Source organism: Lissotriton helveticus, chromosome 3_1, assembly GCF_964261635.1.
Source record: "Lissotriton helveticus chromosome 3_1, aLisHel1.1, whole genome shotgun sequence".
Taxonomy (NCBI): Eukaryota; Metazoa; Chordata; class Amphibia; order Caudata; family Salamandridae; genus Lissotriton; species Lissotriton helveticus.
Genome location: NC_136061.1, coordinates 1934103852 through 1934175940, shown reverse-complemented (window position 1 = coordinate 1934175940; position 72089 = coordinate 1934103852).

The following is a 72089-nucleotide window of genomic DNA, read 5'->3' as shown; positions in this document are numbered from 1 at the left end:
GCGCTGACGGTGAAGCAGAAGCCGAGGCACAGCGCAGACCGTGGAACGGAGGCAACATCAGAGGCTTCGCCATAGGATGCTACCCCAGGAGGAAAGGGGGCGCAAGGCCAGTTACAAGGCCCAGGAACTGTGAGTACTACAAGTTCGGAGCAGGGCGCTGCTGGAGGCTGTGACGGGGGCAGCGTATGTAATCTAAAATTGCAGGGCAACCCCCCGCCTGATAAAACCCAGGGTGATGCCGCAGGATCGGATGGGACATTCGGGGGGCACTGTGTAGGGGGAGAAGGCATTCTGAGTACCTGGGGGAGCAACCAGGCTTTGGCAGCTTTACACCAGGAAATGACTTTGGCAGGGCAGTACGAGAGCGGGGCTGGGGGTGGAGGCACCTCACCAGACCGCTTCTTTTCTCTAAACGAAGACTCGAAATCACTGGGGTCTGACGAGGGGAGCACAGGAGAGTCCACTGACACGGGGAGCAGCTCCACGGCTCCAAAATGTACACAGAAAAAAAGGAGATCTAAAAAGAAGTCTAATCTTTTGGGTAGCCCCACAGATCCATCCAAAAAATTAATTGTGGGATTATTCAGCCACCTCGCAGACATACCAAGATTCGGAAGGGGCCTCACTCCCTCCAGGGGCACAGCTCGCATCACATGTGTCACCCCAACTAGTTTCTTTAGACTTGTTATTCAGTACCCTCAAAACTATGCAAAGTGAGCCTAGGGTGGAAAGCCGAAGGGCGAGACAAGGAGCAAAGAAGATACAGAATACTCTAAGGAAAATGAACAAACTGTATGATGAGGTTGCTGAGAGGGTTACTCAGGTTGAAGAAAGGACAGGGAAGCTGGAGGATGACTTCTGTAGTTTCCACACTTTTAAGCAAGATCAGCAGAAAGTTGCAGAGGACGTGTAATGGAAGTGGGAGGACTACGAAAACCGCCAGCGTCGCAACAATGTCAGACTTCTGGGGGTTGCAGAGGGACTTGAAGGTCAAGATGTCAGACTATTTGTAGTGAACTTACTGAAGGGGGCTTTTCCAGAGTTGTCCTCGTGGCGGTGGGAGGTGGAAATTCAGAGGGCGCATTGTTTCCCCTTTACAATCAAGAGGGGGCGAGTTGGGTCTACAGAAGGGAGACCTAGAGCTACTCTCATATTCTTTGGCAACTTTTTGTTAAGGCAATTAATTCTAGAGAAGGCAAAGCCAGAAGCAAAACGCTCTTTTAACAATGTGTCTTTTTTTACGATGCCCGACTTCTGTCACGTTACGGTGGAGCGTAGATGGAGATTGAGGCAGCTTATCGCTCCTATACAGGCCCTGGGGTCGGAGGCCTACTTGTTGTACCCAGGCAAACTAAAGGTGATCACCAAAGGGCAGATGAAAATGTTTTTTTCAGAGATCAAGGCTCAGGAGTACATGGTGGAGGTGCTGGGGTACAGGGAAGGGAGCAGGTGAGATAAGGGGATGAAAGTCTTCAGGTAACGGCTCAGCTCAGGGACTCAGGGTGCATAAATGGTACAGTCTAGGAGGAAGGGATTCACTTTGTTCTTGGTGGTGTTTAGTACATAAGAGTGGGAGGAGGAGGCGGCAGCTGCACTCCAAAAGCGACCACACATAGGTCATGGCTGACCTATTTGCCCGTGGGGTGGAGGGGCAGGGGGGGAGAAGGGGGGGTGAGGGGGATAGGGGAGGAGGAGAGAGGGTGAGTTAGGGCACGCACAGCACTTGCAGCACAGCACACGTTTTTTCTAAATGAAGATCCGGTGGAAATAGTAGAACAACCATTTGCCATTTTCTAATGTCTTGTCGTATTGCTACAATTAATATTTGCGGGCTAAACGATGTACAGAAAAGACTTCAGGTCTCTGCATTATTGAAAACAATGAAGCTGGATTTTGGATGCTTACAAGAAACGCATGTTGAGGGAGGGAAGGGATTTCTGCTTGAGCAGCTGGGGTTTACTTTATTAGCTCATACTAAGCAAGGCTCTAAAACAAGAGGGGTAGCGATTTTGGCTAGAGAGAGGGACTGTTTAGTCACCAGAAAGGCTGAAGATTTGTGGGGGAGGTGGGTTATAGTAGAGCTAGTATATAGGGGGAGAAATTCACCTTGGTTTCGGTTTATGGATCCACAGAGGATGATCCGGATATATTTGAATATTTGGACACAGAATTAGCTAGTTGGCTGGAGCCGATCATATGCTGTGGCGATTTTAACATTAACAGCCCCTCAGACTCTGAGATCCAAATAGGGGGAGGTTATACTGGTAGAAAGAAGAGAGCTTTCCGGGCAGTAACAGCTATGGCGCAGCATAATGCATTGGTAGATCTATGGGCTAAACTGAATCCACAGAGGGATGGTAGTACTTTTTTTTCAGCCCCACATAGGATCCTGGTAAGATTAGACTATTTTATGATTTCTAACTCTTTAGTATCCAGATCTCAAATCAAAAAACTCCCTCGAATTATGTCGGACCATAACCCCCTGATTCTCTCAATTACCTTAATGGGTGTAGCTATAAAACAAAGTATTTAGACATTCGAAAGAGCTCTTTTGAAGGACAGTGGATACATCAGCTTCATGAATAACTGGATAAAAGACTTCTGGACGATCAATAGGGGGAGCACATCCGTAGGCAATGCCTGGGACATATTTAAGGCGGGAGTTAGAGGCGAGACGCTTAGCTACTCAGTGCATAAGCAGAAATCCGAGAGGAGGAGAGTGGAGGAAATTGTGAGGAAGTTAACTAGGGCAGAGGAAGATCTCAGTCTATTAATTCAACAAGGTATGCAACAATTGTTAACAATCATGACATTAAAATCTGATGCTTTAGAGGACATTGCTAGCAATGTGGCAGTTAAATATTTAGCTAAAAAGGAAGAATCCTTTGAACTAAGCGAGAGGGTTGGTCATATCCTGGCAATTCGCACTAGGCAGAAAGCGGCAGCAGGAGAAATCAAGGGAATTCTGGATGGGCAGGGAACATTGGTAGAGGAGTCAGAGGGAGTCAGAGAGGTGTTTAGAGAGTTGTATGCCGATCTCTATGGCACAGTTGAGGGAGGTGGTGGCAAGGAGATCGAGGATTATTTTAATTACAATTTAGCACCGGAGTTACCAGTGGACGATAAAGCAACACTAGATGCCCCAATTAACTTGGAGGAAGTGACCTCAGCATTAGCGGATCTCCCTTCAGCCAAAGCAGCAGGCCCAGACCAGATACCAGTGGAATTCTACAAGATATTCCAGAAGGAGCTGATTGCAGATTTACTAAATACGGTTAAACAGGCACATAAGGGACATTCAAATCCTAATTTGTGGGGAGGAGCGGAAGTAATAGTTATTTTAAAAAAAGGTAAGCCTTCGACAGCTCCTGGGTCCTATAGACCTATTACATTAATGAATTCTGATGCAAAAATCTACTCCAAGATATTAGCAAAGAGACTGGCTAAAGTTATAGAGGGCATGGTTAGTACAACTCAGCATGGGTTTATCCCAGGTAAGGGCACTACCCAACATATTAGACGGGTCATCACGCTGTTTGATGCCACCGAAGCCCCGGGAGACCCTATTGTTGCCCTATTTTTAGACGCATAAAAGGCGTTTGATAGGGTCTCTTGGGACTACCTGTGGGAAGTCATGATATGGTATGGATTAGGAGATGGCTATATTCGAGCAGTGCAAGCATTATATAGGGAACAGTCAGCTCAGATCAGGATCAACAAAGGTTTTTCTGCATCGGTGTACATCAGGAGGGGGACTAGGCAGGGCTGTCCATCGTCGCCTCTGCTCCGCGCTTTATATGGATCCTTTATTACGTAAGCTGGAAGGGAAACCTAATATTCCACCTATAAGTGTAAATGGCAGGCAGCTTAAAGTACTAGCATACGCTGACGATGTGGCAATAGTTACCCCCAACCCCGCTCTAGCCATCAAAGAGATAGAATTAGAGGCACGTTTGTTTGGTGGAATTTCAGGGTATAGACTAAACAGTAATAAGACCCAAATAGTTCAAAACTCTTATGCAGGATGTAGCGATCCCCGGGTAGTCAGCTCCGCAATTTACTTGGGGGTGGAGATCTCAGCAGATTTAAATACAGTAGTGGAACGAAACTTGGCACCCCTAATGTCTAAGGTTAGTGTGGATCTGGTGCGGATGAATAATCTCCATCTCTCTCTCGTAGGACGCACGAATGTAATCAAAATGTTGATTCTTCCTAAGTTCTTATATGTTTTTTAGGGCAATCCCGTTGGTTTTTGAGATTATATGGTTTAATAAGTTGGAGGAACTTCTGAATAGGTTTATATGGGCGCACTGGAAAACTAGGAGGGCGTACAGGTTTATGTCCTTACCAAGGGAGAGAGGAGGCTGAGAGGCTCCGGATTTTAGACTTTATTATTGGGCAGCAGTACTCCAGTTTATGCAGGGGTTGGTGGGAGGTGGGGGGTCAGACCCTAGCACAACATCAACATCCACCGAAGTCTACGCAACTATTGCTGGCCCAGAGATGAAGAACTGCTTCTTAAATTGCACCGATTATTCCTATTGCAAAAGGACAAGATTCAAGACCATTCGAGCCGCTTACAATATCTGGTCCGCATTCGCAAGGAAAATTGGCCCAGGAAGATTTAATAGATATACTCGGCTATATAAAAATAGAACTTTGCCCCCAATGATATTCACCGGTGCCACTATGGCTGAATGGTCAAGTAAGGGGATTGTGAAAATAGGGGACCTGTTGGGGCCGGATGGGGAGGTACAGCAATTTTCAAGTCTGGAGGCTAAATATCACTTAAATAGGAGGAGTTTTTTTAAATATCTCCAGGTACGCAGTTTTTTAAGCAATAAGAAAGGGGGGACTAGTGGGTTTGCTAAAAACAACATAATGGAGGCTATCGAAAGGGGAGGGGAGTGTTCAATCCGTAGTTTGTATGCAGCCCTGGCAGCAAATAAACCAGATGACCTGGAGACAAGTGGGCAAATAAGTTGGAGATTGAGGCAGGCTATTTTCAGGACTCATTAGATCTAGGGCGCTCAGTTCTATTCTCAGCTTCTCTCCAAGCTCAGCATTACAAAACACTGTTCTCTCTCTATTTCACCCAGGCGCGAATAGCACAGTGGGGGGGACCTCCGGGACAACCTGCCCGAGGTGTAACGCACCAGAGGCTGACAGTATACATATTTTTGCTACCTGTCCTCAGCTCCATATACTCATCAAGGGTATCGAAGACTTTTTGTCCAATTCACTGGGGGTGGCCACTACCCTCACCCCCCCCCCCTGATTTTACTAGGAGTTAGCACAGATTCGGACAACTTATATGGCGAATTTTTATTTGTGGCTATGGCAGTCTTTAGACTGGCGATAGCAAGGACATGGCTAGATAAAACACCACCAGTGGTGCAACAGTGGCTGGCCACTCTCCTGGCTGTTTACAATTTAGAAAAAGGGATATATGCTAGAAGGGGTAGGAGAGCGAGGGGACTAGGTAAGAAAATTTGGGAGCCAATAATGGCCTGGAAGGAGGGTATGGCTGGTAACTGATTGACTAATAGTTTGGCCTTTTTTTTTCGAAATATATATTTTTTTGTTTTTATTTCTCTTCTTTTTGCTTTGTTCTTATTAGACATGAGTTGTGTAATTATGGATCCCGCACTTGGTAGGGATAAGGCGGATTGATTCTGGTGGGTTAGGTTGAATCTACTGTTGTACTTTGGTGTGTACTGTAATATTGTGCTGTGTACATTTGTCTGTCTTTTGAATTGTTTTCTTTTTTGGCTGTATTGTGCTGTGCGTGTGTGTAAAAATCAATAAATATATTTTAAAAAAATATGAAAAAAACATATAAGTGAGCAGGGTAAGGATATCTTGGCCCCCCAAACCCTGAACCTGGTGGGGGGACCCACATACTTTTGGTCATCAAGAACCAATATGCTGCCTTAGAGGATCATTAAAGAAATGTAAACTGTAACTATTCCCAAAAGGGTGGGAGATAGGGAGAATCATGAATGAGTGGGAAAGACAGGGACACAGACTCCGAAACCTCACATATGTGCATCCTAGTTGGCTGCTAAGATCACAAGATTATGCAAGAACATGACAATTCTCAGTTGATGTGGCTTTATGATTACTGTCAAAAACCTGAATACCATTGTGCTTTGCTAGTTTTGATGAGCTACAGAACCCTATAACCTTCGGACCACTTTTGTATTGCTCAGGACCTCACCAATGGTGTCACAAATCCCATCACAAGTGTTACAAGCAGTGCATCATGGATGTTATTGTTTGTGTACCTATCCATAACTGTGGAATGCTTGTGTTTTTTGAGATTTCGAATTTAAACATTGACTTTTAGTGAAGGCTTTTCAGGGTGTGTTAGTAATTAACATTATTAGACAATATAATTCCTTTCTAAATAAGTGCGCGCACACACACACACACAAGCACACACACACACACACGCGCGTGCGCATGTGTCTTGGTAGATGTTAAAACCACAAACCAGTTCCAGAGGAAGCTGCAGCCTCTCCAGACCCCGCATCTGCTCATGTGGCCAAGAGTAACTTTCTGTGTATGAGTTTCTGTCCGCCCAGGCCCCACATGTCACTTCCTGCACCCATAGTTACTTGCTTTTCACAACCTGCTGATGACTTTCAAAAGTCAACATCTGCACAATGTAGAGATGTGAAAACACACTTCCTTCAAACTCTGTCTGAAAACCCCCATTTATAATAAGCTCTTCTGCTTTTCCGCTTAGCACTGTGTGGTTCATTGATTGGCACAGCTGATTTTCTGAATTTTTTTGCTTTTTGCAGGTTTTTTTTGTCAGCCATTGTGTATCATGAATTTTCATCCGAAGAGGGTCTAATGTTTTGACTAAAATATATACCAAACGTTGTCATTGTTTCCACATCTTTTGGGATATTTTAATCTTGATCAATAGAAACAAATATTACAGACATTATTTTCATTTGGAGCGGGCTTGCACATAGATTTGTAATAGATTAAAACAGTATCTTACATTGCGCAGAATACGGACAATCACTGCACAGAGTGGGTATTTTCTTCATGGAAGAAATGATTCCATTTAGAACTGCTTGCTATAACTGTGTTGTAGGGTGAACTAGTGGTGGGGTGATTGAATGTATGGGGTAACCATTGTGCTAAAATGAATTAAATGAATTAAAACACACAAAAAAAAGCTGGCTCAGTCATACCTAATGCACAACCAAAGTAGGCCCAATGTGCAAGGAAGCAGATGGTTGTATAGAGAAAATACCATCATCTTGAACATAAAGGTGTTATAGCTAATGGTTGCACCTACAACTGACAGTAAAGAAGAGGAAAATGAATAGGTTTAACACAGAATCCAGCCCATCCTGGAGAAAAGCCTTGAGGAGTGAGACATCATCATACTGATGGGGGACCTCAATGCCAAGATTGGAAGAGACAATACTGGGTTCGAAGAACTCGACGGCAACCATGGCCTTGGCAACATGAATGAGAATGGTTAAATGCTTTCAGATCTCTGTGCCCTGAATAGTCTGGTAATAGGTGGTAGCTAAAGCTGAAGAAAGAATGAATGGAACCAACAAATCAAAGCCAGCGATATAACATCACCCTCCCCATAGATGCACAGAAATGGATTAAATACTCAGTCACCCTCAGTAACAAGTTTCAGGTCCTGCAAGAACTGGAGGAAGGCAAAGACCTGGCAGAAAGCCAGTGGGAGAAGATCAAAGAAACAGTGACATCAACACGCCAGGAGTTACTGGGTCCCAAGAAACACCAGCATAAAGAATGGATCTCCACTGAGACTCTCTGCAAAATCCAAGCGAGAAAGGAAAAGAAAGCTGCAGTCAACACCAGCCAAACAAGAGCACAAAAAGCAAAAGCTCAAAGCGAATACACCAAAACCAACAAGGAAGCAAAGAAAAGCTTAAGAGCAGACAAGCGAGGATTCATTGATGGTCTTCCCACAGATGCCCAGGAAGCAGCAAGCCATGGAGACTTGAAAGGACTCTATGACATAACAAGAAAAGTCTCCATCAGATACAGCAAGCCAGAAAGACTGAAAACACTGGGAAGAAAAAATCATGAGTAATGAATGCCAACAACAGAGATGGGTAGAACACTATGAAAAACTGCTGAACCAGCCCATGCCACGGTCTTCACCAGTCCTACAGCCAGCTGACAAGGACTTGCCAGTTGAATGCAACAGACCAACCAAGGAGGAAATATGTCAAGCTATCAAACATATAAGAAGTGGGAAGGCAGCAGGCCCTGACAACATTACTGCAGAGACACTGAAGGCAGACATTGAAACATCAGTAGACATGCTCAACCCCATGCTTGGAAGGATTTGGGAAGATGAAAAAGAGCCATCAGATTGGAATGAGAGATATCTGATCACAATCCCCAGGAAAGTGATCTGAGTAACTGAGCAAACTACAGGGGGATAAATCTTCTATCATGCCCAGGCAAAGGGTTCAACAGAGTCATCCTTAACAGAATGAAGGAACAAGTCGACACTTGGTTACGAGACCAGCAAGCTGGCTTCCGCAAAGATAGATTCTGCACAGACCAGATTTCAACACAGTGACTCATCATTGAGCAGTTGATGGACTGGAACTTCCCTCTCTATGTCACCTTCATTGACTATGAGAAGGCATTCGACAGCATGGACAGAGAGACCTTTGGAAACTCCTCTGCCACTACGGTGTGCCAGATAAATCATCAGCATCTCTTACCAGGGAATGACCTGCAAGACAGTCCATGGAGGACAACTCACAGAGGCCTTCAAACTCAGAACGGAAGTCCCCCAGTGTTGTTTGTTTTTACCTTTTTTGGTCCTGCTGGCCATAGACTGGATCATGAAGACATCCACAGCAAAGACACAAAATGGGATCCAATGGACACATTGGATGCATCTTGAAAACCTGGTCTTTGCAGACGACTTAGCCCTCCTCTCCCATTTTTTTTTTTTTTAAACAATTTTTTATTGCAGGAGTATGTAACATAGCCAGTATCTTAATGTACTTTACATTGATCAGCGTAACAGAACATAATGAATGCCATTCAAGTTTGTTGTACACAGCCATTTAGCCCACAACCCGGAGGTCGGGCGGCGCTAGTTTCGGATATTGTACATTCCCTGTTCTGCACCCGACGCCAAAGTCAGTACTTCAGGAGCTCGTCTTCCCGCTTTTCAGCTTTAAATGTGAAGCTCCTGCTCGCTAGTCCGTTGTGCAATTCCTGGCTAACTGTGAAGTCCGTAAACTTGGTTTAGCCCTCCTCTCCCATACCCATCTGCAAATGCAAGAGAATATAGATTAAGTTGCAGCCACATCAGCACAACTTGGCCTCAACATTTCCAGAGTAAAAACCAAGAGCCAAAAGGCTAACACAGCCAGCCCTACTGTATTCACTCTTGGAGGTGATGCACTGGAAGAGGTTAGGGACTTCACCTACCTGGGCGGTATCATAGACAAGCAGACCAGCACATATGCCAAAGTCAAGGCAGGAATCGGAAAAGAAAGGGTTGCCTTCATTCAGCTAAAGAAAATCTAAAGATCCAAGGACCTAATGCTACAAATCAAGATTAGGCTTTTTAACACCAACTTAAAATTGGTCCTTCTGTAGGACTTGGAGAACAAATGTTACCACCACCAAAAAGGTCCAGACCTTCATCAAAACCAGTCTGAGGAAAATCCTCGAAACCTGCAGGCCAGATACCATCAGCAGCAATGACCTATGACAGTAGACTTTCCAACTCCCTGCTCATGGAAAAATCATGAAAATACGTGGGGCTAAATAGGTCATATCCTCCGTAAGACCGCATCAAGCACCACCAGGCAAGCCCTCACCTGGAACCCTCAAGGGAAAAGAAAAAGAGGAAGGCCAAGAAACACCTGGCGTTGAGGCCTTGAGGCTGACTGCAGGGATATGTGTTACAAGTAGAGTCTGACTGAAAGAAAATCCCAGGACAAAGATGGTCGGAGAGTCCTGGTTGATTGCCTATACCCCAGAAGAGGTAGCAGGCATAAGCAAGTTAGTAAGTCCAGTGGTTCTGTTGCTGGACCGTTTATGCTGTTCTAATTATTCACTTTGAGGGATCAGGTTGCCTTTGTTCGAATGACGAGTTGCAATCACTAGGTAGTGTCTTGGCCACAGAACAATTTATCCTCTTGTACGGACCCAAAACTTTTTATTTTCACCGTAAATGGTGTCAGGCAACAGTGAGGGGACATGTAGCCCCATCTTCTTTTCTTAACCTGCTTTAAGCAGGGGCGGCACCTCCATTAGGGCGGAAGAGCGTCGCCCCAATACTTTCTGGCAGTGCGCTAAGCAGAAACGTAAAATGGTATTTTAAATACCATTTTTCGTTTCTGCTTCTCGCACTGCGAGAAAGCAGAAGGGTGTGCCTGGTTGGGGGCAGGCGGCTGGGCAGATCAGGGAGCAGAGAGCAGAAGGGTATGCCTGGTTGGGGGTGGGCGGGTCGGGTAGGAGTGGCTTGCCCTAAGCTGTAGGCCCTGTCTGTTTGGTCAGCCCTATGGGGCCGACCAAACCACTCATGTGCACTCTGCCTTTTCTCCATGTAGGCTGTATGCAGCCTACATAGAGAAAAGGGCCTTCCCATAGGCGTCCGGCTGGGCGCTGTCCAAACCAATCACAACGCTGCCATTGCAGCATTGTGATTACCTTAGGGGAGGGATGCTGTCTGTGGCTGCTTTCTGTTGGGAAAGCGCGGGACTCAGCCAGGAGCTAAAGCGGCGCGGGACGCGGTAAGGTAAGTTTAACATTTTTTTTATTAAACCCTCCTTCCACCTCTCTCCGTGATCCCCGGCGACTCCCCCACCCACGAGTCATGCCGGCCGCGACTGGCATTAGGTCCCATTGCATCCTGGCAATACAACTGTTTGTGAGTTGGAATGGAGGTACACAACTTAGATCAGGGTTTGTATTTTTTCCAAACACACGCAAAACTGGACTGAGGAACTGGGGTACTTAAAGGCAGCATTGGGGAAACATTGAGTTTGGCTCATGATCATGCCTGTTAATCCAAAAGCTTCAATTCTCCTCCCCAGATTAAGATCCCGGCTCCTGAGGCAAGAAACTTTCAGAGAATTTAAGTACAACCAACTACCAGATTTTGACGAGCCTCCAAAAACTGCAATGTTTGGTAGTTAGGGGATCAGTTTTACTGATCACTGGGTTGTTGGTGAATAGTGGGTGAGGTGTGGGATATGCCATACTCTGATGAGAGTCAAGCAAATCCGGGAAATCCTGCTAAAAAGAGATTAAAGTGGAGAGGTAGCTATAGGGGTTTCACATGGAAACGCACGCAGGAGGGAGGGGACTGTTGTACAAAAAAGCTTCAAGGGGAAGAAAGCAATCCTGGTAACAAATAATACCCTTTGGCTACTAACAAGAATGAACACTTGGCAAGTGAGACAGTCATGCTGCAGCCGAACCTCCCCTCAGCACAGCAGGAACTGCTAAACAATGTATAGAATAAAAAGAGAAACCACCTACGAGACACACCTAAACCAATATGTGGTTTCCTCCTTCACAAATTATGTTGCACACAGTAGAGCTTGTCTACCCCAGTCCTACATATAGAAGCCAGGTGTCCGCATGTGATGTCCCCAGAACGAGTTCTATAGACTAGGGAAAGCCCATCACCTACCCTCCCATGCCCTGTCTGGAATAGAGGTCGGGTAGTAGGATCGATGAGGTCATGGTAAGTTAATAAAACAAGCAATGGCAAATAGGTATGCTGCTGGCCACCAGCCTTTTGGGTTTGCCAATACTTGTTTTGCTTTCTCATGACTTCTGGAAACCATTGTTAACGAAGCTGTCAGGCCCTTTGCAATCACAAAAAAATGCTTTACACAAAGCTATTTTTTGGTCTCAAAAAGCACAGACAGCATTTCGATGCACTAACAATGAAGTTAGCCAATGGCTGAAGTGGGCGGACCCATTGCCACGTGCTAAATGCTATAATGGCGGGAAGAAAAACGTGAAAGACACAATAACAGACCAAGGGATGGAGGGGGCTGACCAAAAGTCCCTACAGGTGAGTATATTGTACATATAATAGTATTAAAATCAAAATATCGTGACTAATGCCAGAACTAAAATGAAGCCCGCAGAGAGTGACCAAGGCAGTCTATTCCACCCAACGATGGTGTCTGTCTGTCTCTCGCCTCTGCCCTTGTGCCAAAAGAGCTGCGCCTCAGAGTCTCGTATTGCTGCACGAGTTTGAGATTGGGTTAGGCCTCGCGGGTTAACGGAACGCATATTCCTAACAAATAGCACTTTTTTTTACTCCCTGGAAGGACTGGGAATTGTCACGACGGAGGGGAGCAGGAGAAAGCATCGCTGAAAACAGGAGGAAGAATGGGTGTTGCTTGGGGTGAAGGGTCATGATGGCCTAGAAAGCATCTCTTGCTCAGAGGCCACAGTTGGCCTGGGATCCTGGATTTCACACCAGGGCACAGCCATGATGTTGCCGAGAGCTGTAATGCCCCGTGCATTCAAGTGAGTTCTTAGTGTGCAGGCACTTCTGACCATTTATTTTCATAAAAACTATAGGGTAGTAATGCAAATGGGAGCGCACATCAAATCAAATTACAGTCAAATTCCATAAACCGGAGTGTAGCACCCAATACTCATCTTAAAATCAATATTGTTGGCCCAGCCAAAGGAAACTGAATTGGGCGACACCCCTTTGAGTTCTGATCCAAGAAGCATATGTCTTTTGTGCCACCACCACCTGCATGTCACGGTCAGAAAGCCCATGCCTTTAGTGGGAAAAGCGAAACTACATGTCCCAGAATTCAAGTGCTCTTATCAAACACTGGCTGCAGCACACAGGACATAAGTCACTTGGGAACCATGCTTTGAAATCGGACCAAACAAAGTAAATTGATTTTGCACTATGTTTAAATACTGACTGACCACGTTATCAGAGGGCTCAGAGAGAACAAGCAGGATTATTATGCAACTTGCATCATATGTTCAAAACTGTATGCTTCACTCCTTTGTATGCAAGTGTCTGTTTGAAATACATTTGTTGTAATGCTAGCCATTTGAGCAAACATGTGAGATATGCTATTCTGTTCAGTAACATTTAAAGAAACATTTGCTGTGAAGAGCGGTCTTTAACTTGGAGGTCATAGGTTAGAATCACGTTAGGGCATACTCCAATTTTCACCCACCCGAGGTCACAAACAATAATCCTTTGATGATAAACTTCCAGCTGAAGGGGTAGTCCAGATCATTAAGTCAATGACGTAATGCAATCTAGGATGTACAGTCTTGGCTCGTTCTAGGTAACTAAAGTACGAGATTACAATGGTGTTGATGACGAAAAATAGCTATTTATCGATCTTAGACTCTGTAACAACATCCTAAATAGATCAATTTGCAATCTCTTCGGGTGTGTCGGGGGAGGGGAGGGTTTGTGGGGAGAGTGACAAACCCATGGAATATCAGTCTAGCGCCGCTTGCCTGATGTAACTGATACCTTCAGCCAGTCTTTGAATTTTAGCAACATATTGAATTCTGGGATGAGTTATAGCAATTTTTTGATCATCAGGGGTAGTAAGCGCTATATAAATGCAATTACAATAAAATACAATACTCGAGACAAGGTGTCACTCAAAGTGTCACACATAAGCACATTGAGAGCATGGACATTATACACATAAGTGAGGTCAAACAGTGATAAAACTCTGACAAGTTGAACCATTTTGAGAAAGTATGCCAGTCAAAAGACTACCATAGCAGCATCAAAAGGTAAAAACAGGTAATCTGAAGCGTTGAGCCTGAAGTCTCCAGGTCCCCTCCGCACACAAAGACATGGAAGAAGCCCACGCTGATGAGGCCTTTCATGTTATTTAAATGATAAACAAGGCTCTGCATTGCAGATATAACCATCCAAAGTGCTATAAATCCTTCAATAGCATGGCCATGAAGCTTATTGACTAAGGAGCCACAGTAAATGTAAATGTAATGTTACTGAGCCAGTTTCATGCACATCGACCTCCTCCACTGAAGTTTGCCACAACGACCAAACTCTTGACCTTTGGGAACTCATACCCTCTTCTGCGCAAAGGAGGTTTCGGAGTCAACAGATGCCATGAATCTGGCCACACGAATACCCATGTTCAGGTATAGGAGACAACTATGCTACTGAAAATCAGTGTGGTTAAGGCTGATCTAGTTTGCTCTGAGTGTGCAGGCATTTAAACTTGACAGGCTACTGGATAAATAATGCATAGCTAATGCAGTTTGGTCACTACCACTACGGTTCCTTGCCTCAAAGAAACTTGTGGCACTTTGGTTTTACAAAATAATATAGTCTATGGCACTGAGACACCACTGGAAGAAGAACTGGAGACAGAAGTTAACCAAAACAGTCTGATCCCATAAACAACTCTACTGACATGAGACTGCCCAATCATGCATGAAAGAAGAAGTACGCTTTACACATTTTTAGATCTTTTTGTGTCAGAGTTAAACACATCCAGGTGGCTCGCAATCTGGACCTTATCTATGAAGAGCTCCAATTGTCACTAGATGCTACATCGAGGTACATCACTAAATTCTCCATGGGAATTGGAAGGTACATGTACCTTAATTTGGGAATCGCTAGTGCAGAGGAAATATTCAAAAACTGCCTGAGAGAAATCCATGCCAGCGTAATTGGTGTGATCAATGTAACTGCTGATATTCTAGTACATGCTACTTCCATCAGTGAACATTGTGATTGCCTCAGAGCCCTGCTAAGAAGACTACGAGAGAGAGGTCTTGAGCTTCACAGACACAAGTGCGAGTTTTTACAGTCGAACATAACATTTTTCAGATATTAGTTCTAATCTCAAGGTGGTGTTCTACATGCAAAGAAGGTAGCAGATGTGAATGCAGCACCAACTCCACACTCGGTCTCTGAATTGTGCAGCTTCCGCAGCATACTGAGGTCTATGAAAAATATGATGTTCTTGACAGGTGCTCTGAGAGACCTTCTCCAAATCATCACACTGTGGTCATATAACAAGGAACAGAAGCAAGCCTTTCTTTTTAGGTTTCGATTAGCGAAGGCTGCGCTTGCGCAGCTCTCGCTGGGAGAAAACTGATGTTTCAGAGAGTGGGGCTTGAACCCGCCCCTCTTCTCCATTGGCTGGCTTCCTAAACGGAGGCCGGCCATTGGAGGAGAGGGGCATCACTCCGTTCCAGCCCCGTCTTTTTGGGATTGAGGGGTGTGTTTTTTACGTTCTTTCTCTTTTCTTTCTCTCCTCTTGCCATTGGCTGCAATTTTACATTCCAGCCAATGGGAAGAGGAGAGAACGAAAAACACGCCCCTCAATCCCAAAAATGACGCGCGTTTCTCCGAGGCATTCTTGTTTTCCCTCGGAGAAACGTGGTGGTGTTTCCGGAGCTGCTCGGCTCTGCTCGCGTCCCCCCCTTCCCTCTGCTCTCCTCCGTCCTGCTCTCGTCTCCATCCCACCCTTCCCTCTGACGCAGCTCTCCTCCGTCCAAATCATCATGCCCCTTCAAATACCGGGGCTTTAAGATAACTGGGCCCCCTAGGGGCCCTGCAAAACTATCAGGGACCCACATTGGAGCGGCCCCCCCTGAGAACACGGGGCCGCTCTGAATCAGTCTCTCGCCACCCAGTCCAGCCCTGACTCACTGGGCTGCTGTTGGGGGCGTCTCTTTGTCTCCGGGCAGGACTCCACTTCCGGGGCTCCCTATAGCGCATGGGAGCCCTGCAACACCTGGCATATTTCCTGTTGGCGGCTCGTTCAATTGGTCGTGTCTAACGTAGTGGCTTGAAGTCCAGTGTCGGAGACAACGGACCGGATCTCAGACAGGAAGCTCCTCCGGTTGCAGCGCTGGTGACTGTCTCGAACAGGTGAGCGACTTCGGGGGTCCTTATGTAAGACTTCGAGGCGGCGCGGGCTCAGTCTCCGGGGCGGCTCGTGACGCCCCCCCAATAACACAAAGCCAGGGTACACTATCGTGAGAGGAGAGAGCTGGGCATAGATACATCAGTGACCGCTTTCCATGTAGGTAAATGGTCTTGTGTTTTGTTTGCAACCTGCTACGTACGCAACCTGTTTGTAACGAAAAGTGCAGAAATGCAAGTGTCTGAAAGCAAACAAAGCCAGGACTGGATAAGTTGCTCCGGGTAATATGAGCCAGTGAAACCCTTTAGGAAAAGGTAATATGTGATTATCCTTTAGTGGCTTTTATATATGTATATAGTGTTGCCATCTGCTTTGTCCTATAAATTATTAGTGTATGCTTTGTTTAGGCGCCTTGAAGAGGTCATAATGCGATTAGGGAAGAAAGGTGCTTGTCGTTTTTAGCAAAGAGAAGGAACGTACCAATTGTGTTTCAAAGTGTCCTCCGCACGAACGGGTGAGGAGATTATTTCGGCTCGTTTCTTACAAAGTCCCCCCTGGGCGGGGGCTCCGAGGTGTTACTCTACTCTGAGGTGTTACTCGATGCACTTGTTACTCAGAGCCGTTCGCCTTTTGTTCCTTGTCGTTCAAACAATGACCTGTCTCCCTTTCATATGTAGGCACGCGCCCATGACAACGGGTTTTCTCCGTTTTTTTGTTTTTTTGTACTAATCTGCATTTTAAGCATGCATGACATTTTGGACATGTGGCTGTCTTTGTAAATAAAATCGGAGAAATGTACACATTTCCTTCTAGTTCCAACCCCAAAGCACTTGATTGATTTTCGTAAAATAATACACCCCCATCTTGTAATATTCTCGAGATGTTACTCATGTCAGTTGCAGATAATTCACAGAACATTTTTTTTGTTGCATACTAGTACTTGTTTTACTTTCGCTGTGTGCGCCCTTTCACTCGCGATTGGGAGGTGCGGTTTTTTTGGTCAGTAGACACCCCTATGTAGTGTTTGGTAATGTCTGGCTTATTAAAGTATTCCATTTCAGGGTCAACTACCTCTGCTCGCTTAGCAGGTGTTCTGTAGTCTACCCTGCCGTAGTGCATGCTGGGAAACACAGAGAGGAAATGTTGATCCTGATTGGCACAATGTAGTGGGTGGCACTTATCTTGTAAACGGGATTTGAGCACGTTAAAACCCCGGCACTTTGGTGGAAAATGCATTTCCGTGAGCAAATCTATTCTTAAGCAAGTGATTGTGGGAGTTTTCCTTAAATGTTGGTGAACACCCAGGTTCCGCAGCTCCTGCCCTCACCTTTGATCAGTCCGCCTCGGCCGCCATCTTGGGAGACCGCGCGCCGACCGCCGCACCGGAAAAGTCTCAGTCTCTGCCAGAAAAACATATCTGAACTCCCCACCAGGCACACCACAGCTTACTCACGCCTTCCGATCATCGGCACAGGTATGAAGAAGCAAAGAGGAACAGGATATTAGCAGGATTTGATTCGGAGCCAGAGGGTCCACCATCTTGTCGATTCTTGTGCTTTCCTTTGGTCCATTGGTGTGGCCCTGTGTGTGTGGCCCTTTGTGTGTGTGTGTGTGTGGCTCTCTGTGTGTCTCTGTGTATGTGGCTCTGTGTGTGTATGTGTGGCTCTGTGTGTGTGTGTGTTGCTGTGTGTGTGTGTTTGGTGGCTCTGTGTGGCTCTGTGTGTGTGTGTGTGGGTGTGTGTGGGTGTGTGTGGCTCTGTGTGGCTCTGTGTGTGTTTGTGGCTCTGTGTGTGTGTGCAAATGCAATAGGTCTTGCATTTGCGAAAGATTAAGCTATTGCCATTGTAAATGACAATGCCATTTATTTCTCTGTTTTCAAAACCAACACATAAATAAAAAGTTTGTCATTTACAATGCCAATAGCTCTAACTTTTGCAAAGGCGAGACCATTGTATTGTAAATGCTTGTTTAGCAACTTTATTTTGTTGATGCAGAGGTTAAACAATCCGTAAAACAACATGATAACTGCTTTAAGAAGCAAACTTCTCAAAATATCAAAGCCACTCTCTCCGTGCTCACCACTATGAAGCATTATGATGAAAACAAAATTACTGAAAGTGTCTTTGATGCAAACCCCACACAGCGTAGGCCATCTTTATAAAATTATAATAAAAATGTTATTATCATTTTATTTTTCCCAGGTTCCGACTTATTTAGGGCAGAGCAGGGCTAGTGGCACAGGGGGAGGAGTGTTTTTCATACTCCAAGTGCCCATGAATGCTTGGCCAGCCATCTCAGGCCAGCCAAACAGACATGCAGACTTGGCATTTTCCCCACCAGGCTGCATTACACAGCTTGGTGGGGAACATGCCCAGGCCTCCAGTCTCTATCTGAGTGTGGATCCATGGCGCTCAGACCAATCACAATGCTGCATTGCATTGCAAGAACTCTTGCCACGTTCACAAAACCAAAAAGCAACATCAGCGACGACAAATAGAAACCAGGCAAGAGCAATCATCATCAAGCTAATCGTTCAAAGGCTCTTCGATGTCACTATTGAGTATTAGTGAAGAAAATGGGTGTGCGGTGATGATATATACTGAAGAACGGCATGCACATATTAGCTGCCTGTAAAGTAAATCATATCTCAAAGGCAGCTTATCAATTATAGCGACAAATGTCATTTGGACACTATCCCAAAATCACATTGAAAGTAAACAATCACCCCATCACTTTCATCATAGATAGTGATTATCTATAAATATCATGCCAGTGGGAAAATTTAACAGCATATCCCGTGCCTTCGCCTCACTCCATCAGTCATGAAAGAATACACTTGGCCACTTCTTAGCCACTACAAAGCATTCACAGCAGTGGCATAACACAGGCTCTCACAGCCCCTGTAGTGTGGGTGGGCCCCCAAGCTCCAGGGGGCCCCCCTCACCAGAGTACTCTGACAGGAGAGCTCTCGATTTAGTCCGGAGGGGGCCCCTCTACGTACATTGCAGGGAGAGCCCTCAAGTTTTGCAACACCAGTTATTCACAGCCACAATGAGACACAAAAAGACATTGGTGTGAGCCATCATTCATGTTCTAGAAGGGACGTTATTGAGTGCCTGCTTGCTCAGTTTTGCCATAACTGCTGGCATGGGGTTAAAATCCCTCAACTACAATCTTGGTGCTCTGTCTGAGATCATGATCCAGTTCCCATCGTTGTTTAATTGCCTGGGAAAACTGAAGAAAATGAAAGCACAGCTTCACATAAATTAAGACATTCACCTGTGGCTCAGTGACACAGTAAGGTTGCTGTCCATTTACAAGAAGCTATAGAGAAAGAGTTGGAAGCGCTTTTAAAGGATGACATAATTGAACATTCCACAGGCCCCACGCAATAGGTTTTGTCCATGTAGTAGAACCCAAAAAAAAGGACAGTAGCAGAGAATTGCGCATTTGCGTAGATATGGGTCAGGCAAGCAAAGCCATTGAGAGGTAGAGTCACCCTAGTCCACACATCATGGACATGATCCTGCAATTGCAAAAAACACAAAAAACCTCCCCCTTGCAATACTTTTGACAAATGGGTGTTACCTCAATTCCTTACATAAGCATCAATATTGTCCAAACCCAGAATTATATAAACAGATCTTTATTGAGTCAAAAATTTCAACATGCTATTTATATCTTATACAGATTAGTTATCTGTACATCCTAAATATTTACATTAAGCCCCAAAAATGAATATATACATGGAGTTCATTTCAATCCTACTCATTCCACACATACCCATACGCATCAATCGAACCATACACAACACAAATTCCATCATACTAAGATACCTGAGACGAAACGATATATACAAAAAATACAATATCTACGAACACAGAAGACAATAATAACAAAAAAGGTCCTGCAATTGAACAGCGCCAAAGCGTTTTCCCGTCTTGACCTAAATAAACGATACTATCAACTCGAGCTGGAGGAGAACTGCTGATAAATTACTACCTTTTCAACTCATGTTGGTCTGTTCAGATATAAACGACTGAGTTTTGGATTAGCTTAGGCTGCAGAGACATTCCAGGACATTATTCACAGAGTAATCTAACCTGATACTCATGCTTTCAATTACAGTGATGACATACTGTTTTTTGGAAAACACAAGAAGAACTTGAAAAAGCCCTGTACCCTGTGTGACAGCTACTTGCTGATGCAGGTCTCACTCTGAATGCCGCGAAGTGTGAGTTTCACAAAACCAAGCTCAATTTTTTGGGGCACATATTCTCTGATGGGAGAATGACTCCAGTCAAGGTGCAAGCACCATCATGCATTTGCCCCCTCCACCCAAGATGTTACCATGCTGTGATCCTTTCTAGGCATCTGCAGTTATTGCTCAAGATACATTCACAACTTTGCTACAGCGAGAGCCGCATTGAGAGACTTGACAAAGCAAAATGTACTGTTTCAGTGATCTCTCAAATGCAACCAGATTTTCAAAGACATTAAACACGCAATCTAAAATGCAACTAAAATGGCCTACAAAACCCAGTAGATTATTTTTCACAAGTGCTGCTACATCATCACAGTTCTGACATCTAGGACAGCTGAAGATTATCTTAACTTTATTATGAGATCCAGCACACCAGTGGGCCAGTCTGTGGAACAAATCACTGCTGCCACCAATGCAGATAAAGACATGATCATAATCAATTAACTTATTACAACACAATCATGGAGGAGAAGTACCTGGCCCCTTGCAGATGATGTTGAATTCTAAAAGTTAAAAAATGTACAGAATGAGTTAGCAATCGTCCAAGAGGGTGTCATACTGTAAGGCTCAAGAATCGTCATACCAGGAAACCTAAGACAGTGGGTCATTGAAATGGCCCATGAAGTACACTGTGATATTGTGGCAACCAAGAGATCGAGTGTGGCTTCCTTCGCTATGTAAACAAGTTGAGTAGGGACTGGAGGTCCCTACTCAACTCGTTCACATAGCGAAAATTGTAACAAATTGAAAATGTAGGTGTGCTACATTTTCAATTTGTTATCTCCCAAGGTGGTGCAGCACCCAGTAACAATGTCTAACAACCCTGCCCATGTTTGGGAGAGGGTTGCAGTTGACATTTTTGGGGCTTTAGGAAATGGACATCATCTCATGATAGTCATAGATAAATATTCACGATTCCCTTGGGTGGAAGACCTATCTTCGACAACTCATGAATAAGTCATAGAATGGCCTGATTACATCTTTGCAATGTGGGGCATCCCCGAATTCCTCAAATCTGATGAAGGCCCACCCTTTAACAGCAAAGAGTTCAAAGATTTTTTTTTTGTCTGGCTCAACATCAATACCCCAAAATAGTACACCCATCTGGGCCCAGGACGATGGTGTAGTTGAACTATTCATGGGTAGCCTTAAGAGGGTCATTCAACAAGCGTCCATGGAGGGAATGGATCTAAACCAAGCCTTTGCCAGGCCCTCCAGGCTTATCGATCAACTCCTCCCACCACAACTGGTGAGCACCCAGCCACCTTGCTATTTGGGAGAGCCATCAGAACAAAATTATCCCAATGGACACCGGATCGATTAGTGAATGATAACAAGGTTCGAGACACCGACTCGACTCGGAAAAGGAAAACATATGCAGATCAGCATCGCCATGCCCGAGAAACAACCTTTGACAATGGAGACTGGGGACTGGATAAGCAGATACCTAAATAGACACCCCTTCCACCACTGATCCTCTACAGGCAGTGGGGTGCAAGGGACATATCATTTAAAAAATATATTTGTATTCGAGTTTAAGTTAATTACAATTAGTCCACAATATCCATAACAAAGCAAATTGGGATCTCAGTCCCAATTATAGTCACAGAAATCTAAGCAAGTGTTATTACAGAGTTGCCAAAGTCAGAATATAAGTGTGGGGGGCAAGCAGTCAAGTAATTCTGGGAACAACAAATTACTTTTATATAGCAACGGTCAACAGGCTATTTAGTCATGCAAAGCATCAAATAGGTCAGATAAGCCCCACAAGGGTGGACAATACATATCTTTTGCAGTAAAGGAGAAACAAATTCCATTATATAAGAATTAAACTACTAAATCAACTGGAACACTTACCTTCAAATCACAACAGCCCCCACTGTCCTCCCACCCCACTCTATCGAGCAGAATACAGCATCACAACATTAGTGCGGTAGAGCTAAGCAAAATCTAGTCAGGTTCTGAGAAAAGAAGGCATACCTGAGTGACGCATCACTGGCCATTGTACAAGTCTATAATTCCCTGTGGCATTCCCAAGGGCCTCATGCATTGGGGGTGTCCCCACCCTTCCCGTGCAGAAGCGTTCTAAGATCAGACAACATTGCATCCAGCTGAGAACTAACACATTTTCACAAAATCCCATAGTATCATCCCTCCCCAATGCCACCCTCTTCCTTGCTCGAGATGAGGAGTATCTCCGTCTTGTCGGGATTTAGTTTAACCCCTTCCATGCTCATGACGAGCTCAGCTCGTCATGCAGTACACTGCTCGTGTGCTCATGACGAGCTGAGCTCGTCATGAACAATGGGATTCTAGGGGCACCAGCACCGGGGGAGAATTACTGTAGCATTGAAGGTGGTTGCATGCCAGCCAGTCCTGGATGTCTCTCAGTACATCATTGAGTCTTTGAATGTCTTTGAGAGAAGTAGTTTCCAGATAGATCTGGGTGTCATCAGCATAGAGATGGAAGCGTATGTTGGCTTTCTTAAGTAGTTTGGAGAGCGGTTCCATGTAAATGTTAAAGAGTTGTGGTGATAGCACCGAGCCTTGCGGTACGCCTTCATTGACTTGTTGGAGGTCAGAGGTGAAGTTTTTTATTTTTATTTTTTGAGTGCGATTGTGCAGAAAGGAGGCAAACCATGTGAGGACAACCTCACCAAGACCAGCTCTTTCTTGGAGGGCCCTTATGTGGAGTTTGTGTTCTACAGTGTCAAAAGCTGCCGAGAGATCAAGGAGAATGAGGAGGCAGCATTGGTCAGAGTCTAGTGAACCGTGGATATCGTCGATGATGTGGAGGATCGCGGTTTCTGTGCTACAGCCTTTTCTGAAGCCGGACTGGTGGGGATCCAGGAGGTTGATGTTGTCCAGGTGTTGGGTTAGTTGATGTAATAAGCATCTTTCTAGGGTTTTTGAAAGAAGGGGGAGGTTCGACACCGGTCTGAAGTTGTTCAGGTCCGTAATATCTAGGCCGGGTTTTTTCAACAGGGGTGTGACTTGACCCATTTTAAGGCAGTCTGGAACGATTCCGTTTGACAGGGAGCTGTTTATGATTGTGCTCCAGAGAGGCGCTAGGGCGTGTTTCAGTTTTTTGGTCAGTAGGGGAGGAATGGGGTCTAGGACATGCGCTGAGGGTTTGAAGGAGGAGATCAGCCTGACTATCTCAGTTTCCTGAATGGGGTGGAAGCTTAGCCAGGAATTGACGGAGGAACCTGGAGAAAGATCATTTGATCGCGCCAAGATGTTCTTCGTGGGGTGAGTGTTGTTGATGTCCAATGACAGTTCGATTTTCGTGATCTTATCATTGAAGAAGTTGGCGAAGTTATCGCATAGTTCTTTCGAAGCCTGTATGGAGGAGGACACGGGCTTGGAGGTTTGTTGTCTAATAATACTATACAGCTCCTTGGGTCTGTTTTTGGCACTGTCCAGCGCCGAGCGGAAGAAGCTGGATTTCTTGTTTTTAATGTGATTGTTGTACTTCCTACGGGCTGATTTGAGTTGATCACGGAGGATGGAGGTAGGGTTATTTCTCCATTTTCTTTCTTTGGCTCTTAATTCTCTCCTTTCAGAGTTGAGGTCGGAGTTGAACCTGGATCTTGATGGAGTGGCTCGGCACTTTTTAGCTTTAGGGGAGCTAGTTGATCGAGCATGGACAGTAGATTTGCATTGTAGCGCTCAGTGAGTTCATTTGTGGAGAGGCGGTCATTGGTGTCAGGAAGAATAGAACCTATCCGCTCTTCAAGGATTCCCACGGGGATCTGGGAGAAGTTTCTCAACCATTTGGGAGGGTCTTGCATAGGTGTTTGAAAGAGCGTTAGTGATTGATATGAAATAAGATCATGTGGTGATCTGACCAGTCTACTGGGAGTATGTGGTTGATTGTGATTGTGTTTCTTTGAGCGATGATGGCATCCAAGGTGGCTCCTTTGTAGTGAGTCTCCTCAGTGCAGTGCTGGATTAAATTATTGTCACTTAGGAAACTGGATAGTGATTGGATTAGCGGGTTGTTAGCCTCATTCCATCGCAGGTTAAGGTCGCCCAGGATTAGATTATTGGCATCGCCGAGCGCACCATGAGCTATCAGGTCAGATAGGTGTTCCCCGAAAGCGGAGGTGTTACCTGGAGGGTGATAGAGAAGATGGCAGCGTAAAGTTCCATTGTCTTTGGTCTTGATGTTGGTTGAGAGGCATTCAAAAGAGTTGTATTTGTATGAGTCTATTTCCAAGATGGCCATGTTGTTTTTATGGATGATAGCTACCCCTCCCCCTCTTTGGTCTTTTCTGTCTTTGTCGATGATGGAAAAGCCAGGGGGAACAAGCATGTCTAAGCATGGTGAGGCTAGTACATTGAGCCAGGTCTCCGTGATGAACGCAATGTCAATGTCGTGGGAGAGAATGGCCTCTGCTAGTTCAGTTGCATGCAGCGAAGCCGACCTGCAGTTGATGAGCAAGCAATTGGTGAAAAGTTCTTTGTTGTTGGGGGTCTTTTCTATGGGTGCCCTAGGTAAGGTGGTGAGGACGGGTGGTCTTGGGGGTTTTGTGCTGGGAATGTCTCTTCGGGGACCCGCGATCACTTGGATTTTGGATTTGGGGGAGTCAAAGGGGGATGAGTTGTAAGAGGAGGCTAAGTCGGCTGCTTCAGTGTCCGACATGGCTGCTTCTGTTCTAGTGGGTCTTGTGGTCGGGGGTTTGTCACCAGTATATGAGTGTCTCTGGGCCCTAGTTGGAAGGTTTGTGATTTTTGAGGTAGTTTGTGGACAGGATTCCGTCCAGTCTTGGGGGCCTCTGAGGCAGAGTTTTGCGGGTTGTTGAGAGCCAAGAGGAGCTCTTGTGGCTATTGGAGTTTGAAGTGGGGGGGAGAATGGGGTGGTCTGCGTGCCTTATCCAGGTTGGATAGGATTTCGGCCAGGCCCCGAGCGATCACGTCTATCTGATTTTCTAGTGTCGCGAGTCGTGTAGCCATCGAGTCATGGGAGGGGGTGGTGAGTCGTGTAGTCACTGAGTCATGTGAGGGGGTGGGGGCAGACTGTGTGGATTCGCTTTGAGTGGTGTAGGTCGGGATTAGGGAGTGCTGTATCTTGCTCAATGTGTGGAGCCGGTTGTCCCCTTTTGTAAACCCGGGAGGGGGGTGAATTGGGTCATGAAAAGAATTAGAGTATCTGAGATCAGTGCGCAAACTAGTGAGGCTAGGGAACCCTGTTGGCGGAGCTAGTTCCTGATGTTGGGCTGGGAGGGTTCGAAGGGGGGTGGGATAGTGTTTTCCTTAGGGAGTTGTGGAGTATTAATAGCAGGGGTACTGAAGTGTGAGGTGACTTGGGGGGTGGACAGTGGGGGTAAAAGGTGGAGTGGATTGTGTTTCCTGTTGGGGCCTATTCACTGTAGCTGGGAATTGGATTACGACAGGTCGGGGTAGGTGTGGGAGAGCGGAACTTAGTATGGGGAAGAGGGCGTCGAAGGCTTCAAGGTTCTCATTGTTTGCCTGAATGAGGACAGTGCCGTTAGTGAAGATGGTCACGGAAGTGCTCCCTCTTCTTGACGAGCGATTAGGGAGTAAGGCTGTTAATTTGCAACTGTGTGGTGTGAATATGGTTTTGGCAATGTAGAGTTGTGCTCTAAGGGAGGAGATCCAGATTTCTGGTCTCTCGGTGTGAAAAATTAGGTCCATTTTAGATTAATCCCTCGCCACTTCGTTGAAATAGCCGCACTGTGGGAACATTGTCCTCCAGAACTTGGCTCTCAATATCTGTCCAGGTAATAGCCGGACTATTTAGTCTTCGGTATGTAATCTTGCCGAATTCAAGTTAAGAAGGATAAGTCCATAATGTTTTTTTTTTCTCCTTTAGTTTCTACAAAATAGACTGCCTCTATCGTGTTTGTCGATCCGGATGCGGTTTTTATAACTATCCAGGACTTTCACACGGACACTTTTAAGTAGGTATTTAAAATGAACCAGATTTAGAGTAACGTTCTGGGAAAAAGATAGGAGGTTACATGATTAGAAATGAATACATAACAAACATAATATTTACCATGATTGTTTGTAGTTCCATTAAAGGAGCACATCTACAACAGAATTCCAGTTACATCATTAATACCTCCACAATTTTTCACGGGATTATTGCTCATATAAGAATTGAATGTAAGTTTACTTCCCTACTTAACATCAATATCCATATTTACTGTTGACATTTCAGCAGGTCTTTATCTTGACTGATAGTGAGATCTCTTCTACAGAAATACGTTGAGAGACCTAATAGGAACTCAGCCTTTTTCAATTTTCCTGAATTTGGGCTCGAATTTCAAAACATATAGAAAGTAAGTTTCTTCATGTCTGAGTGACACATCAGTTTTAAATATGGTTTTAAAGTTCAATTATGATGATAGGGTCTTAGGTACGTTATGAGCACCCAGATAACAGAATTTATTGCATGTATGGAAACATGATTTGTTATGAAGGGAGTTCTATGGAATACAGATTAGGTCTTTTCTCTTCTTTTAAAGATGTTTATGTAAAAAAGTGATTTGTTGCCTTAAGTAGACATAATAACACCTAAGAAAACTGTTAATGGATGTATAACATATATGATAAAGAGGTGCCATTGCATATATATTTGTTATTACTTACAGGTTACTTTGTGGCTACTCCTGAAGAAGGCATCGAGTACGCCGAAACGCACGTCGATTTTGCCACTATTTTAATTAATTTCTTTAAAAAAAATCTTTTCCATCTGATTGCCTAGGAGTTATTTTTTACTTGAATTTATTTTCCCTGTCCTAGGAATTGAACAATTTACTGTTCAGGGGGTCCTTGTTTTGCACACCTACTTTACCCACAGCTTGTCTGTGCAGGGCTGTTTCACACGTATCATACGAATATATATCAAATGTGGTATTGTAAATCTGAGTGCTCATTCAATACGTACATTGGTCCATTCATGTACTACTAGTTTTCCCTATTCTGTTGTAATTTTTTATTTTTCTTAAACTACTACACAGTATGGCCCAACTAAAAACATTTGGCTTCTCTGATGAGGAGTTTGCCTTACTGGTAGGAACCAGTAATTCATTTAGTAACAGCTGTAATGAAAATAGCCATAATAATGATGATATTAGAAAGTTGATAGATCTCAAGAAAAAATTGAAACGTATGGAAGCACATGGAGAATTTATGCTGGCATATTTAAGAGCAGGAATAATTCCAACCGGTCTGCGTGTGCGCAATATCCCAGGATTATTTGTACATTACAGGCAGTTTCTTGAGAAATGGAGCATGATTGCGAGCAGATGCTCCAGAGATCTCATGATCTTAATTGTTGAAACTGCAAAGGAATTGTCTGTTACTATTACAGCTGAACTAGATGAATTGGAAGAGAAAATTAAACAAGCAAATAGTGTAGAGGAAGCTTTAAAAAAGTTGGAAGATTCAAATAAAGAATTGGAATCCTTTTCTAATTATTTAAACAAACGCAAAAATGATAAACTGATTAAAGATAAGAGATTTTATACAATGGAGAATGCCTATCCATACTCAGGACAAGACTTTTACAAACAAAATCACTATGTAGATGATAATAGGTCTAAACCACAGAGAGTCAATACATTTTCTGATACCTCATACTCAGAACGTGAAAATGCCAACACATATCATGAGTCCGAAGGGACGTTTAACACATTTCAAGCTAAGCGTCAGCAACAACAACCCTTTTTTAGCCAATCGAGGGCCACGCAGGGGACCTCCCAGAGTTCGATTCCAGAGTCAGAACAGAGGGAAATATCAAACCAATTATCATCAACAGCAGGACCCTCAATATATGCTAGAGACACGCAACTGACAATATTGGAAACAAGGGATGTAATCCCGATTTTCAATTTGTCTTCCTCCAATTTAGATGTACATAGTGTAAATCTTGTATCTAAGGGATTATCGTATGTTCCTCATGCACATGTGAATACCTTCGATTTACATCAAGATATTATTTCATTTTTCCGTAGGATTAAATTGAAAAAGTTCTTTGATCACAATGAAGACTTGGATAGTCACATTAATACTCAGAGACAACTATCATTACCTTCCACATTCAGTCCTTCGTTAGATCAATTAGGGCCAGAAGTGGCTGCTTTTGAATTGGTAGTTTTACAGAGGTTAGAACAAGCCTTACATTTTATTCCCAAGCCTCTGTATAACCTTAACAGAGATGAATTCGAAGCCTTAAATTCTCTGATCCAGAATAAAGATTTAGTAATAAAGAGTTGTGACAAGGGAGGAGGCATAGTTGTCATTAATTCTAATGATTATGAACAGAAGATGACAACTATGCTCAATGATGATGCTTTTTACTCCAAGATAATATCTAATCCTTTGAGTAAAATTTCTAAGAAAATGTAACTTTTGACACATCAAGCACTGATGTCAGGGGAAATAACTACCAAGGAATATGATTTCCTTAAACATAACAAAGGAAAGACAGTGTGCATATGTGGTATGCCAAAAATACATAAGAATATCACTAATCCTCCCTACAGACCGATTGTTTCTACAATTGGCACTATTACTGAGACACTGTCCAAGTTTGTTGATCATCATCTTCGTCCACATATTCCTAAGATCACCTCATATATAAAAGATACGAGCGAAATGATTAACAAAATGGAACACATGAGATTTGATCCCCACAATGATACATTAGTGACTCTAGACATAGAGTCACTATACAGTAATATTCCCTTAATTGAAGCAATAGAAGCAACAGCCTGGTTTATTGAGGAATACAATATACCTTGCCCTAAAACTTTCATCCTTGCATGTCTTAACATAGTGTTAACTGAGAATATTTTTGAATTTGGCCACACCCTATACCGTCAGGTTAAAGGTGTAAGTATGGGCACTTCAATTGCACTGTCCATAGCAAATATCTATATGGCAGCCTTTGAGAAGAAATTCATACACAATGAGATTGCACCTTTTTTTGAGTCCATCTCCCATTGGTCCAGATATATAGATGATATCTTCTTTATCTGGACCAATGGGGAGGACTCACTATCTGATTTTTTGAGTTGGCTCAATTTGACTGATCAAAATCTTAGATTTACAGCCCCTAAAAGTAGAGACAAAGTCGAATTTCTTGACATTCTGATTAGACATGATCATAACAAATTAGAGGTAGATTTGTTTATTAAACCCACAGCTAGGAATACTTTGTTGCATTTCCAAAGTTTCCACCCCAGAAATCAGAAACAAAGTATCCCCTTCCCCCAATTCTTGAGGGTAAGGAGGAATTGTACACATTTAAAAGACTTTGACAGACAAGCATCAATAATGAGGAAAAAAATTCTAGATAAGGGATACCCTCACCGGCTGATGAGGGACTCCTATAAAAGAGCGAGGTTCTTTGATCGAGATCATCTCTTAAAATCTAAAACTGTGAAAGAGAACACACAACTCGTATGTATCACCAAACACTCTACTCTGGATACTAAAATCAAACAGATTATTAATGCAAATTGGCACATTTTAAATAACAATCCTACTCAAACACAGAAGTTACCAAAACCTCTATTCGCTCGTCGGCGGAATAGAAATATTAAAGACCTAATTGTTCACTCTCGGTTTGAGAAGAAATCAATTGACACCATGTTTGTTCAAAAGTCAATCGATGGAAATGTGCCCATTAAAGGAACTATGAAATGTTCCGCGTGTAAATCCTGTAATATGATCATTGAAGGAGAAACCTTCACACACAATGGGTTTACTACTAAAGCTACTCAAATGTGGAACTGCAGAACACAGAATATTATATATTTTATTCTGTGTCCTTGCTCACTAGGGGCCAGATGTAGGTAAATTCCATTTACCGATTCTTAAATACCAAATTTTACCGATTCGGTATTTCAGAATCGGTAAATGGTATGTAGGAAAAAATACGGTAAAAAATGCCGAATCGGTAAGATTCGGTATTTACAACCTTGTGGCCCATAGGAATAAATGTCAATTACCGAATCGGTAAATACCGATTCGGTAAAATTGTAAAACAATCAAGGGTGGCAGTGTAGGAAGGTGGCTACCTGACTATGGTTACCCCAGATTTTTTGCCTGTGTTTAGCTGGTTTTTTGACTTAGTTGACCTGGTTCCCTGCTAATCAGGGCCCCAGGCCATCTGCTCTCTCTGTAAAATGGATTCCATGTACCCTAGGTACATACCACAATTGGAAATGGACTCCTTGTCAGCCCCTGTATAATGCACTATAGGTGCCCAGGGCATAGGGGCCACCAAGGCCTACCAGGGGCTGCAGCATATCTTTTGCCACCCCTGGCTGGTTCTTAAATTGACACAACTGGCTGATCACTCAGCTGGGGTAAGGTGGTGTAATCACTCCTTACTTAGGTATAGTATACCTATATCTAAACCTATATCTGGACACATATAAACCTGTGAGCCACTCCTATGGAAGGCCTCATCAATCCTGGAGGCAGAGTGCGTGGTTTACTGTGAGATGGAGCTCTAGCATGAGCTGAGCCTGTCTGCAGCTGTCGGGAACAACTCCCTAAGCTGTTTCAGGATAACGCCATACCATATACTGTTAAGTGCCTTATAATCCTCGCGGTTATATAGCAACTCTGGTTTGGCTTTATTAAAACATGTCGTGTAAGGTGTCATACGATTTGGAATACTATCCCCTCGCCAGTTCTGGTGACGGGGATAGCATTCCACCCCTCTAGAGGGGTAAGACATGTTACTTTACTTAAATGCGGTTAATTTCTAAAAGGGCCTTAGATCCACAAAATGGATGCCTCTGCCACAGACAAGAGTCTGGACCCCTGCAGCTGACCGAAACTCAGCCAAATGGGGCCTGGACAAAGGGTTTCCTGCCACAGGAGGGTGTCACCACCCTCCAGACAGGAGATAGTGGATTGTAGCAGGGAGGTCTGAAAGAAACCAGACACTGCCTGGGGCGCACAAGGCTGCCCCTTGCATAATCCGGCCAAACCGGTTCTGGGGCACTCCAGCCCTCGTGCCAGGGCGGCCTGGATCAAAGGAAAGGGGTGTATCCACCCCCTTCCTGGGTCCCACCCATAGGGGGGGAACTAGCAGGTAATCACGCCCCCCAGATTCGAATAAGAGTGGGAGCAGTGCCAATGCACTTCAGATTAGCCTGAAGAAACATAAGAAACGAAATTCTGGACCCTTCGACATCCTACTCAACGTAGAAGCCCGAAGAATCTCCCTTGTGGTCAAGGAGTGACCACCCTGTGCAAACAGGCACCATCCAGCTATCGACATCTACTTTGTTGCAGTTCCCGCCGGAACTCGAGCGACAGAGATCGACGAGATCAAGCCTGCCTGCTTTCCAACAGCCCGATCCACAGTCCCTGCAGAGCTGAGACCCGTGGAGGCGACCGGAAGCGTGGGGCACGCCATCTTGAATTGACCACGAGACGCTGACTGTGCAGCCCACGAGTGACCCTCGAAGCTGTACTCCGGGGTTTGAGAAGCCCCAACCCTGAGCCACTCTTGCACCGAAGCTCACCCCTCTACACTCATCGAGTGCTGCGTGGGGCCCTTCTGCTACTTTTGGCTCAACGCGTTGGCCCGGTCACTTGCCAGCCGGCTAGTGGCCCCTGTGCCGACGAAAACTTGAAATCGACTTGTGAATCTGGTTGCTCCAGATTTGCACCAGCTCCCCTGAAAAGGAGCCCCCACTCTGACCCTCCTGGTCCGAGTGAGAAGCAATCTCCCGGTTCCGCGTGGATTGCTTTTGCCAAGTGTTGTTTGCTCCAATCTTGAAGCCGACAGCGCCGACGGCGAGAACCTGCGTGGGACAGATCGTGACCTGCTCCTGGACGTCATAGATGCCCCAGAGCCCACGTGACAGCGGAGAGAAGCACCTCGACAGCGACCTGATTGCGCCCGACATTGCCTGGTTCCGGCCTGGTTCCACCCTGGTCACTGCTGAGTGACCCAGACTCTGTCCCCTCTGCTTTCAGGTACTTTTCGACTCGAGTCCACCCTTGGACTCCACCGGACACTTCTCTTTCACCCCGCCTGCAGCCCTTTCAGCTCCAAGCACCAAGAGCCTGCGTGACGAAACCCGACTCAACTTCGACCCTGTGCACCCGCTTCCTGTGGGTGAGGTAACTTTGCTCCGCCGGTGTTCCCACACTGGTACACATCTCTAGGGTCTGTGTCTTAAGTTTTGTTCCTCTAGGTTCAGCGGAAGTGTCCTTAAACTTTAACTTTGTAACTTTTACGCACCATTGGTTAACATTGGTGCATGCGTGCGCTTTCCGCACTGCTCCCGAATCCCGTGGGCCTCTCCCGACTTCAGCACTGCTTGTCCTGACTGCTCCCAGCGATTCCCTAGGCCCTAGGCCTAACCACTGTTCGATTGGTATCTCTTATACCACTTGTTTAGTATATGGTTTGAGTGGCCACCCGCCCTCATCCATAATTGTGCAACTTGTATGTTTAAACTGTGCTTTTGATTTAACGCTTGTGCCCCTTTATTCATAAAGAATACTGGGGATTGTTTTTAGTAATAAACACATATATTTTTATGATATATTGTCATGTATTCCTATAGGTTCTGAATCGATCCCCCTATTCCTGACCCTATTCTGGTTAAACTAACTATCAAGTTAACTAACAGTCAGCCCATGAGGCAAGAAAAGCCCCCATGATGCAGATACCGTTATCTGACGCAGTCACACTACGGCACAGGAACGTGTTATCTGATTAGGTCATAACGCTTGAGATCTAATTAGACAAGCGACATTCCTCCAGCCCCTGATAAGGCATACGACGTTCTCATAACAAATCAAACCTATGACAACCTGGAAAATCCGTGCGGCCATTGTTTTGATTTCACAGAGAACTTCAGTAAAAGAATGTGCTAACGAGCAAGTCGTATGACATCTTTATTGACGTATCTATGTCCATCCTTACGTCAATCTCGGCACCTTTAAGGTATAAATATTGCCGATCTTGCCCTATGCAAACACACGCGTGGTGACGAGACGGAGCAGCCATACTTGCCGAAGCCCAGAGCAGAGCAGACCCCGCTGGCAGCAGCCCCGCCTTCCTGACGCGCTGAGAGATGCGCTGCTTTCTCCTGCCGAGAATCCAGCACCGGCGTTTTCGGGCAGCCCTCGCAGGCGGCCTGGAATATCGAGAGCAGAGAAAGAGATACCATTCCTCATTTCATCCTAACTTCCAGGTACAGAACTGAATAACCCCTCACAGAGAATTCTTTAGTTATTCACTTGGCAAAAACAAACTTAACTTAAACTGTAACTTTCTATTCCCGCCCACGCATTAGACTTAGGTCAGGTACACGGGGTAGGCGTATTTAGAAACACCAGTTGAGTACGTTTAGTCAAATGTATATGTGTATGTAAATATATTTTATTCATTTTAAAACATCATATGGCTTAGAAACCATATCAATGTTTTTACAGTATTATTTTATACTATTGCTTCTAATGTATGCACTTTACTTAACTATAAGTATTGCAATAATATCGATCCATTTCTCTTGTACGAGAAAAGAGACTGATCAATAAATAACACCTTTTTATTGAACACGCCCGTCTCTTCCTTTTCTCTACAATCTGATGAGACTAAGAATGCACGTACTGACTGAGTAAAATAATTGCCTTGTGCTCACACGAATCTGGAGATACACTCTTGATTAGGGGAGAGCAAAGTTGTCATGTTCTATGGTTGTCAGAAACTAAATCCCTTCTTGTCTAATCAGGGGAGTTAATTCTTTCCTGAACATTCGAGAAAGTTTCTAGCGAACTCTGAGCTACGCTGGCAAACCCAAAACTTAAGTCTAGTATCGACAGTAGTAGACCTAGTTAACGTCTGGCCTAGGCCTTTACTGCTGTAGGTATTATTCCAATGCGCAGAGCCTATTGGGAAGATAGGAACTACACTACATGGCGCCCAACGCGTTTGGAAAGGGCGATAAAACTAACGTAAGACATTTAGAGTAACTCAGTCGTGCTTTCTCACTCAGACCCCTTTTCCCAAATACTCCAAAGACGTCTGGAGTGGGTGAAAGGTAATATCCTCCAAAACCTCGCAGGAGGGAACTCCTATGTATGGTTCTTGGTACAGTCAACGTTGAAGGATACACTGTTCCAAAATATTGTGCATCTAATCTCTGTTTCCATAAGAAACCTGATCTGCAAACAAAAAGAATAACCTTTCTAACAGTAAAATGTCAGAAAGTGATGACGAAAGAGAGGCAGTTAGATTAGCAGCTGAAATAGCAGCAGCAGATACTGCACTACAGGATGCAGACGCGGATATAATACTCATTCCGGTCAGCAAAAGGAAATCTATAACCTTAAAACTTATAGAAAATGGACTGACACCTAGAGGTGGCACAGTCATATTCGTAATTGAGGCACACGAATATCGGCAGACAGAGGTATACTATACATGGATACATTTTCCAGCAGCAAATGCTGTAACAAAGTACTTCCACTATTACAAAATAGAGGTACCACCTGACATTTACACTCCTTTCGAGGAGGTGGAAGTACCACTCAAATTCCAAGAGCATTTGCTCTTATTTGATGGCGTCCTAATACATAACAATCACATTACAAGGCTCGGTCCTTTAGGTAGACCAGGAGCAACGTGGCCGGTCTTAGCCGGATACACACCACACCCAGACATCGAAGGGATGTCTACAGGAGAGCTGTTAATACAGCTAAAACAATTACTAAAAATTCATAGACAATTAGTCCAGTATGTAATGCGGACTTCAACAATTCAGCCAGCGATTAAACTTCCACAGCTGACCCCTCACCAGGGGAACACAAATAAAATTACACCACAGAACATCCAATCCTGCCTAGGTAAAGTTCCGGCTAAACGGGAACAGATACCATTCTGGTTGGCACAAAAAATCACCCAAATAGAGGCGGTGTTTCCTGACACCACCCCGCTAGAAAAACACAGGATTCTGACTATATGTCTCCCAATGGGAATCGCACCACACATAGAGGACTGTGACACTTGGGGTACAGTCTTTGCTTCAATCTACACAAAAACGCACAGTGTTCCATCCATTTCGGTAATACCAGATGTGCTAAAACAAATTCAAGATGAATACGGTCCAGAACCAGCTTTAACTCTTGGTATGAAATTACTGAAAGACTTCAAGCAGGTCTCGGCTATATTATTAGCCAACATAAAAGGTGAAGCAGCAAACGTGGCGATCCGCCAAAGGTTAAAAGAGACAGATATAGCAGATCAACCAGCTGAAATTGCCAGAATCATAGAAAAATCCTATGAGGAATTAGGTAGAGATAGTTTAGGTGGAATACCAGTAAAACCGCAACTGACTGAAAGTCCAGAAAAAATATTTTTTAATAATTCACCAAAAAAGAACTGGGATGGAAACAAACAATCCAATCCAAAAGAAAAGAAATTCCAGTCCCGAGGAAGGTCTCCTAGGCGAAGGGAGAAATCTCCGAACCAGAGACACAGGTCACCCCAGAGTGACCCCTCTGGGAAAAGATATAACCTTAGAAATAGGGATAATATTAAAAAACCTGATAGATATCAAGACATTGATACACGTCCCTCTCAATCTTTTCAGAATTCCTCGCAGAAATCGGAAAGAAGAGGACGATCAGAACAAAGAGAAGAGCACGCCAAGTCCAAAGACAAGGAACCTGCTCAGCTAAAAAAGAAATTACAATTTCCAAAAAAGAAGGTAGCCAGTATCAAGGTAGTTAACAATGCCGAGAATACTGAGGACACAACTGAAAAACGGAGAGTGGGCTCAGACAATGCTAGACAGCGCAGCAGAAGTGAGCATAGCTCGCAAAGTCCTTATGAATCATCTAGAGACAGTGGACACGAATGAATATCTTCAAGTGGAAACTGCAGACACCAGAGTTAGCAAACCCCACAAGATATACGAGATAACATTACGTATAGAGGGAGATAAGACTAGGAAAATAAGGGGACTATTTTGGGATAATCTCTCCAAGGGCTATGATATCCTTCTAGCTGAAAAAGACTGGCCACCAGAGTTTGTTAGGGAGTGCCCTCATGGCGAAGAAGTAATTATGCCTGCCTTCTCAAATCAAATTCCAATTCATAAAAAATACACACTTGCTAGAAAGTGGGCAGTGGCTCTAGCACCTGCTTTATATAAAAATCATGTAGGATGGGATGAGGATTCTCCTCCTCACAAAATCCAGTTAAAATCACAACCTACTGCACAAAGGCAGTACCCAATTAAGCAAGAAGCTAAAAAACAGGTAAATGAAATACTAGATCAGCTAGAATACCAGGGGGTGATTGAAACTTGCACCTCACAAATGAACAATCCTTTGTTTCCGGTCTCCAAACCAGACAATTCATATCGTCTAGTTTTGGATTACCGACACCTTAACACATGTTGCAAAACTTTTGCAGTGCAAAACTCACACAGTGCTGCACTGATGAATAACATAGTGCGCAAAAAATACAAAACCACCTTGGACATCTCCAATGGATTCTTTTGACAAAACATAGCACCAGAGAGCAGATATTTAACTGCATTCTCAGTAAATGGCACTCAAAAACAATTCTGTCGGTTAGCCCAGGGGTACAAGAACAGCCCGGGGGTATTCTCAGCGAGAGTAACCGAATTACTTCAACTATATGATGATGAAGCATTATCTTATGTCGATGACATTTACTTAACAGATGATGACTTGGAGACTCACTTGAAAAGAGTGAACACCATAATACTTGGGTTCGCAGCAGAGGGTTACAAATTCAACTTTAAAAAGTCCAGAATTGCCCATCTGACAGTCCTGTTCTTAGGATATGAATTATCAAGTGAAGGTAAAAGCCTGGCTGACAATTTCCTAGAGAAATGTGCCGTAATCCAAGCTCCTAAAACACTAAAAAACCTACAGTCAATTCTAGGCTTCCTAAATTTCGGAAGAACATACATTGCAAATTACGCAGAAAGGGTCAAACCCCTTTATGATCTAATTAAACCAGACTTTAAAAGATCCAATTGGACTCAAACACACACAGAAATTTTGAGATCCTTACAAACAGACATGCTAATTAAAACAAAATTAGAAACACGTGATAACACACGCAATCTTGTGATTCGAGTCATCCCAGGGAGATGCGGATTCACATACCTGACCTCTAATGAGGGAGAAAAGGTACCAATTGCATTCAAATCACACTTGTACACAGAAGCTGAACAGAAATTCAGTAATACAGGAAAAATCATTCGTGCAGTTCAAACCGCAATAGCTAGAGAAAAAGACATAGCTGACGGTAGACATATCACAGTCAGAACAGCAGAATCAGCCTTTGAGGCACTAACAACACCGTGTAATTTACCAACAACAACATTGAATCCAGAATGGATACAATGGGTGAATTCAATCACAACGGACAAAGTATACTACTACTTTGATCCAGAACTAGAAGAAATAAAAAATCTAAAGTATGAAAAGACGTATCCTCTGCCAATCGACATTCTGCCTCTACGACATTACGCTTGTGTAATCTATACAGACGGACATGCTCAACCCCCCGTTTGGGGAGAACAAGCATACAACCCCACATGTGAGATTACAAAAGAAGTGTGGCGCGGAGGTAAACTAAAACCTCTATTAACAAAATCACACTCAGTAGAAACTAATTCAGAACAACAAACTGAAATAATAGCATTGAAAATGGCGCTAGATAATGCGGATCGCGAATTCCCGACACTTATAGTGTCAGATTCATATTACTGCGTCAAATCATATAACAGCGATTTGCAGGCATGGATTCAAAACTGTTACAAAGATGACACAGATGCACCAATAAAGCAGAAACTGCTCTGGGAACAAATAGCTCTTTTACAGAAAGAGCTACCAAAGACTCACGTGACTCACTCACTGAGTCATCAACGTGATGGCGTTCACGTTGTAGGGAATTCATTGGCTGAAACAGCCGCAGCGGCAGCCACTAAATCGGCTCCCGTAGTTCGAAAAAAGCGTACATTAAAATACATTGACGGTGAAACAGTGCTGGCGGTGAAAACGTCATCAAAAGGCGACTGCTCAGCGTTACCGATCAACTATCCACTCAATTATACATACATAATCGATGCAAACTCCGTCCCTTTTGCTCGAATCCCTGGAGTGGGGGATAGAGTGATTCCAAACATGGACAGGAGAAGCTTGTTAATCGCAGACGCACATATGGGCGAGGGTCTCAGACACCTTAAATTAAAAGATTCTCTGGAAGAATTACAATCACGGTACTGGTGGCCAGGCATGAGCCTGCATCACACCATGTTTGTAAAAAACTGCCCAAACTGCAACAGAGATCGCAGTTGGGAGAGAAACAGTTTAATACCTCGTCGTATCAAGGCAGATAATATCACCAGTAAAAAGCAGGGCTTGCGATTAACATATACAGGCTAGTTTCCACTTATAATGTCGATCCTCAGCACTCGGCTGACGTCCGGACTGTTATACAAAGATTTGCGAGTCTAAATGGCATATACGCTAAGAGCATGTTACGTTTGACCATTGTCTTCACTCTAGCCCTCCGGCCGGGGGGGAAACATGGCCAAATGAGCACAGCCCAGCGGGAATCTTCTCACTTCCTTCCTGAGGGTACAGGATGGTGTAAAGAAAAAACCAAAGCAGAAAGCAATCTATAATGGAAAGGATATTAGGTTCGGGAGCTGGGTGGGTCAAACATCTAATAAGTGTCCAACGTAATCTAAATAACTTGCCAAGAAATTCTCTGAAGGGATTCAGTCCGTACGAATTATTATTTGGAACTAGAATGATTATCTCTGACCTCGACAGTCAGACTTCAGTGGTTAAAGAAAAAAGCTTTGATGTCAAAGACCGTTTGGCTATTTTGCAGGACTTAAACAAAACAAGAAAAGACCTGAGCAACATACAGTTGAAACAACAGCCAACAACCACTGAAGAATCACCACCTGTCCCAGCAAGACCTGTCTGGATTCCAAAAGTCGGGGATCTAGTCAGGGAGAAGATCGCGGTAAAAAAGGAATTTGGGCCTTCTTACAGAAAAGCAGTTCCTGTCTTGTCTGTCAACGGGACAAGATCAGTTGTACTACCGCCACTTGCTGGTAAAAAGGAGAACCGAGTTGTATCCATCGACCTGGTAAAACCACAACATGTGGCCGATAACAAACAGTAGGCCAAGTGGACTCCCAATAAGTAGCAGAACACCAAGGTTTGCTACCAGTACAGAGGTCCTAACAAAGAGGCTCATCACATTCGAAACGCCTACAGAAGAACAACAAGGACTATGCAACAATGCAATAGAACTAAGACCTCTGAAAACCCAAATAAAAACATTTAGCAGAGACACACCAATCTATAATGAAGTACCAAGTGAAAATGCAAGAAACAAAAATCCTGAAGCAATTGGAACAATTGACAGAACTGCATCCGGCTACTTCATAAACTTCGATGATTCCTCTGAAAGCCTCAGTGAATCAAAGACACAGCCATCATCAAAAACCTTTAAAGAAAAAGCTAATGAACTTTTGAACCAACTGAAAGAAACATATCTGATTTCTCCATGGATTGAATTTTGGGTGGGCTTTGGTGCATTTATCCTCATACTTTGGCTCATCATGGTATTAACTTTGGGACGCTTCATTGAGGGAAAATATGCTAAAATGGACACAGCAAGTCAGAACATCAACTTGATCCTCAAACCACACACATCTTCACACGTCGAGAAAAGAGAACTTTCTTCAGCCAACTTCACAGCCAACCCGATACCTGGTGGGGTAGCCTGGGACAACACTGACTATGAAATTTATGGTCCGGTCGAGATCCTGAAATATCCACACCAAATTAAGATCTCATTGAGTGACTTTGTGAAACCAAACTCATTTGCTGATGATTGGGACTTCGAAAGCATTAATAACATGATGTCTGATTTAGTAATGTCTGCTAAATTTACCAAACATGATTATTTGCAGGGTTCTACAAATTATGATAGTATGTATTACTATAACCACTATGGTAACCATTTTTTACATAGATCTGCACAACCTAGAAATGTTTTAAATTATAATCAATGGGAACATTGTGCAACACCTCCAAAAGGGAGCTCAAGAACCGTTTACGACAAATATTCATATTTTTCAGGTTTTAACACAAGTAATGCTGAAACATTTTATTTTAAATTATCAAACAAGACAGGAACCAAAACCATGATAACCAACACAAAATTGTTATATTCAGACTCATTTTTTGAACAAATGAATACTTTTGGATTTGATTATTGGGACAAAAATGTTGATTTGAAAAGTGTTTGGGGTACAAAAGAATGGCAAGTACAGGGTTTAGAAGCTTTGTTTAGAGCTTGCATGATCCCAGAACAAATGATATTTTTAAATGACACTGTTCAACAAACCACCTGTCTTGGCCTAGCCAAAATCAAAGATTTAAATAAACCGTCTATTCCAAAGCCAACAATGTTTAGCAATAGCTCTGATACAGATGAAGAGATAGACGTAAACCAAATATTAAACCAAAACAGAACACATCCTGATTGGAAACGATGGTTGATCTGGCCCACAGATACAAATAACTGTCAAGACAGATTCCTGAATAAAACACAGGGGTTCAAAATGACCAGGCCAGACCCTAGATATCCCCAAAGACATCACCCAGGGATAATAACAACCTACAGTGTGGGCAAATTATGCCTTCAATGGCTACAAACTTCCACACTGCCTGAAATTAAGCAACACCTAACTTTACTTACTGATGGTGCTGACTTGCGTGATTTCATAATGGGACCACGCAAACAGCGTCAAAAGCGTTTCATAGCAGCCTCTGTATATGCAGCATACAATGAGGCCTGGAAGGTTAATCAAATTGAAACAGCAGAGAGAATACGGGAAATTGACCGTATTAATTTGGAAAAATCACTTTCTGTAGTGGACAATGGGTTAATGACTCTGTCCTCCAGAATTTTTTCATTGGACAGCATTGTGTCGTCAGCAATCGATATATTATCGCAAGACTTACTGCTATTACAACACGGTCAGTCACAATTGCGTTCTATTGTACAGCTTGGCTGGACGTTACAAAATCTGCGTTCAGGCTATGTGCCTTGGCGTTTAATCAACACAACGTCACTATTCCAAATCTTTAACCTTACTGATAGACAAATCGGTATGGCGCAAAAGGGTGCTGATTATACAATCTTGAGCATTGAAAAACTAGAAAGATTACCAATGACAATGTCAGAACGACCTGTCAGTGAATGGATAATACACGGAATCATAAATATTCCAATCTCAACCTTCAGGTTTCAATACTGCCAAAAATATATACAGGCTGGCATGTACGAGAAATTGGGAAAGGGGTACCTTAAAACAACTTGGAACCTGCCCTATTCACATGCATGTGTCAGTAATAAAGGACAGAAAGTGTTTCTTAGTGGCAACAATTGTGCTATGTCACTAAGCGGCACGCTTCTGTGTAACGGAATTAGTTTGCATGGAGCCTGTGAAGGGAATACATACAACCTTTCATGTCACCAGCAAGGCGCACCTGCAACTGAAATAGAACCATTCTTTCAAAGACTCTATAATGGGAGTTACATTCTTATTGTAGACCGCAGATGTTGTAGTCTTACGCCCGGGACTCCTTATCTAGTAACTACTACTGCGAAGGTCAAGTGCTGTGGACGTTCTTTGTTCCCCAGCTCCTTTCCAGACAGGGAGGCAAGGGCATGGCCCAATTTGAAAATTACTTCTATTCGAATAGATACTTTAAGCAGAATGAAAACAGTGCTTCTTCAGACGCCTACAAGGCTCACGTCATCAAAAGAAACGTATGATCTACAAGTCGCAAGGACGACTGCAGAGATACATACATTATTATCAACTAATTCACCCGTACTTTTCGCGGAAATCCTGAGCGAAATCTTAAATATTTCTGATACCACTGGGGTCTCAAAGGTATTTAAGACAGTATTTTCGATGGCATTAACACCATTCAGAGCCATACTGGGTATTTTTCCAGATTTCGTCCATTCGATTTTTGGCGGACTTCCCCTGATTCTGGGACTAATTGCAGGAATCCTATTCTTAGTCCTTATTTTTCGTTATGGCAACCCATGTCACAAATCAAACTCTCGTGACAATGGAAGATACAATCCTAGCCATTGGATACCGGGACCGGATATCAAAAATCCTGGGACTCTCCCGGCTTAGAGACCTGAACATGACTTGGTTTCTATCATTTCGACCAATGTGGCAAAGGTGTGTTTTACCTGTATTGAGGTGTCTGCTATGCGGAGAAGAATGCGTGTTAGACACCTGTCTGACGCTACAATCGGATGCGCCAGTGGATGCAGATACATTGTTGGTTCCTACCAAGGTTCACGCTTTGTGCTGCCCTCAAAGGCTGCCAATCCTGATGACGGCATTCGTGGAATCTTCACCACTAAGATTGAAGAGTAGTGAAGTTCAAGATGAAAGCAGCATCGATCAGGTACGACCTTCTGTCAGCAATGCGAATCAGAATGTCAATGGAGACAATCATGCGCACGAATGCATGGTTACACCTATTTCCGACTTAGTGCAACTTTCCCATGAAGCTGTTGACAGTTTTTTCGAAAGCCTTAATGATATGATGTTCTCTCCAGAACAGAAATAGAGACTTTTGAGCAAGCTCGCACACGGCGTTCCCTGAATTCGGCCTTCAACTTTGAAAATAAAGTCACATGAACAATTTTTCCCACCAGTTCACGGACAGCAATTTTTTTAGCAGCCCCAAATTAATTTTTACAAAAATTTCGGGACACTTATCTTCTGCTTAAAGTAAGAAACTATTCCTAGAGAACTAAGATTTCTATTTTTAGATACTTTATAAACTTTAGTTGCCCGCTGGTATGTTCACAAATATTTTATTATGTGATGAATTGGTCTCGAACTTTCTTTCTGTATAGCCATATTCAGAGCCATTTCATGTGTATTTTTCATATACCAAATAAGCAATAATGTATACAAATGCGTGTTTACTTTAGCGTTTAATTCATAGCTTGAGTGCATACAATACATATGACTGCAATTTTTCAGTATATTTGAAAGTTTCAAAATGCATTTATGTATTTTGGGGTGGTAAGGTATACACTATACTCTATAGTATGTTGTACTATGTTATACTATGCATAGATTAGTAAATATGACCATAGTTAGCGTGGAGTGGGTGTCATGTATTCCTATAGGTTCTGAATCGATCCCCCTATTCCTGACCCTATTCTGGTTAAACTAACTATCAAGTTAACTAACAGTCAGCCCATGAGGCAAGAAAAGCCCCCATGATGCAGATACCGTTATCTGACGCAGTCACACTACGGCACAGGAACGTGTTATCTGATTAGGTCATAACGCTTGAGATCTAATTAGACAAGCGACATTCCTCCAGCCCCTGATAAGGCATACGACGTTCTCATAACAAATCAAACCTATGACAACCTGGAAAATCCGTGCGGCCATTGTTTTGATTTCACAGAGAACTTCAGTAAAAGAATGTGCTAACGAGCAAGTCGTATGACATCTTTATTGACGTATCTATGTCCATCCTTACGTCAATCTCGGCACCTTTAAGGTATAAATATTGCCGATCTTGCCCTATGCAAACACACGCGTGGTGACGAGACGGAGCAGCCATACTTGCCGAAGCCCAGAGCAGAGCAGACCCCGCTGGCAGCAGCCCCGCCTTCCTGACGCGCTGAGAGATGCGCTGCTTTCTCCTGCCGAGAATCCAGCACCGGCGTTTTCGGGCAGCCCTCGCAGGCGGCCTGGAATATCGAGAGCAGAGAAAGAGATACCATTCCTCATTTCATCCTAACTTCCAGGTACAGAACTGAATAACCCCTCACAGAGAATTCTTTAGTTATTCACTTGGCAAAAACAAACTTAACTTAAACTGTAACTTTCTATTCCCGTCCACGCATTAGACTTAGGTCAGGTACACGGGGTAGGCGTATTTAGAAACACCAGTTGAGTACGTTTAGTCAAATGTATATGTGTATGTAAATATATTTTATTCATTTTAAAACATCATATGGCTTAGAAACCATATCAATGTTTTTACAGTATTATTTTATACTATTGCTTCTAATGTATGCACTTTACTTAACTATAAGTATTGCAATAATATCGATCCATTTCTCTTGTACGAGAAAAGAGACTGATCAATAAATAACACCTTTTTATTGAACACGCCCGTCTCTTCCTTTTCTCTACAATCTGATGAGACTAAGAATGCACGTACTGACTGAGTAAAATAATTGCCTTGTGCTCACACGAATCTGGAGATACACTCTTGATTAGGGGAGAGCAAAGTTGTCATGTTCTATGGTTGTCAGAAACTAAATCCCTTCTTGTCTAATCAGGGGAGTTAATTCTTTCCTGAACATTCGAGAAAGTTTCTAGCGAACTCTGAGCTACGCTGGCAAACCCAAAACTTAAGTCTAGTATCGACAGTAGTAGACCTAGTTAACGTCTGGCCTAGGCCTTTACTGCTGTAGGTATTATTCCAATGCGCAGAGCCTATTGGGAAGATAGGAACTACACTACATGGCGCCCAACGCGTTTGGAAAGGGCGATAAAACTAACGTAAGACATTTAGAGTAACTCAGTCGTGCTTTCTCACTCAGACCCCTTTTCCCAAATACTCCAAAGACGTCTGGAGTGGGTGAAAGGTAATATCCTCCAAAACCTCGCAGGAGGGAACTCCTATGTATGGTTCTTGGTACAGTCAACGTTGAAGGATACACTGTTCCAAAATATTGTGCATCTAATCTCTGTTTCCATAAGAAACCTGATCTGCAAACAAAAAGAATAACCTTTCTAACAGTAAAATGTCAGAAAGTGATGACGAAAGAGAGGCAGTTAGATTAGCAGCTGAAATAGCAGCAGCAGATACTGCACTACAGGATGCAGACGCGGATATAATACTCATTCCGGTCAGCAAAAGGAAATCTATAACCTTAAAACTTATAGAAAATGGACTGACACCTAGAGGTGGCACAGTCATATTCGTAATTGAGGCACACGAATATCGGCAGACAGAGGTATACTATACATGGATACATTTTCCAGCAGCAAATGCTGTAACAAAGTACTTCCACTATTACAAAATAGAGGTACCACCTGACATTTACACTCCTTTCGAGGAGGTGGAAGTACCACTCAAATTCCAAGAGCATTTGCTCTTATTTGATGGCGTCCTAATACATAACAATCACATTACAAGGCTCGGTCCTTTAGGTAGACCAGGAGCAACGTGGCCGGTCTTAGCCGGATACACACCACACCCAGACATCGAAGGGATGTCTACAGGAGAGCTGTTAATACAGCTAAAACAATTACTAAAAATTCATAGACAATTAGTCCAGTATGTAATGCGGACTTCAACAATTCAGCCAGCGATTAAACTTCCACAGCTGACCCCTCACCAGGGGAACACAAATAAAATTACACCACAGAACATCCAATCCTGCCTAGGTAAAGTTCCGGCTAAACGGGAACAGATACCATTCTGGTTGGCACAAAAAATCACCCAAATAGAGGCGGTGTTTCCTGACACCACCCCGCTAGAAAAACACAGGATTCTGACTATATGTCTCCCAATGGGAATCGCACCACACATAGAGGACTGTGACACTTGGGGTACAGTCTTTGCTTCAATCTACACAAAAACGCACAGTGTTCCATCCATTTCGGTAATACCAGATGTGCTAAAACAAATTCAAGATGAATACGGTCCAGAACCAGCTTTAACTCTTGGTATGAAATTACTGAAAGACTTCAAGCAGGTCTCGGCTATATTATTAGCCAACATAAAAGGTGAAGCAGCAAACGTGGCGATCCGCCAAAGGTTAAAAGAGACAGATATAGCAGACCAACCAGCTGAAATTGCCAGAATCATAGAAAAATCCTATGAGGAATTAGGTAGAGATAGTTTAGGTGGAATACCAGTAAAACCGCAACTGACTGAAAGTCCAGAAAAAATATTTTTTAATAATTCACCAAAAAAGAACTGGGATGGAAACAAACAATCCAATCCAAAAGAAAAGAAATTCCAGTCCCGAGGAAGGTCTCCTAGGCGAAGGGAGAAATCTCCGAACCTGAGACACAGGTCACCCCAGAGTGACCCCTCTGGGAAAAGATATAACCTTAGAAATAGGGATAATATTAAAAAACCTGATAGATATCAAGACATTGATACACGTCCCTCTCAATCTTTTCAGAATTCCTCGCAGAAATCGGAAAGAAGAGGACGATCAGAACAAAGAGAAGAGCACGCCAAGTCCAAAGACAAGGAACCTGCTCAGCTAAAAAAGAAATTACAATTTCCAAAAAAGAAGGTAGCCAGTATCAAGGTAGTTAACAATGCCGAGAATACTGAGGACACAACTGAAAAACGGAGAGTGGGCTCAGACAATGCTAGACAGCGCAGCAGAAGTGAGCATAGCTCGCAAAGTCCTTATGAATCATCTAGAGACAGTGGACACGAATGAATATCTTCAAGTGGAAACTGCAGACACCAGAGTTAGCAAACCCCACAAGATATACGAGATAACATTACGTATAGAGGGAGATAAGACTAGGAAAATAAGGGGACTATTTTGGGATAATCTCTCCAAGGGCTATGATATCCTTCTAGCTGAAAAAGACTGGCCACCAGAGTTTGTTAGGGAGTGCCCTCATGGCGAAGAAGTAATTATGCCTGCCTTCTCAAATCAAATTCCAATTCATAAAAAATACACACTTGCTAGAAAGTGGGCAGTGGCTCTAGCACCTGCTTTATATAAAAATCATGTAGGATGGGATGAGGATTCTCCTCCTCACAAAATCCAGTTAAAATCACAACCTACTGCACAAAGGCAGTACCCAATTAAGCAAGAAGCTAAAAAACAGGTAAATGAAATACTAGATCAGCTAGAATACCAGGGGGTGATTGAAACTTGCACCTCACAAATGAACAATCCTTTGTTTCCGGTCTCCAAACCAGACAATTCATATCGTCTAGTTTTGGATTACCGACACCTTAACACATGTTGCAAAACTTTTGCAGTGCAAAACTCACACAGTGCTGCACTGATGAATAACATAGTGCGCAAAAAATACAAAACCACCTTGGACATCTCCAATGGATTCTTTTGACAAAACATAGCACCAGAGAGCAGATATTTAACTGCATTCTCAGTAAATGGCACTCAAAAACAATTCTGTCGGTTAGCCCAGGGGTACAAGAACAGCCCGGGGGTATTCTCAGCGAGAGTAACCGAATTACTTCAACTATATGATGATGAAGCATTATCTTATGTCGATGACATTTACTTAACAGATGATGACTTGGAGACTCACTTGAAAAGAGTGAACACCATAATACTTGGGTTCGCAGCAGAGGGTTACAAATTCAACTTTAAAAAGTCCAGAATTGCCCATCTGACAGTCCTGTTCTTAGGATATGAATTATCAAGTGAAGGTAAAAGCCTGGCTGACAATTTCCTAGAGAAATGTGCCGTAATCCAAGCTCCTAAAACACTAAAAAACCTACAGTCAATTCTAGGCTTCCTAAATTTCGGAAGAACATACATTGCAAATTACGCAGAAAGGGTCAAACCCCTTTATGATCTAATTAAACCAGACTTTAAAAGATCCAATTGGACTCAAACACACACAGAAATTTTGAGATCCTTACAAACAGACATGCTAATTAAAACAAAATTAGAAACACGTGATAACACACGCAATCTTGTGATTTGAGTCATCCCAGGGAGATGCGGATTCACATACCTGACCTCTATCTAATGAGGGAGAAAAGGTACCAATTGCATTCAAATCACACTTGTACACAGAAGCTGAACAGAAATTCAGTAATACAGGAAAAATCATTCGTGCAGTTCAAACCGCAATAGCTAGAGAAAAAGACATAGCTGACGGTAGACATATCACAGTCAGAACAGCAGAATCAGCCTTTGAGGCACTAACAACACCGTGTAATTTACCAACAACAACATTGAATCCAGAATGGATACAATGGGTGAATTCAATCACAACGGACAAAGTATACTACTACTTTGATCCAGAACTAGAAGAAATAAAAAATCTAAAGTATGAAAAGACGTATCCTCTGCCAATCGACATTCTGCCTCTACGACATTACGCTTGTGTAATCTATACAGACGGACATGCTCAACCCCCCGTTTGGGGAGAACAAGCATACAACCCCACATGTGAGATTACAAAAGAAGTGTGGCGCGGAGGTAAACTAAAACCTCTATTAACAAAATCACACTCAGTAGAAACTAATTCAGAACAACAAACTGAAATAATAGCATTGAAAATGGCGCTAGATAATGCGGATCGCGAATTCCCGACACTTATAGTGTCAGATTCATATTACTGCGTCAAATCATATAACAGCGATTTGCAGGCATGGATTCAAAACGGTTACAAAGATGACACAGATGCACCAATAAAGCAGAAACTGCTCTGGGAACAAATAGCTCTTTTACAGAAAGAGCTACCAAAGACTCACGTGACTCACTCACTGAGTCATCAACGTGATGGCGTTCACGTTGTAGGGAATTCATTGGCTGAAACAGCCGCCGCGGCAGCCACTAAATCGGCTCCCGTAGTTCGAAAAAAGCGTACATTAAAATACATTGACGGTGAAACAGTGCTGGCGGTGAAAACGTCATCAAAAGGCGACTGCTCAGCGTTACCGATCAACTATCCACTCAATTATACATACATAATCGATGCAAACTCCGTCCCTTTTGCTCGAATCCCTGGAGTGGGGGATAGAGTGATTCCAAACATGGACAGGAGAAGCTTGTTAATCGCAGACGCACATATGGGCGAGGGTCTCAGACACCTTAAATTAAAAGATTCTCTGGAAGAATTACAATCACGGTACTGGTGGCCAGGCATGAGCCTGCATCACACCATGTTTGTAAAAAACTGCCCAAACTGCAACAGAGATCGCAGTTGGGAGAGAAACAGTTTAATACCTCGTCGTATCAAGGCAGATAATATCACCAGTAAAAAGCAGGGCTTGCGATTAACATATACAGGCTAGTTTCCACTTGTAATGTCGATCCTCAGCACTCGGCTGACGTCCGGACTGTTATACAAAGATTTGCGAGTCTAAATGGCATATACGCTAAGAGCATGTTACGTTTGACCATTGTCTTCACTCTAGCCCTCCGGCCGGGGGGGAAACATGGCCAAATGAGCACAGCCCAGCGGGAATCTTCTCACTTCCTTCCTGAGGGTACAGGATGGTGTAAAGAAAAAACCAAAGCAGAAAGCAATCTATAATGGAAAGGATATTAGGTTCGGGAGCTGGGTGGGTCAAACATCTAATAAGTGTCCAACGTAATCTAAATAACTTGCCAAGAAATTCTCTGAAGGGATTCAGTCCGTACGAATTATTATTTGGAACTAGAATGATTATCTCTGACCTCGACAGTCAGACTTCAGTGGTTAAAGAAAAAAGCTTTGATGTCAAAGACCGTTTGGCTATTTTGCAGGACTTAAACAAAACAAGAAAAGACCTGAGCAACATACAGTTGAAACAACAGCCAACAACCACTGAAGAATCACCACCTGTCCCAGCAAGACCTGTCTGGATTCCAAAAGTCGGGGATCTAGTCAGGGAGAAGATCGCGGTAAAAAAGGAATTTGGGCCTTCTTACAGAAAAGCAGTTCCTGTCTTGTCTGTCAACGGGACAAGATCAGTTGTACTACCGCCACTTGCTGGTAAAAAGGAGAACCGAGTTGTATCCATCGACCTGGTAAAACCACAACATGTGGCCGATAACAAACAGTAGGCCAAGTGGACTCCCAATAAGTAGCAGAACACCAAGGTTTGCTACCAGTACAGAGGTCCTAACAAAGAGGCTCATCACATTCGAAACGCCTACAGAAGAACAACAAGGACTATGCAACAATGCAATAGAACTAAGACCTCTGAAAACCCAAATAAAAACATTTAGCAGAGACACACCAATCTATAATGAAGTACCAAGTGAAAATGCAAGAAACAAAAATCCTGAAGCAATTGGAACAATTGACAGAACTGCATCCGGCTACTTCATAAACTTCGATGATTCCTCTGAAAGCCTCAGTGAATCAAAGACACAGCCATCATCAAAAACCTTTAAAGAAAAAGCTAATGAACTTTTGAACCAACTGAAAGAAACATATCTGATTTCTCCATGGATTGAATTTTGGGTGGGCTTTGGTGCATTTATCCTCATACTTTGGCTCATCATGGTATTAACTTTGGGACGCTTCATTGAGGGAAAATATGCTAAAATGGACACAGCAAGTCAGAACATCAACTTGATCCTCAAACCACACACATCTTCACACGTCGAGAAAAGAGAACTTTCTTCAGCCAACTTCACAGCCAACCCGATACCTGGTGGGGTAGCCTGGGACAACACTGACTATGAAATTTATGGTCCGGTCGAGATCCTGAAATATCCACACCAAATTAAGATCTCATTGAGTGACTTTGTGAAACCAAACTCATTTGCTGATGATTGGGACTTCGAAAGCATTAATAACATGATGTCTGATTTAGTAATGTCTGCTAAATTTACCAAACATGATTATTTGCAGGGTTCTACAAATTATGATAGTATGTATTACTATAACCACTATGGTAACCATTTTTTACATAGATCTGCACAACCTAGAAATGTTTTAAATTATAATCAATGGGAACATTGTGCAACACCTCCAAAAGGGAGCTCAAGAACCGTTTACGACAAATATTCATATTTTTCAGGTTTTAACACAAGTAATGCTGAAACATTTTATTTTAAATTATCAAACAAGACAGGAACCAAAACCATGATAACCAACACAAAATTGTTATATTCAGACTCATTTTTTGAACAAATGAATACTTTTGGATTTGATTATTGGGACAAAAATGTTGATTTGAAAAGTGTTTGGGGTACAAAAGAATGGCAAGTACAGGGTTTAGAAGCTTTGTTTAGAGCTTGCATGATCCCAGAACAAATGATATTTTTAAATGACACTGTTCAACAAACCACCTGTCTTGGCCTAGCCAAAATCAAAGATTTAAATAAACCGTCTATTCCAAAGCCAACAATGTTTAGCAATAGCTCTGATACAGATGAAGAGATAGACGTAAACCAAATATTAAACCAAAACAGAACACATCCTGATTGGAAACGATGGTTGATCTGGCCCACAGATACAAATAACTGTCAAGACAGATTCCTGAATAAAACACAGGGGTTCAAAATGACCAGGCCAGACCCTAGATATCCCCAAAGACATCACCCAGGGATAATAACAACCTACAGTGTGGGCAAATTATGCCTTCAATGGCTACAAACTTCCACACTGCCTGAAATTAAGCAACACCTAACTTTACTTACTGATGGTGCTGACTTGCGTGATTTCATAATGGGACCACGCAAACAGCGTCAAAAGCGTTTCATAGCAGCCTCTGTATATGCAGCATACAATGAGGCCTGGAAGGTTAATCAAATTGAAACAGCAGAGAGAATACGGGAAATTGACCGTATTAATTTGGAAAAATCACTTTCTGTAGTGGACAATGGGTTAATGACTCTGTCCTCCAGAATTTTTTCATTGGACAGCATTGTGTCGTCAGCAATCGATATATTATCGCAAGACTTACTGCTATTACAACACGGTCAGTCACAATTGCGTTCTATTGTACAGCTTGGCTGGACGTTACAAAATCTGCGTTCAGGCTATGTGCCTTGGCGTTTAATCAACACAACGTCACTATTCCAAATCTTTAACCTTACTGATAGACAAATCGGTATGGCGCAAAAGGGTGCTGATTATACAATCTTGAGCATTGAAAAACTAGAAAGATTACCAATGACAATGTCAGAACGACCTGTCAGTGAATGGATAATACACGGAATCATAAATATTCCAATCTCAACCTTCAGGTTTCAATACTGCCAAAAATATATACAGGCTGGCATGTACGAGAAATTGGGAAAGGGGTACCTTAAAACAACTTGGAACCTGCCCTATTCACATGCATGTGTCAGTAATAAAGGACAGAAAGTGTTTCTTAGTGGCAACAATTGTGCTATGTCACTAAGCGGCACGCTTCTGTGTAACGGAATTAGTTTGCATGGAGCCTGTGAAGGGAATACATACAACCTTTCATGTCACCAGCAAGGCGCACCTGCAACTGAAATAGAACCATTCTTTCAAAGACTCTATAATGGGAGTTACATTCTTATTGTAGACCGCAGATGTTGTAGTCTTACGCCCGGGACTCCTTATCTAGTAACTACTACTGCGAAGGTCAAGTGCTGTGGACGTTCTTTGTTCCCCAGCTCCTTTCCAGACAGGGAGGCAAGGGCATGGCCCAATTTGAAAATTACTTCTATTCGAATAGATACTTTAAGCAGAATGAAAACAGTGCTTCTTCAGACGCCTACAAGGCTCACGTCATCAAAAGAAACGTATGATCTACAAGTCGCAAGGACGACTGCAGAGATACATACATTATTATCAACTAATTCACCCGTACTTTTCGCGGAAATCCTGAGCGAAATCTTAAATATTTCTGATACCACTGGGGTCTCAAAGGTATTTAAGACAGTATTTTCGATGGCATTAACACCATTCAGAGCCATACTGGGTATTTTTCCAGATTTCGTCCATTCGATTTTTGGCGGACTTCCCCTGATTCTGGGACTAATTGCAGGAATCCTATTCTTAGTCCTTATTTTTCGTTATGGCAACCCATGTCACAAATCAAACTCTCGTGACAATGGAAGATACAATCCTAGCCATTGGATACCGGGACCGGATATCAAAAATCCTGGGACTCTCCCGGCTTAGAGACCTGAACATGACTTGGTTTCTATCATTTCGACCAATGTGGCAAAGGTGTGTTTTACCTGTATTGAGGTGTCTGCTATGCGGAGAAGAATGCGTGTTAGACACCTGTCTGACGCTACAATCGGATGCGCCAGTGGATGCAGATACATTGTTGGTTCCTACCAAGGTTCACGCTTTGTGCTGCCCTCAAAGGCTGCCAATCCTGATGACGGCATTCGTGGAATCTTCACCACTAAGATTGAAGAGTAGTGAAGTTCAAGATGAAAGCAGCATCGATCAGGTACGACCTTCTGTCAGCAATGCGAATCAGAATGTCAATGGAGACAATCATGCGCACGAATGCATGGTTACACCTATTTCCGACTTAGTGGAACTTTCCCATGAAGCTGTTGACAGTTTTTTCGAAAGCCTTAATGATATGATGTTCTCTCCAGAACAGAAATAGAGACTTTTGAGCAAGCTCGCACACGGCGTTCCCTGAATTCGGCCTTCAACTTTGAAAATAAAGTCACATGAACAATTTTTCCCACCAGTTCACGGACAGCAATTTTTTTAGCAGCCCCAAATTAATTTTTACAAAAATTTCGGGACACTTATCTTCTGCTTAAAGTAAGAAACTATTCCTAGAGAACTAAGATTTCTATTTTTAGATACTTTATAAACTTTAGTTGCCCGCTGGTATGTTCACAAATATTTTATTATGTGATGAATTGGTCTCGAACTTTCTTTCTGTATAGCCATATTCAGAGCCATTTCATGTGTATTTTTCATATACCAAATAAGCAATAATGTATACAAATGCGTGTTTACTTTAGCGTTTAATTCATAGCTTGAGTGCATACAATACATATGACTGCAATTTTTCAGTATATTTGAAAGTTTCAAAATGCATTTATGTATTTTGGGGTGGTAAGGTATACACTATACTCTATAGTATGTTGTACTATGTTATACTATGCATAGATTAGTAAATATGACCATAGTTAGCGTGGAGTGGGTGTCATGTATTCCTATAGGTTCTGAATCGATCCCCCTATTCCTGACCCTATTCTGGTTAAACTAACTATCAAGTTAACTAACAGTCAGCCCATGAGGCAAGAAAAGCCCCCATGATGCAGATACCGTTATCTGACGCAGTCACACTACGGCACAGGAACGTGTTATCTGATTAGGTCATAACGCTTGAGATCTAATTAGACAAGCGACATTCCTCCAGCCCCTGATAAGGCATACGACGTTCTCATAACAAATCAAACCTATGACAACCTGGAAAATCCGTGCGGCCATTGTTTTGATTTCACAGAGAACTTCAGTAAAAGAATGTGCTAACGAGCAAGTCGTATGACATCTTTATTGACGTATCTATGTCCATCCTTACGTCAATCTCGGCACCTTTAAGGTATAAATATTGCCGATCTTGCCCTATGCAAACACACGCGTGGTGACGAGACGGAGCAGCCATACTTGCCGAAGCCCAGAGCAGAGCAGACCCCGCTGGCAGCAGCCCCGCCTTCCTGACGCGCTGAGAGACGCGCTGCTTTCTCCTGCCGAGAATCCAGCACCGGCGTTTTCGGGCAGCCCTCGCAGGCGGCCTGGAATATCGAGAGCAGAGAAAGAGATACCATTCCTCATTTCATCCTAACTTCCAGGTACAGAACTGAATAACCCCTCACAGAGAATTCTTTAGTTATTCACTTGGCAAAAACAAACTTAACTTAAACTGTAACTTTCTATTCCCGCCCACGCATTAGACTTAGGTCAGGTACACGGGGTAGGCGTATTTAGAAACACCAGTTGAGTACGTTTAGTCAAATGTATATGTGTATGTAAATATATTTTATTCATTTTAAAACATCATATGGCTTAGAAACCATATCAATGTTTTTACAGTATTATTTTATACTATTGCTTCTAATGTATGCACTTTACTTAACTATAAGTATTGCAATAATATCGATCCATTTCTCTTGTACGAGAAAAGAGACTGATCAATAAATAACACCTTTTTATTGAACACGCCCGTCTCTTCCTTTTCTCTACAATCTGATGAGACTAAGAATGCACGTACTGACTGAGTAAAATAATTGCCTTGTGCTCACACGACTCTGGAGATACACTCTTGATTAGGGGAGAGCAAAGTTGTCATGTTCTATGGTTGTCAGAAACTAAATCCCTTCTTGTCTAATCAGGGGAGTTAATTCTTTCCTGAACATTCGAGAAAGTTTCTAGCGAACTCTGAGCTACGCTGGCAAACCCAAAACTTAAGTCTAGTATCGACAGTAGTAGACCTAGTTAACGTCTGGCCTAGGCCTTTACTGCTGTAGGTATTATTCCAATGCGCAGAGCCTATTGGGAAGATAGGAACTACACTACAATATACTTGTGTGGTGTCCTTTCATTTGATATTACAGGATTGTATGTGGTAAAACAGCTCGCTTAACACGACCTCTTAAGTTAAGCCTTTAGGCTGCTTAGTCCATGCTACCCCTAGGATAGCTTGTCTAACAAGGTTGACTTACAACCTGACACCATAAGGGATTGTTTGGTCTGATAATAGGTGGTTCCAGAATTGGAAACATCACCTATCAGGCCAACTTCTCACATTGGTGAGCAGTGGTGCGGATTTGAGCTTGCTGTTGTTTTACCATTGCAATCTTTTATCAAATTGAAAGATCACATCAAGTACCTCTAGGTACATATAAATCAAAAGCTTAGCATATTAAGTTCTACTGAACTTAGTAGTTGTAGATTAAAGGGATTAGCACACCCTGACTACAACTCACTAGCAAGGTACAGTAGGAAAACACTTAGTGTAGGTAAGTGCACCACTTACACCTCACTAGCAGTCATGTCTGACACAGGAAAAGCCTCAGGGTCTGCTCCTGTGACAGTTGACCTTACCAAGGCAACTTCCAGCTATGACAAACTAACCCGAAAGGACTTGATAGCCTTGTGCATATCAAGAGGGTTAAAAAGGGGCAGAAGTCCCACTTGTCCTATCCTGATAGCCATTCTAGAGCAGGATGACTTAGAGAAGGGAAATGAACCTCCCTTAGAATCAGGAGAAGGAGTGAACCCCCCTGTAACTGATACCACTCCAGAGGAGGAAGAAGAAGAGGAGGAAGAGGAGGAGGAGGAGGACTCAGATGTAGAGGACCCAGAGAATCAGGATCAGAGGGGTAGCCAGGTCCAAGTTGCCAGGCTTAACCAGGCCAACTTAGACCTACTGGGAAATGGAGAGGGCCAGCACCTCCCCAGATCCAACCATGTCATTCTCCCAGGCAACAGAAGAGTGAGATCTCCCTCAGGGGACTCTCATATTTCTAGTGCCTCAAGAGAATCTCAGAGAGGCATGACTGCTTCTCAAAAGCTAGAGCATAGGGCCAGAATGAGGGCTGTCAAACTCCAAATAGAGAGGGAGGAGGTAGCCTTGGCTCAAGCTAGACTTGCCCTGGCAAGAGAGCAAAAATTGTGTGGCTTAGATGCCACTGGTGGCAGCAATATTCCTAAAGAGAAACCCAGGTCCTATGATAGTAGAAACCTGACAAAGATTGTGCCCCCCTACAAGGAAGGGGATGACATCCACAAGTGGATAACTGCTCTTGAGAGAGCCTGCATGGTACAGCAGGTTCCTGAGGAACAGTGGGCAGCAATCTTATGGTACTCCTTTTCAGAGAAAGGGAGAGATAAGCTCCTCACTGTTAGACATGAGGATGCAAACAATTACAAAGTCCTGAAGAGTGTTCTGATAGATGGGTTTGGCTTAACCACTGAACAGTACAGGTTGAAGTTCAGAGACACCCAGAAGACACAGACTCAGGACTGGACTGATTTTGTTGATTGTGCAACTAAGGCTCTGGAGGGTTGGCTACATGGCAGCAAAGTACATGACTTTACAGGATTGTATAATTTGATTATGAGGGAGCAGATCCTAAGTAATTGTCAGAACCAGCTCTTACACCAGCACCTGGTGGACTCTGATCTGACCTCTCCCCAAGAATTGGGAAAGAAGGCAGACAAGTGGGTCAGAACCAGGATTAGGCCTAAGAATCAGGACAGTAACCAGAAGAAGGAGTCTACCAAGCCTCAAGATAAGGGTGGGGATAAAAATAAAGAAAAGACTTCCCCAGGGCCCCAAAACTCCAAGAATGGGGGTGGGTCCCAAGACACTTCTTCAACTGAGAAAAAGCCTTATTGTTATGCCTGTAAACAGGTTGGGCATTACAAAACAGACAACTGTTGTCCCAAGAATAACAATAAAGAGAATATACCTCCAAAGCCAGCTCCACCACCTCCTGTTACTGTCAGCAGTAATCCCCCAGGAAGTGGGAGCACACCCAGGAATCTGGGTGGGTTTACTTTTGGAGCTCAGGTGGACCCTGGCCTATCCAGGTCCCCATCACCCAATGATCTTGTTTATGAGACTGGCATGGGGTTTGCCAACTTCTCTGATTGCCCAAATACCTTGAGCAAGTATAGACAAGAGCCCATCATCAATGGTTTGAAAGTTGAAGCTTTTAGAGACACAGGGGCTAGCATCACCATGGTGGCTGATGGTATAGTCCCCTCTAAGCAACTTTTACCTGGTGCCACATACCAGGTAACAAACATTGATGGCATCAAAACAAATCATCCCATGGCAGTAGTAAGTCTCAGCTGGGGAGGTGTCATTGGCCCAAAGAGAGTGGCAGTGTCATCAAACTTGCCTGTAGACTGCCTACTTGGTAATGATTTGGAAATCTCAGCCTGGGCTGAGGTTGAACAGGAAATCCATTCTAGAATGGTAAATTCCAATGGAAAGGTTAGTGGGGCTGTAATGGCTACAGCCCCAATCCAAGATGTCCTTCCTGAAAAGGTTGGTAGGGCTGAGAAACTCTCTGCCCCATCTTTAGCAAAAGCTCTTCCTGAACAGAATAGCAAAGCTGTTATGATAACAGCAGAAACCCAAACTGAGTCTCCTCCTGAAAAGGTTGGTGGGGCTGTGATGGCCACAGCCCCAACTCAAACTGATATGTGCGTTGTGAAGCCTGAAATGATGGATAACTCCACACAAACTGAGAGCATGGAGGAGGAAGAGAAATCTCCCCCTCACCAGACTTTAGGACAGGATCAGCCTCCTCAGGGAACTGATCTTACCCCTGATGAAGGAACTGCCCCAGAGGTTGTTAGGCCTGGCCTGACAGAGCCTCTGATGGCGGTGGACCCTTCTCAGGTGGGACCCAGTCTGGAGCAGGTAACCTGCCCCTCTCTCCCTTGCCTTAGCCAGCCCAGGGCTGCAGAGGACAAGAAGGACAGTGAGACCCAGAGGGCCCCCTGTCAAATAAAGCACCCCCATCAACAGATTAGGGGCACCAAAACTAGTAGCCCTAGTGAGGTGAAAACTTTAAAAACTCCTGAGGGAGCCCCCTTAAAAACAGTTAGGGACCTCCCACAGAACGAGTCTGTTGGGCACAGCCAAACCTGGGACCCAAAGGGCCCAAACCTGAACTGTCCCCCCAGCAAGCCAAACAGAGGGACCCAGCCTCCAGCTTTAGGTAGCCAGAGGTTGACCCTGAGAGCACAGTGCAACTCAGTTAAAGAAAGAAAGGCACACATGGTGGAAGATAATTGGAGGAAGCTGAGCCCTAAATTAGTAGAGCCTCACTTCAGTACTCCATATCCAAACCAGCCTTTAACTTTGCATAAACACACCCAAGGTAGTGATTCCCTATGGTGGAGACCCTCTAATACCCCAAGGGTGAGGGACTGCTTAGTGGACCATGAGACAGGGGGTACCCATGCTAGTGCAGGTACTTCCTTATATGGCCACTCAGGCAATATAGGCTTACCTGGCCAAGGATAGCCTTATCTCCTTTCGTTTGGGGGGGGGGGGGTTGTGTAGGAAGATGGCTACCTGACTATGGTTACCCCAGATTTTTTGCCTGTGTTTAGCTGGTTTTTTGACTTAGTTGACCTGGTTCCCTGCTAATCAGGGCCCCAGGCCATCTGCTCTCTCTGTAAAATGGATTCCATGTACCCTAGGTACATACCACAATTGGAAATGGACTCCTTGTCAGCCCCTGTATAATGCACTATAGGTGCCCAGGGCATAGGGGCCACCAAGGCCTACCAGGGGCTGCAGCATATCTTTTGCCACCCCTGGCTGGTTCTTAAATTGACACAACTGGCTGATCACTCAGCTGGGGTAAGGTGGTGTAATCACCCCTTACTTAGGTATAGTATACCTATATCTAAACCTATATCTGGACACATATAAACCTGTGAGCCACTCCTATGGTAGGCCTCATCAATCCTGGAGGCAGAGTGCGTGGGTTACTGTGAGATGGAGCTCTAGCATGAGCTGAGCCTGTCTGCAGCTGTCGGGAACAACTCCCTAAGCTGTTTCAGGATAACGTCATACCATATACTCTTAAGTGCCTTATAATCCTCGCGGTTATATAGCAACTCTGGTTTGGCTTTATCAAAACATGTCGTGTAAGGTGTCATACGATTTGGAATACTATCCCCTCGCCAGTTCTGGCGACGGGGATATCATTCCACCCCTCTAGAGGGGTAAGACATGTTACTTTACTTAAATGCGGTTAATTTCTAAAAGGGCCTTAGATCCACAAAATGGATGCCTCTGCCACAGACAAGAGTCTGGACCCCTGCAGCTGACCGAAACTCAGCCAAATGGGGCCTGGACAAAGGGTTTCCTGCCACAGGAGGGTGTCACCACCCTCCAGACAGGAGATAGTGGATTGTAGCAGGGAGGTCTGAAAGAAACCAGACACTGCCTGGGGCGCACAAGGCTGCCCCTTGCATAATCCGGCCAAACCGGTTCTGGGGCACTCCAGCCCTCGTGCCAGGGCGGCCTGGATCAAAGGAAAGGGGTGTATCCACCCCCTTCCTGGGTCCCACCCATAGGGGGGACCTAGCAGGTAATCACGCCCCCCAGATTCGAATAAGAGTGGGAGCAGTGCCAATGCACTTCAGATTAGCCTGAAGAAACATAAGAAACGAAATTCTGGACCCTTCGACATCCTACTCAACGTAGAAGCCCGAAGAATCTCCCTTGTGGTCAAGGAGTGACCACCCTGTGCAAACAGGCACCACCCAGCTATCAACGTCTACTTTGTTGCAGTTCCCGCCGGAACTCGAGCAACAGAGATCAACGAGATCAAGCCTGCCTGCTTTCCAACAGCCCGATCCACAGTCCCTGCAGAGCTGAGACCCGTGGAGGCGACCGGAAGCGTGGGGCACGCCATCTTGAATTGACCACAAGACGCTGACTGTGCAGCCCACGAGTGACCCTCGAAGCTGTACACCAGGGTTTGAGAAGCCCCAACCCTGAGCCACTCTTGCACCGAAGCTCACCCCTCTACACTCATCGAGTGCTGCGTGGGGCCCTTCTGCTACTTTTGGCTCAATGCGTTGGCCCGGTCACTTGCCAGCCGGCTAGTGGCCCCTGTGCCGACGAAAACTTGAAATCGACTTGTGAATCTAGTTGCTCCAGATTTGCACCAGCTCCCCTGAAAAGGAGCCCCCACTCTGACCCTCCTGGTCCGAGTGAGAAGCAATCTCCCGGTTCCGCGTGGATTGCTTTTGCCAAGTGTTGTTTGCTCCAATCTTGAAGCCGACAGCGCCGACGGCGAGAGCCTGCGTGGGACAGATCGTGACCTGCTCCTGGACGTCGTAGATGCCCCAGAGCCCACGTGACAGCGGAGAGAAGCACCTCGACAGCGACCTGATTGCGCCCGACATTGCCTGGTTCCGTCCTGGTTCCACCCTGGTCACTGCTGAGTGACCCAGACTCTGTCCCCTCTGCTTTCAGGTACTTTTCGACTCGAGTCCACCCTTGGACTCCACCGGACACTTCTCTTTCACCCCGCCTGCAGCCCTTTCAGCTCCAAGCACCAAGAGCCTGCGTGACGAAACCCGACTCAACTTCGACCCTGTGCACCCGCTTCCTGTGGGTGAGGTAACTTTGCTCCGCCGGTGTTCCCACACTGGTACACATCTCTAGGGTCTGTGTCTTAAGTTTTGTTCCTCTAGGTTCAGCGGAAGTGTCCTTAAACTTTAACTTTGTAACTTTTACGCACCATTGGTTAACATTGGTGCATGCGTGCGCTTTCCGCACTGCTCCCGAATCCCGTGGGCCTCTCCCGACTTCAGCACTGCTTGTCCTGACTGCTCCCAGCGATTCCCTAGGCCCTAGGCCTAACCACTGTTCGATTGGTATCTCTTATACCACTTGTTTAGTATATGGTTTGAGTGGCCACCCGCCCTCATCCATAATTGTGCAACTTGTATGTTTAAACTGTGCTTTTGATTTAACGCTTGTGCCCCTTTATTCATAAAGAATACTGGGGATTGTTTTTAGTAATAAACACATATATTTTTATAATATATACTTGTGTGGTGTCCTTTCATTTGATATTACAGGATTGTATGTGGTAAAACAGCTCGCTTAACACGACCTCTTAAGTTAAGCCTTTAGGCTGCTTAGTCCATGCTACCCCTAGGATAGCTTGTCTAACAAGGTTGACTTACAACCTGACACCATAAGGGATTGTTTGGTCTGATAATAGGTGGTTCCAGAATTGGAAACATCACCTATCAGGCCAACTTCTCACAGGCAGGTTGTCACTTTGACACCCTGCTGCACCCCTGATTAGTGCAGGTGTGCACATCTGGCATACATACATGCCCTAAGGGCATGTATGTCTGTCACATGGCACAGGTGTAAATGCTCATTTTATGCATTTACATAGGAATTCGTTATTTACCACCAACTAATAGTTGGTGGTGAATAACGAATCCTTAAAGCCCTGAAGTACTGTTTACAGTGCTTCCTACATATCATTTACCGATTTGGTAAATACCGAATCGGTAAATGATGATTTGGTAATTACCGATTCGGTAATTGCCGAATCGGTAAAATGCCTCCTACATCTCAAATGGCTTTTACCAGGCGGTAACGTCCGAATTCGGCTGTGACCGACCGGTAAAAGCCTACCTACATCTGGCCCTAGGTTATGTGGGGGAAACCTCCGGACCCATTCAAACTAGGATTACTGAACACCGTTCGGCAATCAGAACGGGAAAGATTCAGGCCCCTTTGCTAAAACACTTCATTGAGAAAAATCATGAACCAGAAGAATTCGGTTGGAGAATTTTTAGAGAAAATCAGGACCCCAGATAATAAAGGAGGCCTTAAAATACGCAAAAACGTGAAGTTTTTTGGATTTTCTCCTTTGACACTTTCAGAAATGTTTAAATAGTGAGATACCATGGGAAAACGCAATAATTTGATAATTACAAATGTAGTGACTTCCACATTAAGATGTAGTGACAATAATCCTGATTTGCATATTTGTTTAATTCTACTAGTAGCCATAAATAATTAAAATAGTGTCAGGTGACATTCTGATAACACCGAAGATATTTTAGAGTAAGTAGAGTATTCCAACATAACTACTTTATACTATGGTCCTTTTTTATTAAATCGCCCATGGTATATTTCTAATAGGCTCTATAAAATAAAATAGTTTTTCTTAATAAGAGATATGAACTTTAACTAGGAATCGTTACCTGCATTAAAATGTTCTAATCTGGAAAATTTTCTGGGGAATGCAAATAAAGTTTTGTTGAAAGTAACATGATGTGGGAAACAAGGGAAACAGAATGCTTGTCCCTCTTTTGTGTTAGGTTTTCTTCCCGGCGTTAATATACATACATCATCATCAAAATCATCTGGGAACTACTTTTTTATTGAAGAACTCCTATAGAGCTTATATGTTGAATTGTATAAACCCACATATCAATAAAGATTGCAAATAGACCCTTTCTTCCATTTTTTATACGTATTTTCACGATCCTAATCTTTGAAATAGCACGTGTGCTGTTATGTAATCACACATGCGACCTGGTCGGCAAGTATTTAAGAGTCATGAAGGTTGGATTGATATCTCCTCCCTCACGACGTCAGACGCTGGCGGCCATCTTTTGCCCCGTACCGCGATGAAAAGAGAAACCGAGCAAGGTAATTTTTCACAGGAGAGGGATCTTATAGCTTTAATAAAACCGTCTCCGTTGGCCCACTTACTCTCTCATGCGTTTGATTTGTAATTGTAGATTAATCCCTTGTCACTTCGTTGAAATAGCCGCACTGTGGGAACATTGTCCTCCAGAACTCGGCTCTCAATATCTGTCCAGGTAATATCCAGACTATTTAGTCTTCGGTATGTAATCTTTCCGAATTCAAGTTAAAAAGGATAAGTCCATAATGTTTTTTTTCTCCTTTAGTTTCTACAAAATAGACTGCCGCTATCGTGGTTGTCGATCGGGATGCGGTTTTTATAACTAGCCAGGACTTCCGCACGGACACTTTTAAGTTCATCATTAATATCTCCACGATTTTTAAGGGATTATCGCTCATATAAGAATTAAATGTAAGTTTACTTACCTACTTAACATCAATATCCATATTTACTGTTGACATTTCAGCATGTCTTTATCTTGACTGATAGTGAGATCTCTTCTACAGATATACGTTGAGAGACTTAATAGGAACTCTAAGCCTTTTTCAATTTTCCTGAATGTGGGCTCGAATTTCAAAACATATAGAAAGTAAGTTTCTTCATGTCTGAGCGACACATCAGTTTTAAATATGGTTTTAAAGTTCAACTATGATGATAGGGTCTTAGGTACATTATGAGCACCCAGATAACAGAATTTATTGCATGTATGGAAACATGATTTGTTATGAAGGGAGTTCTATGGAATACAGATTAGGTATTTTCTCTTCTTTTAAAGATGTTTATTTAAAAAAGTGATTTGTTGCCTTAAGTAGACATAATAACACTTAAGAAAACTGTTAATGGATGTATAACATATATGATAAAGAGGTGTCATTGAATATATATTTGTTATTACTTACAGGTTACTTTGTGGCTACTCCTGAAGAAGACGTCGAGTACGCCAAAACGTGCGTCGATTTTGCCGCTATTTTAATTCATTTTTAAAAAAAAAATCTTTTTCCTCTGATTAATTTTGTGTTTATGATTATATGAATTGTGTTACACATTGTATTATTGATACAACTTTTTGCACAGTTTTTTAACGATTTCATTAAAACTAATGTTTTTTTATATAAACTCTGTTTCCTGAACTTTCCCTGATCTACTTGTTTCCATGATTGATTGCCTAGGAGTTATTTTTTACTTGAACTAAATCAGATCAGTCCTTCTTTACATATTGCAGCACATTCATTTCTGGGGGAATGATAGGGTCATGCAGTAGTTACTGAGAGACCTTCCCTTTTACGACTGATACCTTTTGCCAGTATTGTGTTGGGAGCCAAAAGCACTTTCAATTATACTTTAACAATTGCCTTATTTTCTTAATTTTGCCCAAGTTTTGACCAAGATCCCCCCCATATGATGGTCAAGCTCGCCCGCTGCGCCCACTCCCTTCAGGTCACTCAGCCATACATTTTACACCTCACCACTTTCAAATGTCACCCACCGCCACTGCACATCACATTTCAGACATCTACAGTGACACTTGCTGAGTTCTGAAACCATGTGTGAAGCAGCTCTGCCAGCAGGTCTGGCTTAAGCACCTGAGTCCATGTCACCGTTCTCTGATCAGAGTGGACCTTAACCATCCTGGCTCACCCAGTCTGGCTGACAAATGCGAGGACCTCGCCGATTGAAAGAAGACATTTTATTTTTGTGATGTTCACCACTTTTTAACAAAGGGAGACATGTCGCATATTGATGGTATACGCACTAGGACCCTCGTGGTCAAACAGGAACTCCATCATATCGGGGGATGCGTTAGGGTGCGGTTATGTTGAGTATGAGATCATGCAGAATGTATGCTGAGGAATTAGGAAGCATTTGATTGCAGCTCTCCTGTGGCACATTTCATTCACATGCTCCAGGGCTGGGGAAGATGCTTAAAAAATAAAAATAAATTAATCTATTGATTCATTTCAGATGAGCAACAACAAAAAGCATAGTGACGTGGCTGCTGCAGCTACATCATTTTGAAGGCATGTATGCCTTGTAAGTGTTATGATCGGGGGGCCCTCCCTCCCGATACCAAGCTCCGCGCTAGGCCTAATTAGCGCGCCACGTGAAATAACTGACACACACTCGGTATAACTATGTGGCGCGGACTGCCTCGCAGCTCCGCCCATTTTTATTTTATATGCGCACTCACGCCAGCCGGCGTGAGCGCAACGGCAGTCCTGGTTTAGCGCGCGCCAGCGGTAACGGCTGGTGCGCTGACTGTCACATCCCATCTCAACTCAGTCCTTGTTTGGATCTCAAAAGCCTCATGGTCCACTTACTTGGCAGGCAAAGTCTCTCAGGCGGGTGGTCGGCGGAGGATTTCCTCTTAGGGCGTACCTGGCAGAGCCCCGGCTGGCAGGGCCAGACTGGGAACCACAACCGGCCCTGGCAAAGTGCTCGGCTGCCCCCCACTCGGGGGTGGGGGGGTTGGAGGTGCCGCCGAGCTCTTTGCCGGGGCTGGTTCTCGGCCGATTTACAGGGCAGATTTTGCAGCTATGCTGCAAAAACAGCCCTATAACAAAAGCGGCCCCCAGGGGCCCAAAACTGGCCCCAGTCCTGTGCGGCGCACCGAGGGATTGCCTGGTGCCCGCTATTGCCAGTCCGGCCCTGCTGGCTGGTGGTGGGGGCAGGGACTGGAGTGGTGGGTCCCAGAGGCAGGCTGGGGTTTCGCCGGGGGCTTCCGGACTTGTCGGTTTCGGAACCACTTCAGGACGGTGGTCGTCGGCTGCTTGGGGTTCACCTGGCATGGTCTCAGGTTCTTCAGCGGGGTCTGTGACAGCAGGGGTAGGGTGAGGCCTGTCCACCCATTTGAACCAAGAGACGTTGCAGGTCACTATTTCTCCTGCCTTCTCGACAGTCACCATGGTCTCTTGTGTGGTGGTTACTGTCCAGTACCCTTGCTCATACCTGGTTGGGAATTTCCCTCCTGGCCTCCTGTCCTTCATGAGGACCGTGTCTCCTTGCTGTAGTTGGCAAAATGAAGCTCTTCAAGCTTGGCTGGCAGTGTTGTTGTGCTGTTCCCTCCTCCGGAAGGCGGCCCTTTCGTCAAATGGGGGGGGGGGGAGACCAATCGGGTGCAGTGGGGAGGCCGTCTTGGCGGGTGCCGTGAAACATTAGCACCCAGGGCGCTTGGTGTGTTGAGCAGTGTGGCGTGCTTCGGTATTCCCACAGGAACCTTTGCAGTTCGTGTTCTGGGTTGCTTTGCTCTGCCAAAGCAATCAGAGGGTTTTATTGTCCTCATAAGGCGTTCAACCTCCCCGTTGGCTTGGGGCCATTGTGGGGTGATGCGCCGATGCCGTGGTGGTGCATGAATTCACGGAACTAGTGTCTTTGAAATGGAGGCCCATTGTCACTGCGGAGTTCATCTGGACACCCAAACAGGCTGAATATCTTCTCTAGAGCTGGGCTGACATGCAGAAAGGTAGTTGATGGTACAATTTCTACCACTGGGTACTTTGAGTAGTTGTCAATGAGAGCTAGCGTGACGCACCAGTCAGGGAAGCTCCCAAAATCCATGCTTACTTTTTCCCATGGTTGCCTGCCGTGCTCCTCAGTGAGTATGGGTGCTGGTCGTTCTGGTCCACTCGTGAGTTGGCAGGATGGGCACCTCCGGACTGTCTCTTCTATTAGAGTGTCCATCCCTGGGAACCAGACCTTCTCTCTCATTCGCGACTTCATTTTCTCCACTCCTTGATGTCCCCCGTGAACGAGTTGCGTCGCACGTACCTGTAGGGATGCTGGGATGACAATGCGAGGTCCTCTGAGGAGTATACCCCCTTGGGTGAGGCTTAGTTCATTTCGGACCCTCCACATGTTCATCAGCCTCTCTTTCTCTGGGTTTGACCAAGTGTTTGCAGCTTGTAAAAATTGGCGCCACAGCCCTCCTTGGATGGTTTCTCGGACTTTGATTATAACGGGGTCGTGTTCTGCGGCGGTACCCACTTCTTTGAGCGTCAGTGCCCGGGAACACGTCAGTGTCGCTATCATGTCTCGGTGTGCCTTCGTGTCATTGGTGCTGGGTTCTTCGTCGCTCTCTCTCGTCGTATCTGGGTGTCGGGACAGGAAGTCGGCCGCGTCCTTGGCACCGGACTGGTACACCACGTCCATGTCGCAGTGCTGGAGCCCGATGGCCCATCTTTCAATGCGTGGCAGCGGGTGAGGCGATGAGCCTTTGAAGAGCAGTACTGGTGGTTGGTGATCTGTGACCACAGTGAAAGGGTTTCAGTATATGTAGAGGTGGAAATGTCTACATCCCCATCGGATGGTCAGAGCTTCTCTCTCGATTTGAGAGTATCGCTTTTCAGTCGGGGATAGCGCTTTGCTGGCGTACGCTAAGGCAGCCCATCGTCCTGGCTCTTGCTCCTGGGAGAGGACAGTCCCTAGGCCTACGGGGCTGGCGTCTACTAGTACTTCGCTCTTCTATGCCGGTCTAAGTATACCAGCATGGTGTGGTTGAGGAGGGCTTTCTTGACTGCTCGGAACGCTGTCTCTTCAGCCGGACCCCACTGCCACATAGTGTCTGCCCTGGTGAGGTTTCGGAGTGGTTCTGCAAGAGTTGCTAGGTCCAGAATGAAGCGTCCACAGTATGTGGCCATTCCCAGGAAGCTGTGTACCTCCGCCATGGAGAGAGGGGCAGTTGCGGTCTTGATCGCTTGGGATTTCCGTGGGTCCACTTGTATGCCTTTTGGGGTGAAGGTGTATCCGAAGAATTTGATCTTTTGTTGGAAGAGCAGACACTTCTCTTTGTGGAGGGTGACGCTGTGATCTAGGAGTCTCTTGAGGGTAGCTCTCACATGCCGGTAGTGTTCTTCCACTGTCTTGGAGTGGATGAGTATGTCATCACTTATGTTGAGGACGCCAGGTAGCCCTACCAGGATTGACAGCGTTCTGGAATATTTCTGCGGCAGAGGATATTCCGAAATTCTGCCGTTTGTACCTCCGAAGACCTTTGTGCATGCTGAATGTGGTGATGCACCGGCTGTCTTTGGCATGGGCTAGTTGGTGATAGCCCACGTTCAGGTCCAGCTTCGAAAACCACCGGGATCCATTCAGGTCGGCTACGATGTCATCCATGGTCGGCGTGATGTGGCGTTCCCGCCGAATGGCCTTGTTGAGAAGGCGCATTTCAATGCAGAGTCTGACCTTCCCTGGTTGGCAAGGCTTTTCGGCAATCACCATGGGTGATACCCACGGCGTGGGCCCGGATACCTTCTCTGTGACCCCTTGGTCTTCAAATTGACTGCAATTCTTTCTCTACCAGCGGTCGTAGGTGGAACGGGATCCTTCGGTGTCGTAGGGCTGTTGTCGGGACGGTAGGGTCTATGTGCAGGCAGATGGGGGCTCTCTTAATCTTCCCTAGTCCTTTGAACAGGTCTTCGAACTGGCTCAGTAGTTCTTCCGTTTGGTCTGCTTGTATCCTTTTAGCAAACATTACCAGGCCTAGGTCTTCAGCTGCATGGCTGCTGAGGAGCGTGTCCACCTCCTGGTTAATGGCGTGAATGTCAATGGTGATCTCGACGTCTTCTGACCGCACTGGCACAGTCATTTTACCTCGGAGGGGTAGTGGTGAGTCGCTTTCATATGCAAAGATCTGCACCTTCTACAGTCTCAGCTCTGGCTTGGGTCTTAACTTGTTGTATTGCTGGATTCCCATTACTGTTACTGAGGCACCGTTGTCGATTACCGCGTTGACGACCGTCCCAGCAAACTGTACTGTGCAGAGAGACTGGGGTCGTATCTGGCTCTTTAGGGCTTGGGTGAATGAGATTAGGTAAGTTTCTCCATCGTTCTCTGAAGTGGACTCATCTTGTTGGTAGGTTGGTGGTTCCTTCTTCCTCCCTCCGGGGTGTAATGCAAGCGAAACCTGTGATAGCTGCCTGACCATCTTCCTCATGTGCTTTGGTCTGTTCCCCTCTCTGCGCTGCGTTTTTTTTCTGCATACTGACTCGAAGTGGTTTGCGATGCTGCAGTTGGTGCAGGTCTTTCCTTGTGCCAGCCATGCCTGTGCGGAGGGGTCTTCGAATCCACAGTACCCACATTGATTCTTTGGAGGTTGTAGTTGGCGATCACAAGGTCTATAGGTCCTGTCTCGTGTCTTGGCTGCGTCGGCTTTCTCCGTTTTGACTGTGATGCCTTTCTCTGCCCCTCGCACTAGCGCCATGTTCATTTCCTCTGCTCGCGCTGCCGACAGATCGTGAGATCGAGCCAGTACCAGGATGTCATTCATCCGGAAGTTTGGTTGCCTGAGTATGAGGCCACGTAGAACTTTGCTGCGAATTCCAAGGATCAGCTGGGCTCTGATTTTCTCCGCGACCCTGTCTCCCGCAAGATAGGTGGCGGCTAGTTCCCGGATTCATGCGTGAAAAGAGTCTACTGACTCGCCCTCTCTCTGCTTAACTTGCCTGAGCTTAAAGTGTTCGAAGTCCAGGTACATTTGCGGGTCGAAGTGGGCATTTAGGACGGTGACAGCTGCTGCGTAGTCGTCAGGGGGTCCTGTGTTCGGTAGGTGCCTGAACAAAAGGTAGGTTTTCCCCCCGCGTAGTGGAGTAGAAATGAGCATTTCACTGTGCCATCCTTTTCCCTTGTGGCGATGAAGTAATTCTCCAGGCGACCTAGCCAGGTCTGGCACCGTGGCGCAGCCGTGGAGGGGTCTGCCGACTCGCTGAATGGAAAAGACACATAATTGATGGAACGGAATGCAGAACAAATCAAAACATTCACCCGTCAAGAGATCTGCGTTAAATTCATCATTCTTTTGCTCACCATGCCACCCCAGTTTAGACCTGGCCATATGCAAATCAGTCTTGGCCCTAGGCCTCATGGGAACAGTCCAGCCTGAACTGCCAAGCCAGGTCCTCCCTGGACCGGAAACAAGCATCCTAGGACTGGTTTCAGGGTTTCACCCCTCTTCAGCTAAGATAGCTTGATTCCAGTGCCATCGTGAGCCCAGGACCCACGTCTGGGCATACCTGGCGCACTTAGGGTGAGAAAGCAAAAGACACATAATTTATGGACAGAATGCAGAACAAATCAAAACATTCACCCCCAGTCAAGAGATCTGGGTTAAATCCATCATTCTTTTGCTCACCATGCCACCCCAGTTTAGACATGGCCATATGCAAATCAGTCTTGGCCCTAAGCCGCATGGGAACAGTCCAGCCCGAACTGCCAAGCCAGGTCCTCCCTGGACAGGAAACAAGCATCCTAGGACCGGTTTCGAGGTTTCACCCCTCTTCAGCCAGGAGAGCTTGATTCCAGTGGCACAGTGAGCCCAGGACCCACGTCTGAGCATACCTGGCACACTTAGGGTGCGAAAGCAAAAGACACATAATTGATGGACGGAATGCAGAACAAATCAAAACATTCACCCCCAGTCAAGAGATCTGGGTTAAATCCATAAATCTTGTGCTCACCATGCCACCCCAGTTTAGACCTTGCCATATGCAAAATGAATGGAAGCAGGACTCCTAATGGCGGGTGGTGGGGAACTGACAGCGCAGGGGCATGGGCGGCGTTCTCCTGATCTCTTATTGTACCAAATGTAGGTGCAGGGAAGTGTCTTGCCGAGGTTGTTGGTGCCTTGTGGTGGGCCTAGGCGCATAGACGTTGGCGCACGACGTGCGAGTCGTGATGGCTTGCGCGCTTCCAGTGGTATACCACTCACCGGTCTAGCGTGGGCCAGTGCTGTCCTTTGGCTCCTCCTGGATGTCTGCAATTCGCCCTCTCGTGGTGTGGGGCCGGAGATTTCCGGGGACTTCTGTGCTTCTGTGGCAGGTGTTGCTTGGCAGGGGGACAGTTGTGTTTGAACCTGTGGCCAGGGAGGGCTTCTTGTGAGGGGCTGAGGCAAAACAGGGTGTGGGCCTGTTGCTTTCTGGAGACAGCTTATGCAGCCCTCTGGGGCCGGGCAGGAGCAGCGTGTGTTGCTCCCTGCCCTCGTCGCCAACGTTAAGATCGGGCACCCTCCCTCCCGATACCAAGGTTCGCGATGGGCTTAATTAGCGTGCCGCATGAAATAACTGGCACACACTCAGTATCACTATGTGGCGCGGACTGCCTCGCAGCTCTGCCCATTTTTATTTTATATGCGCGCTCACGCAAGGGCGGTCCTGGTTTAGCGGTAAACGCTGGTGCGCTGACCGTCACAATAGGAACTTCAGACCAGACCAATCCAACTCAGATCGGCGAATAAAGTGCCCATGTCTCTTTATTTTATTTGCAAAGTTTGATATAGCCGGCTAGACCTGGAGGTATCAGAGCGCTTTACATGAGGATCAGAGAGTTACTGGATAGATAGTTATATCAGTTGAATCAGCGAGTTACAGGTTACATAGTTGCATCAATTTGTATCAAAGAATCACAGAGGGCTGAGGAGGGAAGGAGACACAAATGGGAGACGAGGAAAAACAATGTCAGAAGACCGGCTGGGTAGGTGACGGCCGAGGGGCCAGACTCCTCTATAGCTGTATAGGACAGCTCCACCGGGCATTGGCCAAGGTTGCTCGGTCTCCGCGGAGGGTAGAAACAGTTTTGGTATCCGCCTCTGTAGCTCTGTTCGGGCGCCCACACACCCTGGCACTGACATTTGCCTCACAGTCTGCCAGTATCGACAGGTTTCTTGTTGTGCCTCGCGCCACCTGCTTAAATCCACAAAACAGGAACTTGATGAGAAAGACTGGATCTGGGTGCGCACCCAAAAAAACGCTTGTCTCTCTTCGTCCTTTGACGACCAAACACCGCAGTAACAAATTAAAACCAGTAAAACCCCTCGGTGTGATTTATAAGCGCTCCAGGGCTCCCTTAATAGGAGCCGTAATAGTTCCAAACGTGTTGCAGGACGTAAAACAAGCAGGGTCGGGAAGGAACCACCTTTTAACCCCACGGATGCCTGTGTGAGGACTGGGCGGGTAGGCCGGACTCTTTA